This window comes from Barbus barbus, assembly GCF_936440315.1.
Source record: "Barbus barbus genome assembly, chromosome: 2".
Lineage (NCBI taxonomy): Eukaryota > Metazoa > Chordata > Actinopteri > Cypriniformes > Cyprinidae > Barbus > Barbus barbus.
The window spans coordinates 3,009,283-3,081,371 of NC_136730.1; the positions used below are offsets into that span (position 1 = coordinate 3,009,283).

Below are 72,089 nucleotides of genomic sequence, written 5' to 3' on the forward strand. Positions count from 1 at the left end.
TGAACACTTGGGTTACTGTAGTATAATTATTCATGTCTGTAGAGGCATTTTATTTGCATGGGTATGTAGGCTGTGCTTTGTAGCTGTTCTGCCTTGTCCTTAAGAAGGTGGAGCTCAGATCAAGTGGTATCTGGGGATATTTTACAACTACAACTTATAATTATTACATAATTAGTATTCTACAGCCTTTGAAATGATCTTTACCAACTATGTTTTAATACTAAATATACACTACTCATAAAAAAGTTATTTATGGAAAATGTAAAAAGTTCATGCTACAGTGAAATTATATCATGAAAGTAGAGCATTTAAGTAGAAGCATGCAGTGGTAATTTCTTCATCTGAAACAAACGGTGGTGGCTATACCACAACAAACATATCAATGTCTCAATAACTTGTCATGTGTCCTTGAGCATCAATTACAGCTTAACAACGATGTCTCATGCTGTTGACAAGTCAACTTATTGTCTGCTGAGTAGTGTTGCTTTCGTCAATGAAAATTATTACTAAATATCATCGTCAACGAACCTTTATCACGTGATGAAAACGAGCCGAAACGTAAATGCTGGTCATGTGACGATGACGATAATTAAATGTATAATGCAATATTGTTGACGAATAAAAACGAGACTAAATGTGGTTTACAAAATAAAAACTATTCTAAAATGTCTCTTAATTTTCGTTGACTAAAACGAGACGAAATAAAATGTTATAACGTTATTTCGTCTCATTTAGTCACGTTATTATTATTATTATTTTGCAGTATTTCTGTTTCTGGTGTCTCACTTCAGGTCGCACTGCGCAGACGCAGGCGAAGTCACTTCCTCAAGCCCCACTCGCACCATTATTTTGAATACGACAACAAAGTTAAGTCTGACACAGAGAAAGGGACCGATGGCTGGCCAGCCGGGGTTCGTCTTTGGGAGATGTGTGTGTGTACTTCTAACATGTTTGGTTGGTAAAATGAATGTTGTAAATTCAAATCAGAGCGTCTTCCGTGTCTGGAATGGATGTATTCTTGAGTCTATAAGGTAACAAGATAACAATGTTTGTAATAAGATAACCTTGTTTGAAATGGGCTAAAAGAACATTTTGGTTTCGTCTATACTACTAGGTACTTATACTATATTGACTGGGTTAAATAGAACTGTATTACTAAAAAGAGACTAAAATACAATTTTCATTGACGAAAACTAGACGAAAATAGTCATCAGATTTTGTCGACTAAAACTAGACTAGACTAAAAAGAGTATGAACGTGACTAAAACTAATACAAACTAAAATGACAGCTGCACACAAAGACTAGACTAAAACTAAAATTAAAACAGGCCGCCAAAAACAACACTACTGCTGAGGCATGGCATCCCACTCTTCTTTAAGGGCTTCCCTCGGGTAACTGAGGTTCTGGGGTGCAGGGTTTTGACCCTCTTCGCGACAACTCAGCTGATCCCATAGGTTTTCTATGGGATTCAGGTCTGGAGAAAGTGCATTCCACAACATTTGAGGTACCCCAACCTCCAGCAGCCGTTCCCTAATGATGCGAGCTCAATGAGCTACATCTTTAGCAGCTATCATGATAATTTAACAGTGAGATTAGTGCATCAATGCATCTTAACCTGTAAACGAGATGGGTTTCAGTAAAACACATTCCGTCTGAGTTATTTACCCTACTGTTAGTAATGTGCTCTTCGCACAAAAACAAACATCATCAAGCTTTTTTTCAAACTCTTCCCCAAATTGGAAAACCCTTCCAAAATTCCTAACTATTCCCTACTTCATCCCCTACTTTGACCATGATAAACCAAACACTTAGAAATCAGAGGTCCAACTTTCAACTGATTAACCAACAACTTTGTTTTTCATTGCCAACATTATCTTTACCTTCACAGCACTTACTTAAGACTTCTCTTTCAACTGACAAATATCTTTAAAAACTCTGTAGGAAAGTGGATCTTGCAAGCCAGATTTGAGGATCTCTGGCCTATATTAGTTATAGCCTTCTGTTGCAGGAATTTTTCTTATTGTCTGTCCCAGTGTTACGTACTGAACTGGGAAAAAAAGTCATTTAAATTTGCTGTTCCCTTTGCTTGGAATAATTTGCAAATGAAATTACATTTTAAGGCGCTGTTGTCACTAGATATTCTTAAAGGGATTTTAAACAACATGGAGACAGAAACATTGGGCTTTAGATGTTTTGACTAGTTGTGTATTGATATGCTTGTTTGGGTGTATGTGTGTAATCTATGGATGTCATTTGTTAAACCAACGTGATCTGGGTTACTGTTAATCTTGGCCAGGATGCTCTTGTAAAAGAGATTTTTTTCCTGGTAAAATAAAGGTTATAAATAAATAATAAACAACAGGTTCTGAAAAGGTGTTTTAGTTTGAGCCATTCCAGTTCAACTGAGTGACTAATGAATGGCCAGTCAATGTTAGCACTGATATGGCTGCCTATACAAAACCTGCATGAGCTCAAAGGTACGAAAGTTAGTCTGGGCCCGAACGGGCTGGCCCACACTGGGCCATCATTGGATTAATATGGGCAGTCCCATAGTGTGGGCTGCTCACAGAGAGCCCATGGTGAGCACAAAGATATGGGCCTCGCCTGGGCAAGCCCGCACTTGGCCTGTTTAGGTTTGGTGTGGACTGGCCCTAGCCCACTGTGCCCGCAAAAAGCCAGCATGGGCCCCGCAGAGGCATGTTTGCAGGGCTACCTTGACATTTTAATCCATGCACTAATTTCCTATCGATTGGATTACTGTATCTCTGTACATTGGCTTACCTTAAATTGTTTTATATGTATTTACATTTTAATTGTTTTTTATACTTGTTTTATTTTCCTTTGCCTTTTTTCCTTTTCTCTTTTAAATTTAGATTTATTTTTTTATTGCACCCAGGGAAATACCACACACCCTCAGGTGCTACTCAAGGAAACAGGTTCAATTCTACTGAATAAATGAGCAAGAGACATGGGTACAGAAATATACTTTATTTTATTAATTAAATTAATTGATTATTTTATTAAAAAGAATCACATGAACAACAACAAACTTAAAATGATGGTACTACTTGCTGCTGCCCTCCCAAAATACACAAACACCACACAGAAAAGAGAAACAGGGCTGTGGCCAACTGGTATCAACCTCTTAAAGAAGCATACATTTCAATTATCACACACCATCAGTGCACATGTTCACACACACACACTCACACAATAACTGGTGAAATTACTGTTGGTGATCGACACGGCACACCACTGCACACAGTGACAAGACAGCACCACCACCGCACAAGTGGAAAATCTGTGTCACGAATTCAGCCTCTGTGGCTCCCTCCGCTCACCACCAGAGGGCACCGTCACCTGAGTACTAACCATCATTGGACTTCATTTCCCACATGCCCCGTACCTGTGGCTGATTTCACTCACAGGTGTTTCCCATTGACTCTCAATTATTTAAACTGTTCTCCCAGCTTCCTCATTGCGAAGTCTTTCCTTGCCATGGAAACATTTCAGAGCGTTTATGCTGTGTGTGATTCCCTGTGTATGACGTTTGACTTGTATGACTGTTTACTGGACTCTGATTCTCTGCCGCCTGCCTATTCTGATTCAATCTGCCTTGTCATTTGATTATCCTGTGTGTTTGCCACCTGCCCTGATCTCTAGCCTGAACTCTGACTTTGATTCTACCTTATCTACGTTGTGTTTGAAGCCCGTGATTGAACTGATTGCCTGTTTGACTTGCAGTCTGTTTTAATAAAGCTGCACATGGATCCTAACGTCACCGACTCCTCGTTACAATCTGCCTCCCTGCACCGACTCCTCGTTACAATCTGCCTCCCTGCCTCCCTGGAGGGGCGGGGGGTTGGACACACAGATGAACCACACAAAATAAACTACACACAAATTAAGAGAAAATAAACAATCAGATCATAAATCTAAATGAATAAGGTCACCAGGCATTTGGCATATAATGTATAGAGGCCGATGAGGCCTTATATAAACAGATATTAAAATATAAAGCCAAGATGAACCATCCAACAGAGAAAAACTAATGCATAAAAAATTAAACTGATACAAACAAAAAAAAAAAATCAACAAGGAAAAGACATCAGCGTATCACACCGCTAACAAGCACACAATGTCGAACGCCAGTACCAGAAAGGGGCAGGGGCACCTGAGAGTAACACATCTGACTGACACAAATCAGCCCTTTATAAACCCACCTATGCCCACTGATAGGCTAACAACATTCTAACGTGAATACAGGGAGGATCTAACTACCCTGCCACACGTACACCATGTGGTCATTTAGAAAGCACTAGAATTCAATATTGTTCACTCAAGTCTGCAAATTCTGAGCTCAATTAGCACACAATTACCGAAGTGGAAACGCTAAAAGTCAAAATTGAATCACACACCAATCAGAACCATCGATGGAGATAAAAGGGCCAAAGTCAGTTTACAGTTTTTCTCAGTGGCTTTCATGCATTTCTCAGATCAGAAATTAAATTCTCAAAACTACCTGTTCAACCTCCACATCATCTAGTCACTTGTGCACATCATAAAATGTTTGTCATTCTTTTGGACAAGTTGCGATTGGTTTGGTACATTCATGCAACTGATTATGTACATTTCTCTGTGGTTTCCTACATTATCAGTTACTATTGCTCAAAACGTATTATAGTTCTCTGTGCAATAGTCTTACCCCTCAAAACATCTAGTCATTAGTTCATCGAACAAGTCATTACGGTAAATGCAAAATGGTTGATCTAGATGTCATAAACTGTCAAGTATATTTTCTACACATTTCTATTGGACTTTTTATAAATTTGCCATGAATTGTTCAAGTGAATCTTGACTTTCACTAATGAAGAGAATATAGATCAACCAATGACAAACAAGTTCTCTGAAATAGCTCAAAGATACATCTCATCAACATTCAACTGGAAAGAACATATAGACAGAGCACAACACAAGTTACACATTTTTACTCTCTAATTTTTATTTTTAACTTTGTGACCATATTTCTTTTTCTTTTTTATTTCTTTTTCAATGACGTTGTTTTTTTGTTTGTTTTGTTTTCAGACCACAAGTAAAAGTGTAACTGTGAATTATATCCAGTCTTTTTCAATCAACTTCCCACATACAGTAATGTGTAAATTTGTACTTTTAAAAAGTATATATGGCATTCATAAGAAGCACAGCCTTCTGCATTTCAGTACAGTAACTGTCATCCAACCTTTTGCCATAGTTTACATCAGTTAATACTAACAGAGTGCACTGTTATACTGACAACATGACTAAGCATTTTGACTATCTTGTTTGTGAACAATGACACAAGGACTTTTCATTCTGATGGAGCTGGGGTGTATTCCAGAAAGCACAGTTAACTTACCGTCAGATAAACCCTGAACTTTGGGTTGATTAACCCCAAACCTTGCTTATTCGAGGTATGTGGTTCCAAAAAACGCGTCTGGGAGTAAGTTCATTCAACTCAGAGTATGTTCCTGGTTAAGACTCAAGACATTCTCAACAGAGCGACGAATCAACGAGTCACTATGGAAACGGATGCTAAGAAAAAGCGCACCATGCTGTTTCTTTCTTCTTCTTTTGTTCAATGGTCGTTTACATGATTAATGCATATCGCCACCTAATTGATGGTTGTGTAATCATTTTTTTCCCCCGTTTAATCTTCAATCCTTGAGAATATGACTTATATTTTTAGTTTGATGCTAATTATATATTAAGTCATATCAGATATGGGTAACACTTTAGAATAAGGTTCTATTAACATTAGTTAACAACATTAGTAAACATGACCTAAGAATGAACAATACTTCTACAGCATTTATTAATCTTAGTTAATGCTAATTTCAGCATTTACTGATGCATTATTAAATTCACAACTTGTGTTTGTTAACATTAGTTAATGTAGTGTGAACTAACATGAATAAACAATGAACAACTCTATTTTCATTAACTAACATTAACAAAGTTTAATAAATAGTGTAATAAATGCATTGTTCATTGTTTGTTCGTGTTAGTTAATGCATTAACTAATGTTAATAAATGGAACCTTATTCTAAAGTGTTACCCAGATATGTATTTTTATTATAGAAATACATTAAAGAAAATGCCAATCCATGTGAGATGATAATATAAAATGTAATAAGTATACATAATATAATAAATTAAACATTACCTTGTCATAGTATTTTATAATTTATACAGATAACTGTTATATATGACAATAAAATAAACATATTAGAATAATATATGACCTTATCCTCAAACTTACCCGGGTATGTCACATAACCTGCTTTCTGGAATACACCCCAGGAAAGACTTAAATTGTTTACAATTGATGAAGGTAAAATGTAGAAGAGATTAACCAAGGTTGTGATATTTTAGTTTGTGACAAGTTAACATCCGTACTAAAACTAATTTACAGTATAATTAGAGTACATGAACTAATAGGAGATTAAAACATTATCAACCTTGCCTAGTTTTAAATAAACGCTAAAAACAGAGATAAAAATGAACTCAATGGTATGGTTAAATGAACGCTATTATATTCCGGTATACAGAGAGCCACTGGCATTTATTGTATTTCTCATAGTAAACCGTTTTCTTCATTGTCATTGATTTATCTGTTGTCTTGTCTGCATGTGTTCATTGCCCACTAAAAAAAGAGATCTAGTTTTGTCAGACCTGCCTGGAGATAACTCAGAGCATCTTTATTGGCTTCTTCAGTTTCAGCGTTTCTCCTCAATTCCTCCAGCAATCTGACCCAGTCTTCTTTCCCAGCCTCCCTCACTCTGGGGATGAAGAAGTCGAGATGCTGAAGAGTGAAGGCTGAGTCTGGTTTTAAAGCGATCTGAGTCAGATGCTTGATGATCCTGTAAGCATTGAACAGAAGAATTGACTTATGGTCCTCAATCTCGTGCAGATCTTTGACAAGTCTATCCTTTATAACCGAAAACTTCTTGGACTTTTCTTCAGCTTTTTCATATTCTTTTATAAAGTTGTCAAACTGTATGATTATGCTGGAGTTTCTGATGATGTATTTCTTGCTTTCTTTGACGTGTTTGCTGTGGTGACACTTCCCTGAACACACGGTGCAGAAGCCGTCTTTCATGACTTCACATTTGCTGGGATTTGAACCCCACCAGCAGTCAAACTCATGACAGTTTTCCTCACAGACGGTGCAGGTCGTCGCCTTCCTGTTTTTCCATGATGCATTTTCAATGGGCACCTTCATTTTAACTGTCTTTTTAAATGTAATGTTAAAGTTTTTACACTCTTCGATCTTTTCCTTGTTTAGCATTATTGCCTCTTGGATCTGAAGTTTTTCAGCCATTTTCACTTCCATCTCTTGAAGTCGCAGCTGTAAGTTGCTGATTAATGCTTCAAACTGAATGCGCTCCATCAGGACATCTGAAGTCAACTCTAAACTTCTTCTGTTCTTTTCGTCCAGAGACTGAATAAATGTATTTGTCTCTTCCATGCTGTCTTCCCAGGCGCCTCTTTGAGCTCGAAGATAACGTTTCTCAGTTTGACGGGCTTCAGCCTGTCGATTGTTGAATAAGAAATGAACAGGTTCACCGCTTTCATCACGTCTGCAGGGGATTCCAGCTTTATTAATGGCTCCGATGACGTTTGTGGGTGCCATACCATCAGAGTGTGTGATTAAAAACACAATGATGTCCACAATGTCTTTTCCAAACAAAGACAGAACTGAACTGAAAATGTAATGCTGTCGGTTCTTCTGAATGCTGTGATTCTTAGACGCTTGAATCACAAAACACACAGCGTCGACTTCACGGACTCCATCATTGCTCTGAAACAGAGTAGCTAAATTCTCAGTGACTTCCAGATCTTTGTCCAGTCCTCTAGTGTCTCCGTAGCCTGGAGTATCAATGATGGTGAGAGACATGGGACTCTCTTCAGGAAAGACCTCATACATGGTGATTTCAGAGGTTTGTGATTCTGATTGATCTCTGGTTGATTCTTCTGTGATTTCATACCATATTTCATCCTCAAACTTCACTCCCATTAAGTAGTTAACCATGGTATTGATGAGAGTTGTCTTACCAGTGCCTGTCTCTCCCACCAGCAGAATTATTTTATTTGGTTTACTGGTGTCTTTTATCCCATAAGTCCATTTTCTGACTTTTCCATATTCATCAAGCACATTTCTCTCTGTATGTAGACGGTATCGTTTAGGAGGACCTTGATGAATCAGAGTTGATCTGCGTCGTGGAAGACTTGGCTCTCTGTACAATAAAGATGTAGGCAAAAGTCAGAAACTTGACCGATTTCAAACCAATAAATAAAAATCAAATAAAAATGCAGACATTTTGTGTTATGTAAATCTGTAACATGAATAATCATTTAAAGAAACAATATTTTACTCATATTACAGTTGACATTTAAAACATTCACATTTATCTGGAGATCACTGGGAAAGAGTGCAGCATCTCATTGTGCATTTTTACAGGTTGAACTTCTTTGAAATTGACACATTGATTTAAAGCTGCAGTCTGACATTTTTTGGTTAAAAATGAATACATTTTTGAGCAAGGACATAACCAGACAGTGTTCAAAACTATCGCCTTATTTTAGCCCGATTCACAACGGTAAGATTATAATAATGTTTTATTTGAGTGGTACTGGTAGGAATTTGCATTAAATTCAAGCATGTTGCCGTGTCATTACATCACGTCTGTAAAGACTGTGTAGGCTATATTGCATGTGAGGATGCTGCAGGTGGCGGATCATTCATAGCCTTTTCTCACATCAACTGGAATAATTCAAATTGATCAATTTCATGGTGGATTTTAGGATTATGTGTTTATGAAATACATGTAAGTGACTGAAATTACTGTAGATTATTCCAGTTTTAAATGTGCATCTGATTACAGATAGCCTATGTGGGATTATACACGATTTTAAAGAGAACCAGTTCTAAGAAAGAATAATTTGCATGAAATGCATTTTTGCACTTAATGCCATGATGAAGGTACGAAAAGCACAAATAGATGCACTTTTAAAAGTTGAATTTATTTTAACTTTACTGCTATTTGTTTTTTTTTTAAGGCTGAGATTCTAGGAGAAAAGGCAGCAGACACATCCATCTGGTGCCAGCTCTTCCGGTGAAACGTCATTTGATGTTGTGGTATTCTCAGATTAGTTTAGCTGCCATTTCCAGCCCCTAGATTTTTTTTTTTTTTTTTTTTTGATTTATTATAAAATTACCATTATAACAAATTTTTGTACTTTTAATTATAAAGTATAACAAGCGCAGGAAGTCTAATATCATAAAAAAAACATAAATAAATAAATAAGCCCAGACACCAACAGCCAAGAAAGGTTAATAATGTAAATACGTAACTAGTTATCTTAAAATTAAATTAGTTAATTATTGATGATTTTTAGATTTAAAACAACTAGCTAAAGTTTAATCTTTAGCTGTCAAAGATGCTAAATATATTCAGCCAACACAGACTAGTCTGAATCACTTAAAGCACAGGGAGAGAAACCATGCAACTGACCGAGCTTACTCACTCCAAAATTCCTGATATAATCAATGACTGACTACACAATTAATCTCTTATTTACATATGTATGCTTTTTTTATAATAATGGGAAGATCTGCAAGTGCATAGAACTCCGTAAACTGCAGAAAACAAAAAATAAAGAAAGAAAAAAATAAATAAATAATAATAATTTGAAACCAGAGTGTGCACAAAAAACACACAGGAGCACTTGAAAGCGGTCGCCTTCGAGCGGGTACGGAATTCAGTTGGTACTGTAAAAAGACTCACAAAAATCACCCCTTTTGCGTTCAAAACAGTGAATTTTGCCAGTAGGTGACAAGATGGTATCCCTGATTTTGTGCTGTTTCATTATTTAGAGTGAGATTTGGTTGAATAAGTGTTGAGAGCTTAAATCCTTTTCTCGTTTGCTGGATGAAGCCTTCGAGGTTTCATCATTGATGTTGACTTGAGGTAAATCCTGAAGGCAGCAAGTGTAGAAAGACATATTCTTCAAAGCTGATTTTGACCGGAAATGACTGAGCTGGCTTCTCTAAAACAAGGAATCACGTTTTCAGGCGTTACGTAATTTAATGTAATCAGTCACAGTTACTAAGAAAAAATTAGTTAATTAATAGTTACTTATGAAAATGTTAACGATTACAAAGGGGGTTACATTTGAATATTTACACATCCACATACAGATTTAATTGATTTCTTTCCCAAATTGCTCTGACTACTCTAAAATATGAAACATACGGCCCTATGATTTCCGCGACGTGGAAAACACGAACTGGTTCGTAGAATCCAGTCATAAAAACGGAATTCCTATAACGTGGAATGTCTCGGAATATGCCACATTTTGGATTAATAAATCAAAAGTAGGTCAGTGCACTTGAATCAAAACGCGATATGGACTAGTGTCTGGAAATATTAAGTCACAAAAAGACAATATATGAATCCTGCACGTTCTGCGTGTCTCTGTAAATTAATGGCGCAGACGCACGGTTTCACTTACCACAAATACTGAAGCAGGTGTTTTCAGCCTCTGCCGCCTCAATATATGAGTACATGAACACATCAACATAATCTCTAGAACTTCTCTGAGTCACTTCATGAGCATTGTACTGTTTATTTTGAGAAAAAACTATCGTCATATCATGTACAATCCGACACCAATGTTTCAGGAGTTTAGTACACAGAAAAGGACACATGATTATTAGATAACCGTGATTGGGTTTTTCCAAAGCATTGTTAGATCCCGGTGTTTCCTGTAGTCATGCAAAGATTTGGTTTCAAAAACAGTAACATTAAGCTAATTCTTATTATTTTAAATTTGCATTGAACTTCAGATCAACCTCAAAGTAAAAGGTGGTTCTAAAGTCTGATTTTGTGGTGGATGTGTTCAAGTATTATCATCCTAATTCAAGTGATGAATGAAGGATTTTGAAAGTCTAATAGTAATGTGTTGAATACTGTTAACCCTGCATGATGTAAATGTTTGAAAATTATTAACAGTTGAAAACATTCATTATAAATTTAGAAAAGTAATCAGTTACATTACTTTAGTAAAGTAATTGAAAAAGTTACACTACTATTACATTTTAAATATTAACTTGTAATATGTATCCTATTACATTTCCAAAGTAACCTTCCCAACACTGATAGCATGGTAGTCACCCATTGGTTATGAGAGTTAGGCCAACCTACTGTATGAGGAAGCAGAAGCGGAAGCGGGTATTTAAAGGCTTTGTGTGTGTTGCAGGAAAGCGAGAGGTTTTAGTACCCGCCCCTCTCAGTTGGTGTGTTTGGACTCTACAGTTGTAAGAAGAGGTACGTGTATTTGTAAAAGTATTTGTTTGGTTTGTAGTTGAAGTTGTCATTTTTATCTGTGTTTGTATGAGTACAGATTAGGAGGTAGCATGCTTATCATGCGAGCCAATGATATAAACAATTATTGTTTCTTGTATCTAATTTGTATTGGGTTACTATAATTTTTTTTGCAGGGTTGCCTGAAGTAGCTGTCCCTCAGCCCTGCATTGTAGTGGTATAGTCTTCTGGAAATTGTACTGAATTGTTTTTATTATTGTTTTTTTGTTTTGTGTGTGTGTGTTTATAATTGTTTGTTTTCATTTGCATTCCAATTTACCTTGTTCTTTTTTTTTCAGGCTCTGTTCATTCTTTTGATATCAAATTTTCTATACAAATTCTAATGGTATTGAATTTTAAGTGTGTTTAGTAGGATACTTTATTGAGGGAATGGGTGTTTTATTAGATTGACTTGTGATTTTATTTGGTTGAATAAAAATAATTTTATGGGGAACTCATGTCTCTGACCATTCCCTTGTCTGATAACGAACCTGTGTGACCTTTAGAGAAAATTTCCTGCTGATAAGTTCCTGGGGTAATAGGCCCTAGGTGGAGTAATCATAATAAAAAAACAAAACAAAAATTCTAATTGTTAGTCTGACTTTGTTGTCAACCAGTCCCTTGGGCCACACGTTCATATCACTGTAAAAAATGATCGTGATTTAACGGTAAAAAACTGTGAAAATGCTACGGTAAAAACCTGTTACATGGTTAACGGAAACTTCCTATAAAATTTACAGGGAAAAACCGTAAACTGATGTTCCCAGAATTCCCTGCGTTCCATTTCAAATTCTGTTTGAATTTGACGTTTTTTCTTTGAAATAACTATGTTTCTTCTTAGTTTTTTCTTATCAGTTATGTTTATTAGGGTTGTATGTTACATCTAATGTTGTTAAATTAATGTTTATAGCATATTTCATTTTAAGGAGTCTCACCATGATGGTGTTTAGTGCTTGTATGAATGACACTGCATCTGCACCTTCTGTAAATGCTATTGTTTAAAAGTTGCTTGTGATGGGCTTTGACTCATCGTGTGACTTTCTCATCATCACCTGCATTTGGTGGTTATCAGTGTATTTCAAAAGAACAAAACAGATTTCAGTACTTTAATAGGTTGGTATATTAAGATTATATCAGTTAAAGAAATTACGGTATTTAACTGTAAATTTAAGTTAAAACCGTAAAACCTAAAACGTTGCTACTGTATTTTATACGGTAGAATTCTGGCAACCACAGCTGCCAGTATTTTACCGTGAATTTGACAGATTTTTTTTTACAGTGTAGTCGATTGAAAAACGCGTTATGTGGGAAGCCACCACTGCTTATCATCACGACATGGATGGGAGAACAATGTAAAACTAATATTTTTCACCTAGATTATTATTAACATAAATATTAAAACCAATAAACTGATGCTTTTTCTGTTGATTGTTCTGTTTATGTGATTGTGACACAGGTAGAGCTGTGACAAATATATGACATAAAAATCAGTTCATCACAGAGCATCACAACATATGTGACCCTGGACCACAAAACCAGTCATAAGATTCAAAATTGAGATTTATATATCATCCAAAGGCTGAATAAATAATCTTTTCATTGATGTATGGTTTGTTAGGATCGGACAATATTAGTCTGAGATACAACTATTAGAAAATCTGGAATCTAAGGGAGCAACAAAATCTGAATATTGAGAAAATCTCCTTTAAAGTTGTTCAAATTAAGTTCTTAGCAATGCATATTACTAATCAAAAATTAAGTTGTGATATATTTACAATAGGAAATTTACAAAATATCTTCATGGAACATGATCTTTACTTAATGTCCTAATTATTTTTACCTGGAATTCATGGTGATTGTTGGACTAAATTTGTCCACTTCACAGAAGACAGTCACCGACTCTCTCCAGTCTGCTTTGAACAAAACAATTCATTAGTTTCCTGAGAATATGATGGTTTTTAATTGTAAATATTTAAATAAAAATCTTTAAATCACCTATAAGGATAATAAGGCCTATCAAAACAATTTGAGACACTTAATAAAACACACAAATATTCCTTCACATCAGCGTCGGTGTCGTGTTTAGATGAACAATCAGCATACTGGTTTATTTAACAACTGGCTATTAATGCAACATACATCTCATCCCATAATGTCCATGAAACACCCTTTTTATGGCAAAATGCAAACACAATTGTACACTCTTCATTACCACAGCAATATTTTTTTTACATTTTCTAATTGCATTTCAAATTAAATTTTCACAAACTGAATTCATAGAAGTAATTTTTCAATGTCTTAAAAAAAATAAAAAATAATAATGTTTGGTTTTGGAAGACAGAAGCTTTTTGCAGTGCATTTGGAAGATGTTTTGCTGCAATGTTTGTTTTTTTCATTCATAAACAGCCTCATCAAATCCAAACGAATGCCTTCAAATGTCACACATATCAAGGGTAAACACACTGATTATTCACTGCTCATAACATAAAGAGTGAACCGTCTCCCCTACCTCCTCAAAGAAAACACTCCTGGGACAGGATTAGGATTAGGATCCAGAAAAGCAGAGATATTTCCAGTCAGAGAAGCAACAGCGGCTACCATTAACCTACAGAGGTGCACTTTTATATCTGTAGACTTTATGAATCTTCAGAAAAGTATTTTTCAAGTCTTCCCTAGGGATTTCATGCTCACCCACAGTAAGGAAACCTTTTTTAATATTTGACGAAAACAACCTTTGTACTTATTGTAGTTTGGGTGTGGTTTTTAAGATGTATCTTCATGGTTATGATTACAGCTTTGATCCGCACAACTTAGTCAAATTTATATTGCTGTGCAAATACAAGTTTAATTTTTGGTGTACTGCAAAACTAATCTTACTTTAAACAGGTATTTATTAATATTATTATTATTTTTATTAGTATTAGTAGTAGTAGATTTAAATACTTCTGAATGGCAAACAATGTAGTGAAATGGTATTGGCGGTTTCTGACCTTGATGCAGTCACACTGACTCATGGTTACTGCCCATTACTCTTAATAAAATTTGTTTACCAAACATTTCATACCTCCATGATATACTGTATGTGTATGTGTATATATTAATCTCATTTTCACAAATAATACCATTATCACTTTTACTGTGCAAAAACAATTTGGAAAGAAAATACAAAGTAAGCCTACTGTTGCTATAGTAGCATACAGTTTGCATCAGACATTCAGCAGTTTAACAGCATTAACAGCAAGCCAAAGATGGCAAGAAATATGCCATTTGTATGCCACACGTACAGTACATTATGTTCTTGCACTGTCCATGCAACAAATACATGTTCTTAAATGAGCGAGGTTTTCTAGCATAAGAGCTATTAAACTCTGCATAATTTGCACCTTCATAGCACACAAATATTTTTGATTGTCAGCCTGCTTCTGCACCGCATATGAACCGCACATGGCTTGCATACACACTGCAAACGGAGCATGTGTGAACCTGCATCAGCCTTTACACCGCAGACTGACGCCGCCTCGAGTACTACAACACATATTTTTGCTTAAATTATTGACAAGCATCAATCACTCAATCAATCAAAGCATTATTTTTATTCATATTTCTTGTAAATACCTCTTCTGCACATTGCATCTTGGACAAATGTGTTTAGTCACCTGTGCATCTATTTTCTGTACATTCTTTTATTCTTATTTTGATTATGTTTCCCATATTTGTCTCGTGTGTGTGTGTGTGTGTGTGTGTGTGCGCGCACACATTTTTGTGACAAATGAGGACATAAATTTGTATAATGACATGGGTATGACACAAGTATTACAAGGTGAAGGTGACTTATGAGGACGTTACCCCATGTCCCCATATTTCAAAATGCTTATAAATCATACAGAATGATATTTGTTGAGAAAGTAAAAATGCACTCCTGTAAGGGATAGGTTTAGGTGTAGGGCGATAGAAAATACAGTTTGTACAGTATAAAAACCATTACGCCTATGGAATGTCCCCACTTTTTACAAAAACAAACGTGTGTGTGTGTGTGTGTGTTTTATTCATTTAGAGCTTCTTGTCTATTCTTTGGTAAGACTCATTTTGTGACTCTTACAATCATAGCACGTCATAAAAGTCGAATATATATATATATATATATATATATATATATATATATATAAAACAACAACAACAGGTTCATACTGAAAAAGATAAAACTAAAAACTACAGCTACTGCTTCGACTTTGAATGCTTTCACTTTAATTCAGGGTCATTAGATAAACCTCCCCAAAAGCCAAATGTACTGTAGTAAAATGGATTCTTTCTGCATATAATACATGTTTAAATGGAACTGTAAGAATGACAGTCATTGATGGAAGTGATGTGAGTGGATCAAACTGAACCAAAAAACATCCCCTAACAAATTATTCCTCAGAGAAAAATGTACCATCAGAAATGAAGGTTGTGACACCTATGTGCAATATAGACAATTTACAAAGAGGAATCATGAGAATGCAATCTATGAAATTATTAATGGTCTGTAAATTCACCCGCATTGACCAGTGTTGCAAGATGTTTCTAACCAGATGACTGCTATCTTAATATAAAGTCCAACAGCATGGTAGTGAGTGTGATTGTTGTAAATTATTAACCAATCACAATACTGACATTGTTCCATGCAAAGTTAGATCAATTACTATTGCCCTAGACAGTTCTGAGATACAAGCAGATGTTCTTAAAATAAGGTAAGACTCTGTGGAAAAATGTACTTCTTTTATTTTGACCTGAATTATTGCTCTGTTGCTTATCGAAACCATCCAAGCACAAAGGTCTTGAGATTATTTGATGTGGCCTAAGCGCCAATTAATGTTAAGTGACATTTATGCACGTGCTTAAAAAAGACTGTTAAAATGAAGATGAATGAATGAATGAATGAATGATGCATTTATATAGCGCTTTATTGTGTATTGCTGTACACACAAAGCGCTTTACAATCATGTGGGGGGGTCTCTCCTCAACCACCACCAGTGTGCAGCATCCACTTGGATGATGCGACGGCAGCCACAGTACAACGGCGCCAGTGCGCTCACCACACACCAGATACAGGTGGAGAGGAGAGAGAGATAGAGCCAATCAAGTGGATGGGGATTATTAGGAGGCCATGATAACAACATTATCTTATATTTAACTAGTATGTAGCACCGTGGTCCAGTGAGACACGACATTTCGTTTCACTATATGTCCACACATGTAGCAGAATGACAATAAAGCTCAACTTGAACTTGAACACATTGATTATTGGAACACAGATAATCAATTCAGAATAAAATACTTGTATACTAGTGCTGTGGGTTATTAGTATATATTTTTACGAGTTCTTACGAGTAGCCTACCTTATAAAAAAAATCTTAAGAAATGTTCTAATTTCTGAAAGAAAAACAAATTATGGAAATGAGCCCTTGCAAATACAACTTGCTGTAATCTTTTTACAGGATTATGTAAAAGTAATGACAGAATGTGATGGGCCTTACCTGTTGAAATATTGTTTCAAGGTATTACAATGTGTTAAAAAGTGTGAATTAAATGTTTACATTACCCATAATCTCACTCAAAATGACTGTGTTCTGATGGGTATTTAAATTCTTGCTACACATTTTGAGAAATATTTGCCTCATCTGCATTTTACAGAAAGCCAAGACTAGCAGCACGCAGACCAACTGTGATTCATGAAGGCCCTCCAAAATGATACCGTCTGCATACAGAAAGGAAATCTCTTGATGATAATGGGAAAGTAAGAAAATGATACGGAGACACTAGAGGACTGGACAAAGATCTGGAAGTTGCTGAGAAATTAGCCACTCTGTTTCAGAGCAATGATGGAGTCCGTGAAGTCGACGCAGTGTGTTTTGTGATTCAAGTGTGTCTAAGAATCGTCTCTCAGACAGACAGCATTACGTTATCAGTTCAGTTCTCTCTTTGTTTGGAAAATACATTGTGAACAACATTGTGTTTTTAATCACACACTCTGATGGTCTGCCACCCAAAAACATTCTCGGTGCCATTAAAAAAGCTAAAATCCCCTGCAGACGAGACAAAAGTGGCAAACCTGTTTATTTCTTGTTCAACAATCGGCAGGCTGATGATCGTCACACTAAAGAACGTCACATTCATGCTCAAAGAGACGCCAGGTAAGACAGCATGGAAGATATGAAGCAATTCCTTCATATCCGTCTCAAAATGAAATGAACAGAAGAAGTTTGGAGCTGACTTCAAATGTCTTGATCGAGCGCATTAGATTTGAAGCGTACATCTGCAACTTACAGCTGCGAGTTCAAGAGAAAGAGCTGAAAAATGTCAGATTCAGGTCACTGTGCAGAGTACAAGTACAGAGCCAATGAAATGCAGTTAGCATCTAACCAGAAGTGCAAATAACAAGGGTTATAAATAGATATAAAAAATGTGTATATACATTGTTTTATGACATATAGTGCAAGCTATGAGGTAGATGAGGAGAGACTAGCTCCGTGCAAATGACTGTACATACGATTTAGGTTGCAAGGAAATATAAACAGAAGGTGCATTATAAAGAGAGGTATGTAAGTAACATATGTATGGCCAATGACCTTCACGGCATCCGGAGGTAGAAATGTGCAAGGGAATGTGCAAATATCAGAAATGTGCAAAATAGCAGGAAATAAAAGAAGATTGTGAGTGAGGAGTGCAGACAGGTTGTTGAACAGTGCAGTTTTTTTTTTTTTTTTTTTTTAAACCATTAGGTGGTCCATCTTGGGTGTAGTGTTCAGAGCCTGAGATTGGAGTTCAGTAGGCTGACAGCTGAGGGAAATAAACTGTTCCTGAGTATGTTGGTGCGGCAGCGAAGACTCCTATAACGTCTCCCAGATGGGAGAGGAGTGAACAGTTTGTGACTGGGGTGAGAGGAGTCTTTGATGATACTTTTCGCTCTCCTTAGGCAGCGTTTGTGGTAAATGACTTTGATGGAGGGTAGCAAGACACCAGTGGTGTATTGGGCAGTTTTCACCACCCGCTGGAGGGCTTTCTGGTCCGAAACAGTGCAGTTGCCGCACCACACTGTGATGCAGTTTGTGAGTATGCTTTCAACAGTGCAACGGTAAAAGTTCAGCAGGATGTGGGGGGACAGGTGAGCTTCCCTTAATTTCCTAAGGAAGTAAAGGCGCTGTCGTGCCTTTTTGATCAGGGTGGAGGTATTGAGGCTCCAGGAGAGATCCTCAGAGAGATGGACACCAAGAAACTTGAAGCTCGCCACGCGCTCCACTTCGGCCCCATCAATGTAGATGGGAGTGTGTGTGTGGTCCTTCTTAGTCCGCCGGTGGTCTACAATCAGCTCTTTGGTCTTCTGGGTTACACGCTTATGCAATAAAAAATATTAAAGGTTTCGAAGATGCTTTATGAAGTAATAGAGAAACCCAAAGCATGTGTAACGTAACTGCTGGACACAGAGGTAAGTGGTTCAAGTGAAATGGGTTTATTGATAGATCGTGAGTGAATACAGCACAAGGTGGATGGCGTGGAGTCAGGTGAGTAATTCTTCTCCTTACTCAGCGGTGATCTTGAGTCTTGATAATAACGGTCCCCCTTTTCCTCTTTCAGATCCGTAGATGATGGGAGTCTCAGAGAGTTCGGGAATGGCGGTAGGAACCGAGAGCTGGATTATGCGTGCAGGAGATGAAGAGTAACAGGTAAGTACGACTGGTAGATAATATCAGGGAGTATACTCAGCTGGAAGCTTCGTATGGAGTCTGTCCTTGTAGAAACAACAGGCTTTGCAGTGTGGTAACTTCAAGATCAGACATCGAGTGACTGGAGATGCGTGCTTTTCTATTGTGCAGGATGATGATGGTGACGATGATCAGGTGAGCATGATTAGATGAGGTGCAGGTGGAAGTGATGAGTGAAGGTGGAGACGGGCTATTCTATGACATTACCTCCCCCTCCCGGACGGCGCGTCCTGCGACGTAACAATAATACCGGGGAGGGGGGGTGGGCGCCCTGGAGGCTGGAGCAGAACCAGGACAGGGAAGCCTCCAGGGCGGATCAGGAGCCTTAGGAGGCCAGGGCAGGACTGGAGACTCGGGAGACCATGGCGGATCCGGAGACTCAGGAGGCCGTGGTGGATCAGGAGCCTTGGGAGGCCATGGTGGATCAGGAGACTTGGGAGGCCATGGCGGAGCAGGAGACTTTGGAGGCCATGGCAGAGCAGGAGACTCGGGACGCCATGGCGGATCAGGAAGCTTGGACGGCCTTGGCCGTATTCTTTTTAGGGGAGCCCAAAGGGAATCATGAGGTCATGAAGATTGAGCCATAGTGGCCCTGACCAATGTCCCTAGCAAGGCCACTATGTCTACCAGGATTACAGGTATATACCAAAATTTCTTTGGGAATGCTCCCCACAAGGGGTCTCACTGGAGGAGCGGGCTCTGTGGGGCACTCAGAAGGAGCGGGCTCTAGGGGGCGATCTGAAGGAGCGGGCACTTGAGGGTTCTCTGGAGGAGCGGGCACTTGAGGGCGCTCTGGAGGAGCGGGCACCTGAGGGCGCTCTCGCAGCGCGGACCTGTGAGGGTCGGGAACGGCACTCCTGGCCGTGGCTTGAGAACTAGATTCTTGGGGGCCCTCTGAAAGCGCGGATTCAGAGGGGCGCTCTTGTAGTGCGGAGCTGGACGGAACCAGCGGAGACGAAGGAGAGCTGGACGGGACCAGCGGAGACACAGGAGGGCGCTCTTGCAGCGCGGACACTTGAGGGCGCTCTTGCAGCGCTGACACCTGAGGGCGCTCTTGCAGCGCGGTGCTGGGCGGAACCAGCGGAGATGAAGGAGAGCTGGGCGGGACCAGCGGAGACGAAGGAGGGCTGGACGGGACCAGCGGGAACTCAGGTGGGCTGGACGGGACCAGCGGGAACTCAGGTGGGCTGGACGGGACCAGCGGGAACTCAGGTGGGCTGGACGGGACCAGCGGGAACTCAGGTGGACTGGACGGGACCAGCGGGAACTCAGGTGGACTGGACGGGACCAGCGGGAACTCAGGTGGACTGGACGGGACCAGCGGGAACTCAGGTGGGCTGGACGGGACCAGCGGGGACGAAGGAGAGCTGGGCGAGACCAGCGGAGACGAAGGAGAGCTGGGCGGAACCAGCGGAGACGAAGGAGAGCTGGGCGGAACCAGCGGAGACGAAGGAGGGTACTTGCGAGGAGCAGGCACAGGAGGGCACTGGCGAGGAGCAGGCACCGGAGGGCAATGGCGCGGAGCAGGCACTGGGGGGCACTGGCGAGGAGCAGGCACTGGAGTCCAAGACATTCCCTCATACTCGATCAAAGTTCCCACTGGCACCTGATCTTCCTCCCTCGGTGGTTCGGGGAGATCCGAAAGAGGCGGTGGAACCCTCTTCGTCACGGCCGGCGCAACGTTCATCGCTCTTTGCAGCAGAATCCTCCTCGCCGCGGGCGGAACATACATCGCCGTGTACGGCGGGATCATCCTTGCCCCAGACGGAATCCTCTTCGTCGTGGGCGGAAACTTCATCGCCTTGAACGGCGGTAGGCTGGAGCGAGCTGCGGTCAGCATGTTGTTTCCGGATCGGGGCTGAACACTCTCCAGACACCGGAGGATCCCTTCCATCCAGCTGAGACCGGTGGTTTCTGGGAGGTCTACGGAGCGATGGAAATTTGCCCCGATCCAGAACAAGGAGTTCAGCGTTGCGTCATCCAGCACTGTCATGACGGCAATCTGGCTGAACCCCTCCGCATACTCTGGCAGTGGCAGATCCTGGCATGCCAGAGCATTAATCCGATCCGCCCACTCCATTCTTCAGTAATAGGTCCGATCTTCTGTAACGTAACTGCTGGACACAGAGGTAAGTGGTTCAAGTGAAATGGGTTTATTGACAGATCGTGAGTGAATACAGCACAAGGTGGATGGCGTGGAGTCAGGTGAGTTATTCTTCTCCGTACGTGACGGTGATCTTGAGTCTTGATAATAACAGTCCCCCTTTTCCTCTTTCAGATCCGTAGATGATGGGAGTCTCAGAGAGTTCGGGAATGGCGGTAGGAACCGAGAGCTGGATTCTGCGAGCAGGAGATGAAGAGTAACAGGTAAGTACGACTGGTAGATAATATCAGGGAGTATACTCAGCTGGAAGCTTCGTATGGAGTCGGTCCTTGTAGAAACAACAGGCTTTGCAGTGTGGTAACTTCAAGATCGGACATCGAGTGACTGGAGGTGCGTGCTTTTCTATTGTGCAGGATGATGATGGTGACGATGATCAGGTGAGCATGATTAGATGAGGTGCAGGTGGAAGTGATCAGTGAAGGTGGAGACGGGCTATTCTGTGACAGCATGATCCTGTTTTCAGGTGGAAACAATAATTATCAACAAAATTACTGTAAACTAATTAAGGGACATAGACAGACTAGATATGCCAAATGCTTCACTGATTAACCATTAAAACGAGTTGGTCAAATATGCTGTATTAAAAGAAAATTTAAAGTTTCATGTATTATGAAAAGAAAAACTGAAAATTTGTTTAAATTAAAATCCTTTCCACTGTAGGTGAAACACAGAGGGTCTTTTTAAATTCATGAAATGCAAAGTTCCGGTGTTGTGCCCATTTTCAAGCCCTGCCAAATCATCACCCCCTCTTGTTGAAATCGCTACCTGATTGCCTAATCCTAACCCCTCCCCCACACCTCATCATGATATTGGTCAAAAACCATGTTTTATTCACAATAAAACATGGCTAACAGCTTTTTAATTGGCCAACCGCTTCACTGATCACATCTGTATCACTGCACAACACCCTTAGCAGCATAAACAATCCCTATACTTTCAAAACTGTTTCATGTAAACTACTTTGTATTTAGATTAGATTAGATTCAACTTTATTGTCATTGCACATGTAAGGTACAGGGCAACGAAATGCAGTTAGCATCTAACCAGAAGTGCAATAAGCAGAGGTACAGGATATACAGTGTCTACAATAGTTACATATGTACAGAATATACAGATAAGGCAGTAGTACTATGGACATAATTTACAAATTTTTAAATACTATCAGTATGATATACAGATGGGTGATATGAACATACTATACAGATGGATTGTACAGTAAATGTATGTACACTATGAGCAAACACTATGAATATAATTACAAATGGATATGAATAAGCTATACATTAAGATATATAAATACTAGTGCAATGAACATTGAAAGTGCATAGAAATAAAAATTTCCAGTGCATAGTACTCAGTGTGTGGATGTTTTTTTGTTTTTGTTTTTTAACCGATTTTAATGATGGGGAGGGGTGAAGAGTTTGTGGTGGTGTGTGAGGGGGGTATCATTGGGCAGAGTTTAGTAGGGAAACAGCTGTAGGGAAAAAGCTGTTCCTGAGTCTGCTTGTCCTTGATCGGAGGCTCCTGAAGCGCCTCCCAGAAGGCAGTAATTTAAACAGTCTATGGTCAGGGTGAGAGGAGTCCTTAAGAATGCCGCGAGCTCGACGTAAGCAGCGTTTTCTCTGGACGTCCTCAATGGCAGGAAGTGGTGTCCCTGTGATGCGTTGGGCGGTTTTCACCACACTCTGCAGTGCCTTGCGGTCAGCAACTGTGCAGTTCCCATACCAGACTGTGATGCAGTTGGTCAGGATGCTTTCAATTGCACACCGGTAGAAGTTCCGCTGGATGATTGGAGACAGGTGGTTCTTCTTCAGTGTCCTAAGGAAGAAGAGGCGTTGGTGAGCCTTCTTGACTAGGCTGGATGTGTTGGTGGTCCAGGTCAGGTCCTCCGAGATGTGGGTTCCCAGGAACTTGAAGCTGGAGACACGTTCAACAACCATCCCGTTAATGTGGATGGGGTCATGCGTTCCACTTTTCTTCTTCCTGAAGTCCACAATAAGTTCCTTTGTCTTGCTGGTGTTATTGTCAGCGCACCATGCAGCCAGGTGCTGTACCTCCTCCCTGTAGGCAGTCTCATCGTTGTCTCTGATGAGGCCAATCACTGTGGTGTCGTCAGCAAACTTGATGATGGAGTTGGATCCATGCACAGGCCTGCAGTCATGGGTGTAGAGGGAGTAGAGGAATGGGCTCAGATTGATTTGCTTTATTTCAGCAACACAACTGTTTTAATGAAGTATGACTGACCCCCCTGCTGGCGTCATGCTGCAACATTCACCTTTAATTGTGAGGCCATGCCCTTCCCTCATATGAGGCCTGCGGTAGTTGAAGTGCAGAAGGAAAATTATTTAAACGTTTTAATTTTCTGGTATGGTACTGTTTGGTCATTGAGTTATAATGAAGAAAAGCTTATTCGCTGAATACAGTCAACTAAGTAGGCTACTAACTTTATTGCTTCACATAATATTCCTGTTTAATCATGTGACTGACTAAACTGGTATTACTTGAAAAAGCCAGAGCAGGAAAGACGTTTCTATTATTATTCTCTTCCTTGAGATGTTTCACAAATGACTCAGAAGCTTTTCTGTGAGAACTCTGCGACGATATGGTCTCGAATGGTGTAAGTGATATACTGTAACCACATTCTCTCTCTGTAAATGAAATAATACAATTTTAGTATATGTATAACGTTTTTTTTTTAAAAAAGCCAAATGTACAATTGTTTATGTAAAATGTATTTTATAGTATTGTTGTTGTTATATCTTAACTTTCTTTCTGTATGTATGGATGTATGTATGTAGCTTATGAAAGTTAGTTGAGCAGATCCTGACTTAATATCTATCTGGTTTTCTTTTTTTTAATTTGTAAAATTGTGAAAAATGACAAGATTGAATTTCCAGGGTTTTGAAAACGGTTCATTTTCACAACACAGTCAAATATTACATATTACATAACATTATACATTTAAGGAGATTCTACTCAACAGACAAAATCAGAAACAATTTCAAGGTTTTTATATGTGACTCATTTAAGTCCTCAGTCCACTTGTAATACAGGTGAAATTTTGCGAGTAAATTAATCTTAAACATTTAGGCAATGTGTAGACAACTAAAATGACTAAGAAAGGAAACACAGAATTAAGCACAAAGGTTATGTGGAGAAACAGCTGTGTTGTTTGTACATATGATGGTCAGTGGAGTTCAGTGTTTATTCTTCAAATATCTTCTTTGTTTCCACAGAAGGAAGTCAGTCATAGAGGATTGAATCGACATGAGAGTGATTAAATGATGACGTACATTTTTGTGTGAACTGTCCCTTTAACCACAGCAACAATGGAATTAAACAATAACCACCATCGGCACAACAGCATGGATGAACCTTCCAATAAGCAGTAAGAGATTGTTCTTATCTATGACTTGATTCAAGGGATCATAATCATTTCTAAAAGGCACAGCTGGGCTAACCTTTTTACAAAAATGTCATTATTGTATAAAGGCTAACCTAGCCTGAGGTAAACTGCTCTTTAACTATATTCAGATGGATTTCCTGGTTTAAAACATTGTTCCTAGGAATTACTTTATTATTTGCATGTTTAAAAAAATATAAATTAAAATGGTTTACATGTTGTATAACAAAATTCTGTATTATTTTGATTTGATTTAGTCTTAAATTCTTACTACGCAAATATTTCAGAATAACTTGCATCAATTTACATTTTCCAGAAAGCCTCCACCACGCAGAAGACTACCTCTGATTCATGAAGGTCCTCCAAAACGATTCCGTCTACACACAGAGAGAAAAGTTCTTGATGAATATGGGAAAGTCAGAAAATGGACTTATGGGATAAAAGACACCAGTAAACCAAACAAAATAGTTCTTCTGGTGGGAGAGACTGGCGTCGGCAAGACAACTCTCATCAATACCATGGTTAACTACTTACTGGATGTGAAGTTTGAGGATGAAAAGTGGTATGAAATCACAGAAGAAGCAGCTGGAGATCAATCAGAATCACAAACCTCTGAAATCACCATGTATGAGGTCTTTTCTATGAAGAGTCCCATGTCTCTCACCATCATTGATACTCCAGGATACGGAGACACTAGAGGACTGGACAAAGATCTGGAAGTTGCTGAGAATTTAGCCATTTTGTTTCAGAGCAATGATGGAGTTTGTGAAGTCGATGCTGTGTGTTTTGTGACTCAAGCATCTAAGAATCGTCTCTCAGACAGACAGCATTACGTTATCAGTTCAATTCTGTCTTTGTTTGGAAAAGACGTTGTGAACAACATTGTGTTTTTAATCACACACTCTGATGGTATGGCACCCAAAAATGTCATCGGTGCCATTAAAAAAGCTAGAATCCCCTGCAAACGAGATGAAAGCGGTGAACCTGTTAATTTCTTATTCAACAATCGACAGGCTGATGATCGTCACACTAGAGAACGACACATTCGTGCTCAAAGAGTTGCCTGGGAAGACAGTGTAGACAGCACTAAGTATTTCCTTCAATCTCTGAATGAAATGAACAGAAGAAGTTTAGAGTTGACTTCAGATGTCTTGATTGAGCGCATTAGATTTGAAGCGTACATCTGCAACTTACAGCTGCAAGTTCAAGAGAAAGAATCAAAGAAGTCTGAAAAACTTCAGATTCAGGAGGCAATAAGACAAAACAGGGAAAAGATTGATAGGCATTCAAACTTTAGCATTACAGTAAAAAAGACTGTTAAAGAGAAGGTTCTCATAGACAGCAAGTCATGGAAGCACAGGAAGGCAACGACCTGCACCGTCTGTGAGGAAAACTGTCATGAGTTTGACTGCTGGTGGGGTTCAAATCCCAGCAAATGTGAAGTCATAAAAAACGGCTTCTGCACCGTGTGTTCAGGGAGGTGTCACCACAGCAAACACGTCAAAGAAAACAAGAAATATGTCATCAGAACCTCAAGCACAATGATAGAATATGACTCTGTAAAAAAGGAATATGAAAAAGCCCAAGAACAAACCAAAAGGTTTTCAGCTGTAATGGATGATGTTGACAAAGACCTGCAGAACATTGAAAACCAAAAGTCAATTCTTCTGACTGATGCTTACAAAAACATCAAGCATTTGTCTCAGATCGCATTAAAACCAGATTCTGCCTTCACTCTTCAGCATCTCGACTTCTTCATCCCCAGAGTGAGGGAGGTTGGGAAAGAAGACTGGGTCCAAGAGCTGGAGGAGATGAGGAGACAAGCTGAAACTGAAGAAGTGAATAAAGATGCTCTGAGTTATCTTAAAGCTGGTCTGGCAAAACTTTTCATGACTGGACAATGAATTAATTTAGTACAGATGAAACAATGAACATGTAAAAGACTGCTGAAAAAATCAATGAAGGTGAATGTCTGTACTCCAGTTTCTACAGGACATATCCTCAGGGGTTTTCATTACAAGAATTTCATTTCAGCTATTTTCTATTCTGCAGTTTCAAAGTCTCATGTCCTCATTCATTTTTGCAACTTTCAAAGCGTTTATGTATATATTTTCTTGAAATTACACCTTTTAATTTTGAAATTGTTTATGATTAAACAAAAGTCTACAGTTACATTGCTTTAAGGGAAGAAAATACACATTTTATTTGTCTGTTTCTCTAGTTGTGGTAGACGAAACTTGAAATTCACTATAACATCTATAAAGATAGCCTTCATGCTTTCAATGTGGAAGTAAGCTTAGCTAGACAGAGCTTCTTCTCAAACCTTATTAACAGTAACTTAAACAACATTCATACTCTTTTTGCTACTGTTGAGACACTAACAACCTCCCAAGTCAGATTCCCAGTGAAATTCTCTCTGACAGCAAATGCTTCCTTCTTTTCTGAGAAGATCAGTAATATCAGAAAGGCGATTGGCACATCCTCAAGTTATGCAGAGGTTAAACAGATCCGACCGCAATTTCAAAAAGTTACTACTGTATGTCTCTTTTTGAAGAAATCGATAGCAAAATTTTGGAAGAAATAGTACAGCACCTTAAATCGTCAATATGCTATATTGACAGACTTCCCACATCTTTTATTTTTATTATTTTTTTTTTCAAAAGTGTGCTTAACTGTTTAGAAGTCGATCTCTTACAATGGGTAAACACCTCACTTCTTTCTGGGATTTTTCCATACTCCCTGAAAACTGCAGTGGTTAAGCCCCTTCTGAAAAAATAACACCATATTAAGCAACTATAGAAAAATATCAATCTTCCTTTCATAGGCAAGATTATTGAAAAAGGTTGTTTTTAATCAGCTGAACAACTATTTAAACCTAATAGATACCTGGACAGTTATCAATCTGGTTTCCGAGAGACAGCAAATATAATAAATTATATTCACTTAAATTCTGATTCTGGCAAAATATCAGTGCTGAAGGCTGAAGGTCTGGAATAGATGTCCGCTTTCATTGGCCAAGGCCCGCCCACGAGGCCGTTTGACAGACATGTCAAACCACCAATCACAGTTTGTTTCGTTTAGCGTCACGTTTCAGGGTGTGGAAATGTTGCCACAATAACAGACTCTCGGATGTATTTTAAAGATTCTATGCCGCAAATTTTAAATATTTCACACACTTTTGAAAATCCAGCGTTTAGTTGACCCTGATAAGCGTTTGTTGTCACATTTGTAAACAAGACGACATTCTTTTTCCGTGAGGGGGTTTGGCGCCATGGCATCTTTGTTTCCCGGCAGACCGAAAATAAACTTGACGCTCGTGTCTCCTGAAAATCCGGTTTAATTCAACCAGTCAGATGACAACTTCGACATTCCTGAAGTGTTGAAGTGTGGTGTTGAAGTGTGCCATATGCATCAGACGTTTAGCCAATGTTTCGTGGGCGTGACGTCTGAGGCTGAGACTAGTGCTGGTAGTACTATATCTTAGTGCTGCGTTTGACACTGTCGATCATAACATACTTCTAGAGAGACTGGGAAACAGGGTTGGGCTTCCTGGGATGGTCCTCAAATGGTTCAGCGCATACTTAGAAGGGAGAGGTTATTATGCGAGTATAGGAGAGCATAAGTCTAAGTGGACGTCAATGACATGCAGAGTCCCACAAGGTTCAATTCTTGCACCGCTCCTGTTTAGCCTGTATATGCTCCCACTGAATCAAATAATGAGAAATAACCAAATTGCTAGATTATTTATTGCCTATCACAGCTATTCAGATTATATCCAGATTTGCCTAGCCTTGACTACAGCCCCATTGACTTCCTCTGCCAATGCATTGAAGAAATAAACAGCTAGATGTGCCAAAACATTCATTAGTTCACACACCCGGAGCAGTGGGCATCCATTTATGCTGCGGCGCCCGGGGTGCAGTTGGGGGTTCGGTGCCTTGCTCAAGGGCACCTCAGTCGTGGTATTGAGGGTGGAGAGAGCGCTGGACATTCACTCCACCCACCTACAATCCCTGCCGGCCCGAGACTCGAACCTGCAACCTTTGGATTACAAGTCTGACTTTCTAACCATTAGGCCACGACTTACCACAATTTAGCGTGTCTCTAATAAGATCAGTCATAAACATGATCCCTGCATGAGCTAATGTGTAGCGTCTTATAAACTCACTGTCATGCATTATGTGCAACACATTTCTTCTCTCTCTTCATGTTTCGTCCATTTTCTCCACAGCTAAATAAACTCTTAAGCCCCTTAAAAGTCCTCGTCCGTACTACTAACAATTTTGGACCTTAATAAGTCTTTTAAGGGTTAAGATGCTTTCTGAATTACTTTTTTCTTTACTAGGATCTTTTCTTTAATTTAAAGATGAAACACCCACATTTCTAAGAATTTTCTTAGAATTTTGTTACGAGGAGCAACTCTTAGCACTAACATTTTTCATGAATATGGGCCCAGATCTATGGGGTCACAGGGACCTTGGGTGACCAAACAGACCTTGAAATTTTGAAGAAGCTCTACAATGGCATTGAGACCTGTAGGATTCCCTCATTTAGACGAAGGTCATTTTATGAGCTGGAGGATTTGATGATACGGTATGAAGTAAGTAAGTAAGTAAGTAATTTTATTTGTCACATACATAATCATACAGAGTATAACCAGCAGTGAAATGTAGGTATTATAGAAAAGATACAGCTTGACATGAGGAGAGGGGGGAGAAAAAATTATTCACAGACTATATTCTTATGAGAGTACAGTGTGAGAACAGAAAAAAACACCCCAGCAACAAAAAGCACATAGTAACAGGGGAGACACACGACTTGCAACGGGGGATGGGGGGGGTTAATCCAGTTCCGACAAGCAGCCATCTGGTCCTGCAGCCATTTCCGGCGCCGGTCAGACCCGCCTATCAGAATGGCGGTACGAAGCGGCGAAGGCATTGGATGGGGGTTTGGGAGGTAAGTGCGTATCTGTATGTGTGTGTGTATGTATGTGTGGCCTGGGAAGTTGGCACGCTGGCATTCGAATCAAGTTGCCTCAGTCCGCAGATTGTGAAAGCGACATAGCAGACAGCCTTGATCAGGACCCCAACCGAGTCAACAATAGCAGGTGTCTGGAAGGGGGGAGGAACGCAAGAGAGTCTAACTGCAGTGCTCTTCCTGGGGAAATTTTCCAGCTTCGACCTTGTCCGAGGTTGCGCTGGTTAGGAGAGCCAAAGAAGATAAGATTGTTTGGTCTTGGGGCGAGTAGCCGCATTCCAATTTCACAGCTACTCTCTTAGTCCATTTCTGGTCTCCAAATCATCAATTTTCCTTTAACCGTGAGCTTCTCCGTGATGGTATCCATATTGCGGTTAATAGTCTCAGACAGTGCTGACCGCTCTGCCCACTACTCCATGACGGGCAGCCTTGAGGCTTTGGACAGCTGTTCCTTCTCCTGAATTCTAAAAATAACAGAGCAAAGCCTAATCCAATCAGCAGAAAACCCGTTATCGTGGTTCCGAATAGGTAGATGTCTTCAATGTCCTCCACGGAAAGAGCTGCCAGACACACGACCTGCGTCCATCGTGTAGCCAGCTGTGAACGTTCCGTCAGGGCAGTCAGGTTCCCCGATCCCAGGCTTCTCATCGAAGAAGATGGTGTCAATTTTGTTGAGAGACCAGTTGATCAAATCCATATTTTTCAGTTTGGAGTGCAGTGCAGAAAGAGTCTCTCAAGTGAGACGACACGAGACGAAGAGGCAAGCAGGGAAGGATAGGGAAGGGAGGGAGAGAAAAAATGCGACCACCTTCGCTGAGAGCCAAACGAGAAGATGAGTGGATCACGACCATCTGTAATTTTGTTTGGGATCAAGTGACCGCCACAGTATATCGAGGTCCACGAGCAGCTCTCGTCATCTGTGAAACAATCCATCGTGCTGTGAGTTTTCACAGGTCCCTTGCAGACACCATTTAAAAAGACAAACTAAAACTAACTGTGATTATCAACATGGCTAACTCAAAGATAATAGGTAATACAGTCCAAGCGGGGGATGTCATCATTGAGACTAATCTCGCAGAACGACGTACAGACCTAAAGATCAGTGAAAGTGTCTGTTTGTGGTGCAAACTTTCTTACCTCTGAACAGTGGTGGGCCATCAGGGGAAGCAGGGCCTTCTTTGCTGGCCCTATAAAAATGTAATTGTGTGAAAAATGTTTTTATTGATTATTTAGGTATCATTTTCATTTGTGTAATGTCCACTAAATTGCCTATGATTAGTTTAGTAGAGGTTGAACTGGAATATCCTACATAAAAAAAGTTATGAGCATTAGTGACAGAATCATCAGCCAATCAAATTTTGACATTCATTGACAGCCCACTTTCTGGGTCTAGCTATGTGCCCAGTGCTACCCCAGTGTTAGACCGCCCCTTTAGTCAGGGATTTCCAATATAAGAAAGTGAAAGTAAACGAAAAGAAAATAACAGCAGTCACCGGTGCCTACACCAGATCTTGTTGCCGGTCTACTAAAAACGTATTTTTCAAGGTGCTCTTTTGCAGACAAAAGAGAATAACTGAGAAAGGAAGACCAACACCAAAGCTGAATTCACTAACAAAGGCCAGCAAAGGTTTTATGCGCCATTTCAAATATTGCAACTATGAGTGGCTAACAGCTAGCACCAAGCACAAGTTATTTTGTAGGCCGTGTTTACTTTTTAATACGAGTAAAGGGGCATCGAACGACAGATCCATGGTCTATATTTACAAGTGACAAGTGAGTGCTTTATTATTTGATGAGTATTGTATCATGCACATTGTTATGGAGGTGTAGGTGGTGCGTTGATAATACTGTGGTGTGGTGTGTGGATGTCCATTTGTACAGTTTTGCTGCTTTGGGCGTGTCGTCATTTTAGAATGACGTGAATGTGCAAAGTGACCTGTGTATTTGCGGATCACTTTTACTGACCATGTAGGTAAATTTACTCTGCATTTAACCCACCCTAATCTAGCCTACTGTTGAAATCGTTGATCAGCCATCATTGTTGTTGAGAGCCTGTGTGCAGCATAATATGTGCATTATATGCATATTGCTGCGTTAGCTGTAACAGAGATGTGTAAGATATGTGCATGTAGTTTAAAGTTGCTTACTGAAGGCCCTGACTGAAACCCCACGGTACGCCACTGCCTCTGAATGTAGATGTCGAACAGCAAGCCTTCGGACGAACGGCTCGTCAAGGGAGTCCAGGATCCGCTCAGCTCATCATGTGTGCCAGTCATTTCTCTGATTTAGTCAAACTAGTGATGGGCGACTAACATCTCATCTAATCATCTAACAACTATATGTATCTATTCTCTCTGTTTGAAGAAGCAGTTAATCACTACCTGTAAAATCACAACTCTCAAAATTACAAGGAAATTATCCTTTCTCTAAAATCCCTCTTAATGATGAATTCATTACCATTGGAGGAAAGAAACCTAGAAAAGGCTAAAGACACCAGGAGCACTGTGGTACGGTTTCTTGGAAAATACATTCTAAAAATCACAAAAGAGGACATTTTGGACAACATTTAAAGATAATGTTTTCTCAGACCAGCTTGATGTGATTGTATCCTCTCTTCATGAGTGTTGAGGTTTGTGGCTCCTCACTCCAGTGAGGAAAAAGCCATTGAGATGTTGAAGGAACAGCTGAAGGTGAATCCCATCCTCCATGGTCTACTATTACATAAAGTCTGGGAACAACCTCCATGAGAAAGGACGCCTTACTGAGAGCATTGGATGTACACCAAAGCTTTGGAGGACGGTGCATCTGGAGAGATTTTTCCTCTCTATAATCGTGCACTGGCCACTATTATGAAGAAAGACATTGGCTATTTTGATCATGCACTGGATGACCTGGAAAAGTCTGAGAAAGCAAAAGATTCGTACAAATCATATCTGGCACATATTCTTACAAGTTTGAAATTGTCAAGTCAAAAGCTAATTGCCAATAGTAATTTGCTCACAACACAGTTCCAAATGAAGTGTATGACTGTATACCTACTGAAGATGAATATTCAAGATGCTATAATGAAGCTGAAGAGAGCTCAAAGTAGAGGAGGAAATGTGAGGCTGACTGAAAAACATACAATTTTTTTTGCAGAAGAATTTTTCATTCCTCTAAGAGTTCCGAAAGAGCTGCCAGTCGAATTAATACATTTCAAGTCACTGGGTCTTGACACCATTTTCTCTTTGGACACCATGTTTTCTTTCAGTGGCTTTTTGTCAAAGATCTTAAAATAGTTTTTAAATATGACATTTCTCAAATATTTAAACAAACAAGATTAACATAACATACAAGTGCATCAAATATCTAAAGTGTGTGTATAAAGATATTTCATCCTTAAATATCCTTCTGAAAACCAGTTTAAATATTAAATTGCAAATCATGAAAGTCATTCTGAATGTTTCATGTGTTATGTCCATAAGGACGAATGTTTAATATTATTATTATTAGTATTATTATTCTTGAATTTGTTTCGCTATTGTTTACAAAGGTGTGGGTGTGGTTGAATGCTCCTTGTCTGTTTTTGCGCTCTCTCTCTCTCTCTCTCTCTCTCTCTTTCTCTCTCTCTCTTTCCTTCTCAGGGCAAATCACCATCACCTGTAGCTCGTTTGTGAGAGCGTGCCTGAGACCAAGAGGATATAGGGGCAGTTCAAAGTTTGTTAGGAGACACACTTCTCTCCTGTTCCAGACTGAACTTTGCTTGTTTTTCATGTAGAGACAATAGTTGTGTATTAGCAGTGGCTAATTGAGTTTTAGCATGATCTGTTGATGGATAGACGATGGATATATTGATGGATATATGTTCCAGGTTGAGATTGAGCAAAAGGTATTGTGGCTCTTTTGTTCAATGTGATTTTAAATACTAGCCTGTGTTAAGAGGGATGCTGTAGGGGGAGAGTGCCCTTTTCTTTTTATATTGCTTTTTACCTCTTTTTTTTTTTGTACAGCAAGGGAGGTGAGGGAAGTCAGTCAATCTGAGCGTATAACCATTCATATTGTTTTATCAAGACAAATAGTTTAAAATTCTAAGTGGGAAAAGTTAAGTCCTAAATGGGAAGGGTCATACCAAATTATCTTAATCACACCAACAGCAGTTAAATTACAGGGTAAGACCAATTGGATACATGGACATTGCGGTGCTGTGTCAAGTGTCAAGTGTTGGTGCAGACTTGGAGTAAGAGCTCAGGGACAGAACTTCCTCCTATAGGGAGGGAGCGGCCAACCACTTGAGTGAAGAAAATCTACTCACTTGCTGCACCTTCTACCATGCTCACTGACACTTCACAGTTTAAAGACTGATAAGGGGAAGAGAAAACAAAAAAAAACTACCCTTAACAACTCAATATTGCACACTGTATTCCTGCTTTGTAATATTTTCTCCCAGACAGCAAGCAGTGTCGGCCCAGATCTGGCCCACATCTGGCCCGCATGGATTTCACACGGGTGAACGGGTGTATCTTACAGGATAGATTCAACCCTTCTTAACATCTGCTTCTGATAAAGTTCCTCCAGACCTTTCTGCTCAGAACCTCCCTCGAAAAGGGAGTTTTTTGTTTTACAGTAATGGACCCATACCAGCAGATTAAGGAGAAGGAAACAACTGACTCAACAAAGGACCTATAGAAAAGGGTCAACAGAATCTTGTCCACATTAAACTTTGCCAGCTTCCTCAGGCAATACAGGTGCTGCTGGCCTCTCTTGCAAAGCAAACTGGTATTAGACTCGAAACACAACTTATCATCATAGATCCTAAGTACTTATACTCTGTAACAACCTCTATTTCCTGACCATTTATACTAGATTTTTCAATGTTAGTGACATTGCGCCTAAAATCAATACACATGTCCTTGGTCTTAGAGGCATTCAGCTCCCAGAAAGGCATCCTGACACCACGTTACAAAATGAGCAATGACCGGACCATGTCAAGGTTCTTCATTGTTCAATAAGCTGACAATAACCGTATCATCAGCAAACTTCACAAAGTGTCGGTTTTCAGTGACAGAGCGACTGGGGGACGTCGTGGCCTAATGGTTAGAGAGTTGGACTCGTAATCCAAAGGTTGCGGGTTCGAGTCTCGGGCCGGCAGGGATTGTAGGTGGGGGGAGTGAATGTCCAGCGCTCTCTCCACCCTCAATACCACGACTGAGGTGCCCTTGAGCAAGGCACCGAACCCCCAACTGCTCCCCGGGTGCCGCAGCATAAATGGCTGCCCACTGCTCCGGGTGTGTGTTCACGGTGTGTGTGTGTGTTCACTGCTGTGTGTGTGCACGATGGATGGGTTAAATGCAGAGCACGAATTCCGAGTATGGGTCACCATACTTGGCAGTATGTCACTTCACTTCACTTCACTTCACTTCACAATCATTAGTGTACAGAATATAGAGGAGGGGGGAAAGAACACACCCCTGCGGAGAGCCAGTTGATGTGAGGCCCAAGTCAGAAAGATGGCCATTTACTATCACTTGCTGGGATATATTTGTGAGGAAGTCCAATATCCAACCCACAAGGTTAGCCTCCAGTTTGAACTGATGCAAGAGCTTCTCAACCAACAAGTGGGGTTGAATGGTGTTAAAGGCTGACGAGAAATCCACAAACAGTAGTCTGGCATGGTTTCTGTTGCCCTCAAGGTGATTAAGAATGAGGTTGAGTACTGTTACAGTTGCATCCTGGACCCCTCTGTTGAGTCTATGTGCAAACTGTAATGGGTCGAGGAGGCATTTCGTCCTAGATGTCAATTCTCTCTTGATCAGCTTTTCAAAGGACTTCATCACAAGTGACGTAAGGGCTATGGGTCTGTAGTCATTTAAAGTCTTAGGGTGGCTATTCTTAGCAACAGGGACTATAATTGACTGTTTCCATAAGTCAGGGACCTTCTGTTGGCACATAGATTGATTGAAAATATGATTAAAAATAGAGCCTAGCTGTTCCGCACAACAAAAAAGAACACGGCTGCCAATATTGTCTGGGCCGTACTTGTTTTGGCTTTGCAATATTTAAAGGTGTTCACAACACTTTGTGTAGAGAAACATACAGCTGATTGGGGCTGGGACAGTAAAGACTGTTTTTGGCCGACAATTTCATTGCTAAAATCATATTTGTCAAATCTTGAATCCCGGCTGTATAAAATCCGAGACTGAAAGGTGCCGCACCAGGCCTCCGTCAGATGGATAATCTCCCACAACACCACCAGCAGTATACATCCAACAGACCATTTCATTGTAACCGGTCAGGAAAAAGTGATCGCTGCAGTGCTGATCATGTGCATAGGTTGCAGATGTGCGATTAAAAAAAAACTAAGATCAGATATAAAAAGAGAACTCGGATAACTTTAATGAGTTATACAAACAACAAACAAACAACCATCTGAAAAGCACGTTCCTTCTGTGTTGTTCCTGTGATTACTGCAACATAAATTCAACATAAATAAGTGCAACATAAATTCAATCGTGGCTGGCTTGACCGTGTTTTTCTGAACTGCGGCTGGCTTGTCCACAGTGCGCAGGGCTCTAATACAAAAACGCTTACAATGAATGTCGTCTGCAGAAAGCAAAAGCTGAATCCCGGACATTTTTGGCAATTTAAAAATCCCGGACGAACGCATTTTTTTAGAAATGAGGATATGTCCTCTTTTCCCCGGAAGTCCTCAATTAACTTTTTTGGATCATCACATATTTTTCTTTTTTCTTTTTTACTTTTTGAATGTTTTTGTGCAGTGTTGGTCATCTTACTTTAAAAAAGTAATTAGTTACAGTTACAAATTACTTCTCCCAAAAAGTAATTGAGTTAGTAACTCAGTTACCACACTGTAAAAGTAATTAGTTACTCAGCAAAGTAACTGTGGCGTTATTTTTTATGTTCTATAACGCTGTTACGTTCTATAACATCTTTAACGTTTATATTAACTGATTGAAGAATAAAAACACTATATACAGTATTTTAGAGCATTTGGTATTTATTTGAACTTAACAGATTGCAGCCTGCCAAATGATGCATAGAAATAAAACCATATAGAAAATAAATATTGAAAATAAAATTCAAGTGCAAAATTAAGACACAAATGTAAACAACAGAACACTATCCTACTCTTAAATATTCCGTAAAGTAACAAAATTAAATATTGAAAATAAAATAATATTCACACACTTTGCATTGCACAATAAACAGAGCACTATCCAACTTGTAAATATTCAGTACAGTAACCAAAATTAAATATTGAAAATAATATTCAGCTATTCACACACTTTGCAATCAAGTGCAAAACTTGACTCAAAAAAAGACACAACTGTACAACTGTAAACTTGGGTAAAAAGAAACAAAGGAAGATCTGGCCATTAAGTAGTGCAATTATCTGTACCTGTATATTATTGCACAATAATCAGAGCACTATCTAACTCTCAATGTAGATTAACTAACTAATTAATGGGTTGATGTAAGGTGCTTCATTAGATTTGAGTTACTTGATGCAGACGTGGATAACGTTTTTTTCCCTGGGCATAGCGTTTCATCATTTTAATTTTTTTGTCATAAATCAGTGCTATTAGTCACCCTTTATGTCTGTCTGAAAAGTAATGGTTTTGGACACACAATGTTTCTATCTGACAGTGTCAATATATAATCATTATATACATGATCAACTGTTTGTTGTGCACTCTTTATCTAGAATGTTAGTATGGCTGAAATTAAGTAAATTGAAGTGACATGTGGCCAAGTATAATATGTGCTCTGCATTGTGAATACACACCCGGAGCAGTGGGCAGCCATTTATGCTGCGACAGCCGGGGATCAGTTGGGGGTTCGGTGCCTTGCTTTCGGTGCCTTGCTTAAGGGCACCTCAGTCATGGTATTTAGGGTGGAGAGAGCACTGTACATTCACTCCCCCCACCTACAATCCCTGCTGGACCTGAGAATCAAACCCATGACCTTCGGGTTACGAGTCTGACTCTCTAATCATTAGGCCACGACTGCCCTGTGATTTTTTTTTTTTAAAAAGACATGACTCTGGTGGGACTTTATTATTTTTCATTATTAGTCCTGGTTTAGAGTCTAAAATATCTGATACTGATGACCTAGACTATACCACAGGTTCAATCTGGAGTTGTGTGTGTAAATGCAGCTCTCCTAGATGAAGAAGACTGTGATGACACTGAAGACTTGTCTGATGAGTTCTCTGAAGAGGAAACTCAGACCCAGTCCAATAGAACTGTGTGTCCCCCTGCTTAAGCCAGTACATGTCCGGGCCCATCTGAAGTTTGCTAGAGAGCATTTGGATGATCCAGAAGAGGATTGGGAGAATGTCATATGGTCAGATGAAACCAAAATAGAACTTTTTGGTAAAAACTCAACTTGTTGTGTTTGGAGGAGAAAGAATGCTGAGTTGCATCCAAAGAACACCATACCTACTGTGAAGCATGGGGGTGGAAACATCATGCTTTGGGGCTGTTTTTCTGCAAAGGGACCAGGACGACTGATCCGTGTAAAGGAAAGAATGAATGGGGCCATGTATCGTGAGATTTTGAGTGAAAACCTCCTTCCATCAGCAAGGGCATTGAAGATGAAACGTGGCTGGGTCTTTCAGCATGACAATGATCCCAAACACACCGCCCGGGCAACGAAGGAGTGGCTTCGTAAGAAGCATTTCAAGGTCCTGGAGTGGCCTAGCCAGTCTCCAGATCTCAAACCCATAGACAATCTTTGGAGGGAGTTGAAAGTCCGTGTTGCCCAGCGACAGCCCCAAAACATCACTGCTCTAGAGGAGATCTGCATGGAGGAATGGGCCAAAATACCAGCAACAGTGTGTGAAAACCTTGAGAAGACTTACAGAAAACGCTTGACCTCTGTCATTGCCAACAAAGGGTATATAACAAAGTATTGAGATGAACTTTTGTTATTGACCAAATACTTATTTTCCACCATAATTTGCAAATAAATTCTTTAAAAATCAGACAATGTGATTTCCTGGATTCTTTCCCCCTCTCATCTTTTTAAGTGGGAGAACTTGCACAATTTGTGGCTGACTAAATACTTTTTTGCCCAACTGTAAGTATGGTATCCCATACTCGGAATTTGTGCTCTGCATTATACCCATTCAAATGCACACACACACACACACCATAGCATTTTAGTCAAGCATTATTGTTTCCATTTCATGAAGTGGCTATTTTCTATTAATTTGTACAATGAGAATTGCATTAAAAAAAAAAAAAAAATTTAGAGAAAACAAAAAACACACACACACACACACACACACAAAAAGCATGATCACCCAACCTTAACCACGCCTCTAAACATAACCTTCTATAGGATGTGAGCAGTTAAAAAATACTAATGAGTTTGTATGAATTCATGCGAATCAGCCAAAACCAAAATATTACCCAAAACATAAAAACAGTTACAAATTGCCAAAACAAAGATTGTTGCTTTGACATACAGGTGTACTCGCTTTATGAAGTTTGAGAATTAGGACCAATAATACCCATGCAGTATAATCGCTCTATTGACCATTTCAATAAAAAATAAAAAAGATGCTGAATCTTTTTATATATTCATTTATTTATTTTGTATTTTATTTTTTTATTTTTTTGACTGTATTAAATCATAATTATACTCTAATATGCTTGCAGATATTTAGAAGACATGCTGAGTTCACATACTTGTTTCTTCAAAAAACAATGCTACAGTTATTCTGCTTTGAAATGTGCTTTCTATGTCAGAATGTTTTTGTTTTGGTCTGTTATTCCACACACTGACGATGTACCTGAAAGTATTTCAAAATCCTGGGTTGCCAGCTGGTGGAAAACAAAGCATACTATATTTGTAGAAGCCAGCAACAAGATGTCAGATTCTACCGGATATAAAAAACGCCATTTCTCCCCTTCCCCTCCGAAGGCAAGTGTGGCTTTTTAAGACCGGAGAAAGCGTGTTTTGGAGAAGTGCAGGCAGATAGCAGAGGTGCGCAGAAAAGGACATTGGGATAAAACCAACGAAAATATGATTATTGTACAGGTCCTTTGGATCTCAGGAATTTTGGGTTTTCATGAGCTGTATGCCAAAATCATCAATATTAAAACAATAAAAGGCTTGAACTACTTCAGTTGTGTTGTAATGAATCTAAAATATATGAAAGTCTAATGTTTATCAGTACATTACAGAAAATAATGAACTTTATCACAATATGCTAATTTTTTGAAAAGGACCTGTATATGTTTCACGCTATTTTAATATTTTAGCTATAAAGTTGGATTATTTGATCTTTAATTTCCTTCGTCAATCAGGGCCGGTGTTATGCTGAATTCTGACCCCCGTCAGATTACTGCCCCCCTAGTATTGGTAGGTTTAGGGTTAGGTGTGGGGGAGGGGTTAGGATTAGGCAATCAGGTAGCGATTTCAAAGAGAGGGGGTAATAATTTGGCAGGGAGTCAAAAATGAGCACAACAGCTAGCTATCACTGCTGACGTCAAAACATTATTACCTAAGTATAATGTAATAATCTTCAGCTGTTTCTGCCATTTGCTCTCTGTATTTGCAGATATTTATCTGTTCAAACATGTTCTGCTGCATCTACAACAGAAAGGAGAACACATCCCGAACCTCATTTTCCTGTAGTTTGTTCTGCTGTGTACTGTAAACCTGTTCAACCTGTTTTGGGACGGGAGAGCAGAGGAGGAAGAGAAGAGAAAGAAGACGGTAACTGAAAGTGTGCTTATGATTTTCAAACTTCATTTCGGCTAACTTCAGACGATGTACGCCTTGTTTATCTTTTTTTTTAATGTCTTAAAACTAAATTGTATAGATAGGATCCATGCATGTTAAGTGCAATTTAGTTTTTATCGTCTCGGTGTTAAAAGCACGAAGCTGCTCTGTTTCAACACCTGGACTTCTCCAGTTTCATCATAATCGTTTATTAGGGTGCAAAATACAAGCTCCGATCAGGACCTCAGCAAGGTTGGTCTAGTGTTAATGTGTGTGTGTGTTTATGTGCTTGTTTGTGCGCACTGTAATGTACAGTGCAGTAAGTTGTTATAGAGTCTGGGAATGTGTCGTCACAGTGGCAATGCATTCTGGGAATTTAGGTAAAAGGAGCTACCGCGGAGACTGGATAATATAGTGAATATAGCCGTTGATATCATTTAATGTTTCTATTATTCTACTTAAGATCGCATTGGAGTGGTTAAGGCTCACTTTACATCATTTGCCATAGCCCTATACACGGCCGGTGTGAAAAACATGCTTTTTTCAGCCTTAGAAAGCTGAAAAAGCGGTATTTCCTGCAGACATTAATAGATGTCATAAGTTAGCCCTTATCAGTGTCTGCATGAAATACCTCTGCTTTTGATTAACGCTGTTGATACAGTAAGCCTTAATCATTCCAACGTGATCTTAAGTTGAATCACATAAACATAAAATAATAGCCTATATAATGTCTACATTCACTACGGAACTCAGATGAAAGTTAAACTGAAACTCGATAACAGCTCAAATAAGAGATGGTTTAATAATTGATCTCTGTAGATTTTATATATATATATATATATATATATATATATATATATATATATATATATATATATACAGTGATTTGCATTAAACTGTAAGCCCTCACACTACAAATAAAAGAAAATCATATATGGAAATATTATCTGTGGCAGTTCTTTGATCCCAGGCCACTTGTTTGTAAGGACTAAGTTTCATTCATTCATTTATTTGATCGCTTGCATCATTGATCGGCATCTCTAATAATAATGAATCTTCAACTTGGTTCATTATTTATTTTGCACAGCATCCACAATAAACATCGATTCAAAGCAGCTTATAGTAAGTTCTGTTACCTCTATAATGGCTTAATTCTTTACACTGAGCAGATTTACTGGGCAATATTGTGATATATAACAATGCTAAACGTTCCACTGTTTAAGATCTAGCTATGTATTATCCCCTTTCAAAAATAGGCATGGTTTTGTACTCTAATCAAAGTGTTTTAGCAGTTAGCCTGTATCAGTACCACTGTAGTGAATGAGACTGAATAATGAATATCTGCAGCCTCTCAGACAAACCACAGAGCCATTTTATTTATTTAATGAGATTTACATATTAGTCTGTTTTATATATTTAGTCTGTTAAGAGTAAGATGGTTTTCAAAAAACAACCTGGTCTCATAAAAATACTTACCACTGTGCACTTTATGTGCGACACCGTTTTACGTACCTTACCTCACGTTTTGTCGCTGTTTCAAAGAGAAATGTCCACTGAGTGGCACTAAAACACAGGTTAATATATTAACATACGTTAGCATACTGAACCCAGGCACATTTTTATTATGTTGATATAGTAGTAGTAGTAGCCCTTTATTGTCACTAGTCACAAGTACCAGCGAAATTAGCCATCAACCTGTCCATACATACACAAACATGCATACAATACAATATGACAGGGGGGTGGACAGGACAGGAAGACAGGGAATTGAGGAAGAAATACAGCTTAAACATGAGGAAGGAGGGGAGAAAAAAAATAACCCCCAGACAATGCTCCTATAGGAGTACAGTGTGAGAACAGGAAAAACACCCCAGCAACAAAAGCACATAATCAATACACCATAGACACACGACTTGCAACAGGTGGGGGGTAAATACGACCCAAGTTCGAGCCCACCTTTTGCCAAACATTTTTTTCTCCTTTTTCAAATCTCATATCGCATCAGAAAGGCATTTATTTTCAATAAAAATTAAGGAAATAATCAAAAAGTTGAAAATAAAGTATTGGGTAGGGTTAGGGTAGTTGTAGGGAGGGCTTTATTGTCCCAATAAGGTGGCATCCATTTAATAAATTAAAATTATAATTTACACTCAGTACGTTATTATTGCGTACTGTTTTATAATGTACTACAATACTGAGGTGCAGGTAATTGCCACTATTTGCAATAAGTAGTATAAATAGCAGAAAATCTTGCTATTTTAACATAGTGTAAATAGAATCTATAGCTATTTGCACTTAGTGTAAATATCCTCTGTCACTAAAAAAATATGCTATTTTCACTTGGTGTAAATAGTGTCTATGGCTTTATATAGCGATAGCCGCTGCCAAAAAAAAAAACTGACGGCTATCGCTGCATTAAAGGATTAGTTCACTTTTAAAAAAACTTTTGCTGATAATTTACTCACCCCCATGTCATCCAAGATGTCCATGTCTTTATTCCTCGTCTGGTATCGTTTAAAGCCCTTTGAAGCTGCACTGAAACTGTCATTTGGACCTTGAACCGTTTGGGCCCCATTGAAGTTCATTATATGGAGAAATGTTTTCATCAAAAACCTTAATTTCTTTTCAACTGAAGAAAGAAAGAAAGACATGGACATCTTGGATGATGGGGGTGTCAGAACTTCTCTGGCTTTAATAACTCGCACTCAGGGCGGGACCTGAAGGGTTGGGCAGTTTTTACTGTTTTTTACTTCAGACTTTGTCATTTGCACATTCAAACATAAAAGCAAAATCATCATCCATTATTATGGCAGGAGCAGTACTGCAGCTCATATTGATACAATCCTGCTGCGCTTTTCAGCTCAACTACTACAGCTTTTCCAGTGACGCTGTAAAATAACTACTGTGAAGTAATCACTGTTTTTTAGCGTCATCATGTGATGCGCTTGATTGACAAGTTTTCTTTATCTTCATTAAGTACTGTTCATTTTCTCACTAAATTCCCCTCTATAAGAGAATATTTGTATTTGTTAACTTGAAGCCAATTTGGTATAGATAATATCATTAAATATGAAGATGTTATGATATGTCTGAAATGAAGGTCTAAAAAGATTTGTATGTCTACTTTTTAGAGAAAGTTTGGTGAATGTATTTCCCCTTTAATACAAAGATTTCACCAAAATACTATACAAAACCAACATGATACAAGTGAAATGACAAAATATGCTTCAATGTATAAAATAAATCAAATAAATAAATGAAGCCAAAAAAGACTAACTCATTTTCAGATATATATATTTTTTATCTTATACTGTTTGAAGGCAATGCCATACTAATGTATCATGTTTTTATAATAGTAACTGGTATTTTGGGCATAAGTTTTGGCTAGCATGTAGCATATTAAAAGAAAAAAGGTTATTGCAGTAAGTCAGAGTTGAGAGATGCCATCTAATCACTGCCTCCTTCAGCCTTTGTTCAACAGTATGGGAAAACTCTTCTCCAAATATTTACTCAGGGTGAGGTTTAGACATTTACTTTGTTGTTTCCAGTTGTTTGTGATTTAATGCCAGTCCAACATGTCGTCCATCAAAAATGACCTTGAACAACCTAAGAAAAACTAAATAAAGCCAATGATAAAACATACATGAGAAAATGAGTCTTTGCTCTCAAAAATGTCAGCGTCTAACTTGGCATTTCCTTTATTTTGTTCTTTCCGGCACTGTTACTCCTATTTTAGGTAACTGTACTCAACCCTGTCTGGTGTGTTATTTATTTTATGTAAGATCTACAGCATAGCTGAAATATATCAACAGAAGTTATTGTTAAGCTGCTTTACCAGTTTCTGGCACGGTTACATAGACATAATGGAGCGACAGTTCTGACCCAGTTTCTCACCCAGACAAAAGACACTTATCCAATGAGCCTTCTAAAGATGCCTTTGATTCTTGTTTTTTCTTTTTGTTACTCCTTTTTTCAGCTCCAGACATGTACTTTCGAAAGTTATCTAATTTGCGGCTTGTCGCCATGTTTAAGCAATTAGATAAGTGACTTATAAGATGCAAAATCTGCCACGCAACATCAGCATCATAAACAAATAATAGTAATAATAATAATAATAATTCATTACATTTATATAGCGCTTTTCTGCTTTTCTAAGCACTCAAAGCGCTCTACATTGTGAGGGGTGGTGTAGTATGTGAGGGGTGGTGTAGTGTAGTATGTGGTAGTATGCCTTAAGGCTCAGATAATTATTTCGAACTCTTACATAATAAAATCAACTGAAGTTCAGATGTTCTGTAGCGGTCTTGTGAGGAGTTTTCACTCTTCTCCGTCTCATAGGTTATAAACATATACATTTATAATACATAATTAAACTTTAAAATATAATTTAATTTAATTCAGTGATGCAAATCAGAATTTTTATGAGCTGTTACTCCAGTTTTCAGAGTCATATGATCTTTCAGAAATCATTCAAATATATTGATTTATTACCACTTTTGTTGAAAAGAACAGCATATGCTGGTTAGGTATGTTTTGAAGCATGGATGCTGGTTTATTCTGGTCCTTTGCTGGTTTAAGCCGGTCCTTAGCTGGTCATGTGCTGGTCTTACGCTGGACAGACCAGCACATGACCAGCTTAAACCAGTAAAGGACCAGCTTAAACCAGTAAAGGACCAGCTTAAATCAGCTCAAACCAGCATCCCATGCTTCAAAACATACCTTACCAGCATATGTTGGTTTTTTCAACAGGGAACAGTTTTGCTGCTTAATATTTTTTGGAACCTGCGACATTTTGTTCAGGATTCTTTCATGAATAGAAAGCTAAAAAAGAACAGCATTGATAATAAACCAGGCTGATACAAATTCTGATTTGCATCACAGAAATAAATACATTAAATAAACATTAAAAGTATTTTGAACGGCAATGTGTGTGTGTGTGTGTGTGTATATATATATATATATATATATATATATATATATATATATATAGATATGTGTGTGTGTGTGTACATATATATGTATGTGTATATATAAATTGTATCTAAATATCTATATATCTAAATAAAATTAGACTATATTCAGTATATGATCCAAAGTAACTAGTAACTAACTACTTGAGTAGTTTTTTTATCTGATACTTTTTTACTCTTACTCAAGTAACTATTCGGACTATTACTTTTACTTTTACTTGAGTAAATATTTATTCAAGTACTTGAAGAAATTCAGTACAGTTTTTGGGTACTCTACCCACCTCTGATGCTCGGCCCCCCACAGATTACATCTTAGTATGGGGGATGAGAAATCTCTGTAGGAGCTGTTCTCAAGCCCCAAACGGTCACACCTTGTGTGGAGAAATGTTTATCAGATATTGAAAGGAGACCGAATATACAGAAGTACAGAATTCACTTAAGTGTTCAGTATTTCTCATAATATAGGTGACTACTGTAAAATTTAGACCAATTTACCAATCGCACAGAGACCTTTAAAATGATACCAAACATGAAAGGGAAAGAGCAACATTGACAAGATATAACATTTGTTATATCAATAACAATAACATATGGATATTCTTGCTTTTTGGGGAAGAAGAGTGAAGGAGGAGAGGCAGGGAGGGTGGGGGTAAATGATCAAGGAGATAAATTTGGTCGGGGTGATATTGTTTGTTCTCTTTGGAGATCTCTTCTCCAGATTAGTTTTATGGTTTTATTGCATGGCATCTGTTTTTGCGATAGTTTTGGCTTCAGAATTAATTTTATAAGAAAATAAATTCACTCCTTGCATACTTCTGTGGTCCTATTTTTAAAAAGTCTCATAAAAAAAATTCAATAAAAAGAAAAAAGCTAAACACAACATAAATAACACAACAAGCACGGAGCCCAACCAAGTGTGCATGCGCCAAACAAGAAAGTTTATTGTTTTGTCGTATGACATCTGTTTTGTGTGAGTTCCTGATGTTTGGTTTCATGAGGAGTAATTTTCATAATTTTGCCTCTTATAACAGAAATAAGTTTGCATGTTTCAAAATTCAGTTTCAGGAATCAGTAGTTTAAATTTTCACACACAACTTTACTGTGACCAACACTGCGTGATGGAGAATATTTCAGCAGGTAAGAGAAGAACATCAGATTTTCTGAAAGATGTTCTGATCCGAAGTTTAGGTTTCCCCATCATCATCATCATCATCATCTCTTTCTTACAGCACATTGAGCTGTAAATAAAAGTTCACTACATCATAAAACAATCTTCCATTTAATTTGTAGTATATGCAGATTTATTTTAATAATTATATTTTTACGTAAGTCAACATTCTGTTCAGGTTTTTCCAGTATGTGTATGTACACACTCACCTGGTGCAGCTTCCTTCCGTGTCACTTCCTTTTTGGGCGGTTGAGACCATTGCAGTGTTATGTCAGAAAACCCTCGTTCCTCCAGGGCAGACTGAAGCTGAAACAAGCAGAACTCTTAAAACTGCTATCATTGCACTTAGATTCATGTGTGTTTCCCTCTCTCACCTGTGACAGGAGCTGGGCTCTCATTTCAAGTTCAGACAGACTCGAACTGGACTTCATTTTAATCTTCACAAGGGTCTTCTTCAGTACAGGACCTACAAGAGTGACACATGAGAGTGGGCATACATGGACAGAAGAGAAACAAAAATGCTAAAAGAAAATAAAAACATAAAATGCATTGTGACTTCAATGAAATTCGATTGCTTGGGGCGCATGGCATGTGCAAGTGCTGACCCACACATGATGTGCTCGTGTCGGTTTCACATAAAGTTTGCCTGCAAATCCACCACTGGGTCTGCACCCCTTTACCTAAATTGACTACTTCAGACCTATGTGCCCTCTAGAAGCTTGATTTCTGCAAGAGAACAACACATCATTGTACCATCCAAAAGAGGCACAAAATCACTTTCACAGACTTTTTCATTAACTGTTCCCTTCTGGTGGAATGACCTGCCCAACTCAATCCAAGCAGCTGAGTCCTTATCTCTTCCATCTTTATTTGAACCTCTAAATCTAGCACTCTATTCTAATTCTGTTTTATCTATCTGTCTTCTTTGTATTTATTATCTGCTTGTTTTCTTTATAAAAAAACAAACAAACAAACAAAAAACACTTGCTATGTGTACTGTATGAAGGTCATAGCGCTTGCATATTATTGCTCTTTTGTTGGTTTTGATCGCTTCTATAGTCCTCATTTGTAAGTCGCTTTGGATAAAAGCGTATCTGCTACATAACAATGTAAATGTAAATGTTTAAGTTTGTTTGTTTGTTTTTATGCTATTTTATATATAGACTTTTGGAAATATGCTTTTTAAATTTATTTTGGTCTGGATCTGGAGTTTAAAATGTGCAGTAATCTTACACTCGAAGCTGAAGTGGAGTCGGGAAGTTTGAAAACCAACGGACTGATATTTACAGCTGTGATGATTTACTGAGCCTTTGATATAAAATGAAACTCCCACCGAATTCTCTTTGTGATGTTCCCATCAAAATTATTTATTCCCCACAAACAACGTGGAGGAAAAAAAAAAAAGAGGTTCTAGAGGAGGAATTCGGAATCGACCCAAACGACACTGCAGCCGCTTTCCCCTGCCCACAGTAACTCTGACTAATGTTCGTTCACTCAAGAACAAAATGCCTGAACTCTCATCATTAATGAAATATCATTGAGATTACAAGAGAAGGAATCTGCTCTGCATTATTGAAACATGGTTAACAGAGTCTGACGATATAAGCCTCAAGGGATATTTGTTCATTCGACTGGACCGCGATAGCCAGAAATCATCCAAAACCATCAGGAGGACTAGGTATGTTTGTCAGCGACCGCTGGGCAACAACTTTAATGGTACATGGGACCTACTGTTCAACTGATTATGAATTGTCTCTTTTATTTAGACCACATTACTTGCCCAGAGAGTTCGGACAAATTACTGTTATCCTGGTCTATGTACCGGGGCCAAGCTTCACACTTGCCGCAGAGGGCATTGCTGATAGTTATAACAAGGTGCTGCACAACTCAGTGGATGATCCAGTGTTTCTCCTCTGTGATTGTAACAACTGTGAAATATCCACATTTTTGCTGAATTTGGAGCCTTATATAACTTGTCCGATGAGGCTGGGTACAATTCTGGACAAGTGTTTTGGTAATGTGGACAGTGCTTATGTATTGAGGTCACATCCACCATTAGGTCGCTCAGACCATATTTATTTTTATAAATTTTTTTATGAGGATAGTGTGTGTTCAATGTGTTCTATAGATAGTATACATTTTTTGTCTATTGTATGTTTTTATGCCAGTGTCAAATATGAATTTATGTCCAGGGGCTCTGTACAGACAATAAAGTAAAGTAATGTAAAGTAAAGTATCTACAGCAATTTAGTGCAAATGCATCTCTTAAGATTAAATGGATGCAATGATAAGTTGTGTAATGATCCTGAAAAATCTATGAAAAACAACAAAAAAGACCCAGATAACATTAAATACAGGTTCACTTTAAATAAGGATGGACATGGTTTAGTGAATTATTGACTGTTGAAAGCATGCATCTCTTGAACTTAACATTTTCAATCAATAATTTATATTTAAAAAATAAAGTCATTAATAGTTTCCCAAAACACTAAATCTGCTTGTTTGATCTCACCTTCTCCATAGACCTCCACCTCACACAGATTAAGATACTTTGAATCTCCAGGAATGAACAGATTCACGTATCGACCCTCCATATCGTTACATGTGTAGGTGGAGGAAACACCAGCTGGAATGCTAGAAATCACAGCACATCTAAAGAGAGATGGAGAAACCATTATTTATACTTCTAGTCTTTCTTCACATGTGTTTTCAGGGATCTTTATGGATATTAAGCCACAGAAAGAGGGTCTCACATGGGATTGTTGTTGCCGTTGTTCTCCAGAGAGTTTCCGATGTGAATCTCTGCTCCGTTTATTCCCTCTGGACAGCAGTCCAGTCTGTTTGTGATGATGACTCTACTTATTCTGTAAATATAACGCAGATCCACCCTCCACCATGGGTTAGCCTGAGCAGTGGTTGCGGAACATGATAACCACGGTTGTACGAAACCTGGATTGAAGTCAATGGCTTGTTCAGCAAACCAGAGGTCATAGGTTGATGACTGTGTGACGGTTCTTCCTGTTGCCAAATTACCTGTAAGATGTCATAGTGTCAAGAAATGGTTTTAATCAGCTCATTTTATACTCTTTGAATGTGCTTTAGGTTTTCTTCAGACCGTGAATGCATTTCTATCAGATCTGCCCAAACTGGTAAAGTCTTGACAAATTCCCTTTCAAGGAATATATTTTCACTCAGCAACCATGTTTGTGGTGCCTCTAAGCAGCTATTTCAGGCATCCAAGACCAAGTCCTGTCCACCTGAATGTGCAAGTAACGGCAGCTGCAGTGACACGATGACTTTGCCAGTTGCTGATAGGCTATTTTATTCAGGGTCAGCTCCAGTGTGTGTGTGTGTGTGTATATATATATATATATATATATATATATATATATATATATATATATATATATATATATCCTATACGTTTATTAGATGAATAAATTATGGTGAAAAATAACAAGTTCAAATTATTAACACATTTAATGCACTTGCCCCGCCCCAGACCCATGTGGGTCAAATGAGATTTCATACAGTTGATTGATGACAAATATGAGGCAGGGCAACAACTCACTGCGTGAAGGAGCCTAGAGAATGTAGTTAGAATGTCCCTAAAGATATTTTCCTTCAAGATATGGGGAAAAAACGCCCCTGTTTCAGTTTTTGTCTCATATTTACATCAAATAGTTAAAGGGGTCCTATTATGCTCTTTTACAAAGTCTTGATTTTGTTTTGGGGGTGTATTAGAACATACTCTCATGCTTGATGGTTCAAAAATCACAATATTTTCACATAATTTAGATTTATTACAATACCTTTCTCCCCAGCCTGACACATTACTGTCAAAGTATAGCCTAATGTTAGTGTATTAACTATGCATAAAACCTGTCTTTTTACTTAAGTAACAGATATGGGTGTCATGTCATAAAATATTTTAATATGACTGACTTACTGTATTTAACATGAATTTAATAAAAACATTTTAAGTTACTTTTACTTCTGTAAAACTTCATTTTACAGAAAGAGAGCAAAGAACATTTACATTATCAAAGAATATTATCATCGACTTCAGTCTAACCAGAGTTGAAGCACTCTCAAAAACCTCTCATTATAATCACTGAAGCTGTTTACACTGTGAAATTAATGTCTCACTTACATCACATGCACATCTGCACTTTGACATTTCTAATGAGAGAATTCACCAGAGAGCAGAATTTAGTCAGTGAGTTTGTGCTGAACAAAACTGTTTCAGCGATGACTCATCTGAATGCCTCTGATTGGTTGTTGCCTTCATAACCTCAACAGAATTGTGTGTGATTGGTTATAATGCGCAGTGCTGTAAGCATGCGTCTGTCTCTTGCTCAGCGCCAGAACGCAGATTTTAATTTACCTGCTGATGATTATGGAAGCAAATGCGTAGTTAAATTCAATTTGCAATGTAATATGCAAAATGGCGATGCAAAATGTAAAATGGCAATGTATTTCTGTATTTAAATGTACATTCTCCCATTCATATGTGCAACATTTAGTGCAAAATGAAAATGAAAATTAAATTATATAATTTAAATTTGCCATTTTCTACACTAGTTTTAATATGCAAATTAAAAACATATTTTAAAGCTTTATAAGTTGCTAAATGAAAATGAAAATGTATTACCCAAATTGATTAAATATGTTTAACATGTCTAATCCAAAACTGTAGCAAAATCATCATTTAAATGCTGTTTCTCCTAAATGGATTTAGATTTAGGGGTAGGACACTTGGGATTGCATTTTCATTGTGATACCGTGGGATAATTGTAGCAAAATTCAATGAGAGCTTCAAAATGCATTCTGAGCCAAAGGTGCAGCAAAAGGGTAGCAAACCTGTGATTTAAACGTCTTTTATTTTTCTTAAATGCATTGACACTTGCATATATGACGTTTCAATTGCATTTTCATGAAATACCCCGCAATGAATAGAGTATAAATCACTGTGGATTTGAAAATGCATTCCGAGCCGAATATTGAATGAATGAATGAATGATGCATTTATATAGCGCCTTATTGTGTATTGCTGTACACCCAAAGCGCTTTACAATCATGTGGGGGGTCTCTCCTCAACCACCACCAGTGTGGTATATTCACCATTAACCAAATGCTTTTCAAACGGGTTTACACTCAGATTGATGCACATAAGGGGAAGGAGTGTGATGTGAGGCCCAGTATGGTGACCCTTACTCGGAATAACAGTAACAGTAGTGAACACACACCCAGAGCAGTGGGGGTTCGGTGCCTTGCTCAAGGGTCTCAGCTCAGTCATGGTATTGTTGGTTATTCCCCCCCCCACAATCCCTGCTGGACCTGAGACTCAAACCCACGACCTTCAGATTACAAGTCCAACTCTCTATCCATTAGGCCACGACTGCCCTATTTTTTTTTTTTTTTTTTTACAGTGCGGTTCTACACTTTTTTTACTACCTTACCTTATATTTTATTACTCTTTTATTTTTAATCCGTAAAATAGCACATGCAGAGAGTTCCTCAGGGGCAGGGGCTCAAATGTAAAAAAAAAAAGAAAAAAAAATTATGGGTCAAAAGTTTGGATACATTAATATTTTATATTTTTTGCAATAAGTCACAACATTTAAATATACTTTAAAATACATTTTATGCAATGCTGATTTATTAGCAATGTTGGAAAACAGTCATACTTTTTCAGGGTTCTCTGATTAATAAAAAGTTAAATAAGACCAGCATTTATGTAATGATTGACAGCTCGGGGGCGTGCTCGGCTCGGAATGCATTTTCAAATCGCGGGGTATTTCATGAAAATATGTAATATATGTAAGTGTTGATGCATTTAAGAACAATAAAAGATGTTTAAATCACCGTTGTGCTACCCTTTTGCTGCACCTTTGGCTCAGAACGCATTTTGAAGGTCTCATTGAATTTTGCTACAATTATCCCACGGTATCACAATGAAAATGCAATCCCAAGTGTCCTACCCCTAAATCTAAATCCATTTAGGAGAAACAGCATTTAAATGATGATTTTGCTACAGTTTTTGCTTAGACATGTTAAACATATCTAATATATGGGTGGTGATGGCGCAGTGGATAAGACACATGCCTTTGGTGTGAGAGACCCGGGTTCGAATCCACTGTGAGACACCAATGTGTCCCTGAGCAAGACACTTAACCCCTAGTTGCTCCAGAGGCGTGCGACCTCTGACATATATAGCAATTGTAAGTCGCTTTGGATAAAAGCGTCAGCTAAATGAATAAATGTAAATGTAATCAATTTGGGTAATACATTTTCATTTTGCAACTTATAACTTATAACTTATTACTAGTTGGCGATTGGCTGTTTTACTTTGAAGGTGGGACTTATTCAGTCAAATTCTGCATTTTACTTTCTCCCATTCATAATAGTATGAGAGCAACATCTATACCTAAAGTATTTGGAACTGATCTTGACTAGAACTAGGCATAGAACTATATATATAAAAAAAAAAAACTCTTTATTGACATTAGTGTTTTTTGTTTTGTTTTTTTTTTTGCATGGAAAAATTAGCATGGAAAGAGTTTAGACCAAGTTGTTAAGTAGGTATGCATTACCTGGAAAAATCACATAGACTCCCACTTCACAGAGAGTAATAATCTTTACAGTTCCAGGAATATTGACAGTAACATAACGTCCCTCCATCCCATGACACGAGTAGCTGTAGGTAGCTCCTGCTGGAATAGTAGAAACTACAGCACACCTGGAGAAAGATGAAAGAGTGAGTTCCTGTGATTTTTTTGCTCATTATTAGTATGACTCTTGACTTGTATTTTCTTTTCTTATCCCCTGAATACATTTAATATGATTAAATCTTACTTTTACAACACAATGTATATTTTTGTAACATATATTTTACACAATTTTTATTTATTTTTTAGTATTATTAAGCAGCTAAGCAAATGTGCAATTATTTGTCACAGAAAATAAAGTTTTGCTGTGTTTATCCTTGCCTGTGTGACACTTCAGAAAGAAATGGTCTCATTGATTTTGTATTGTTAGGAACGTTCTATGCAGGACAATGTTTTGTGTTTTATTTGATTGTAGGTGGTAGTAATCTGATCACTGGAGGCGAATTGCTGAGCATATTGCCTGTGTGACACGAGCTGCCATTTTAGAAAGATATAACATCAACGGTCTGATCATTAGATAACTAATCCAGTGTTTCCTCCACCGATCATTTCCACGCCAAAAAAATAAAAAAAGTATCTGATCTGTGAAGGTGAGTTCACAGTGTTTATTGAATGTGATGGAATAAAAAAAGCAGTGTACCATGAAATAATAGTGTAAAAGTCTTTGTATTGCAATAAGCATAGAACAAACAAATTACTCTTATGATCTGCTTGTTTTTATGTAAAAATACACAAGCCTAAGTGTAGTCTGATTCAGGAGCAAGTGACTCGTATAAGTTATCTAAATGAATTGTTCAAAAAGACGAGAGTGACCAGTTAGAATCAGTAAGACAAATCCTTCACTGAACTGAATCGACATCTGACTCACTGAACTGCAAATACCAATATTAACATAGTCTAAACACCTGCAAATACTCAGTATATGAAACACACACACACACACACACACACACATGTATGAAGATACTGAACAACTGGCCAGAATCTGTATATAAGAATATATCAGAGAGAGACTCACACTGGGTTGCTGAGAAGATCTGAAGAATGGTTTCCAATCCGAATCACTGCCCCGTTTATCCATGCGTCACAGCATTCGAGTCTGTTAGTGATGGTCACTCTGATCACTCTGTACGTCTTCATCAGATCCAGCTTCCACCACGGGTTACTCTGTGAGTTTGTATGAGTACAGGTGGAGTTCAACCCATCCAGAGCTTTTTGAGCATACCAGTTTCCATATGTTGTCGACTGAGAGGCTGTTCCCCATGCTGCTATGTTCACTGGAATATATTCAAGAGAAAACCTTGTTTGCAATTACAGTTATTTATATTATAGCCCTGCTGGGCTATTTAAGTTCATGGGTTTTCATGATGTGTCTGAAAAAGTTTCACAGCAGCACAAACTCAGAAACAAAAGATGTAATAGTGTTTACTTCATAAAATCTCACCTTCTTCTTCTGCCTTCGTCTGAACTGAGAAAAACCCTTGAAATGAGAAACACAGAATGATGCTCAGTATTTAGTAACTTAAAAGGATTGATCTCATGAGTATAAACATATTTTGTTGGATTTATCCTTTAAAAATATTTGCCAGTTGGGTAAAATTCAGTAAATCATGCATTAATGTACATTATATAATTTAGCTTCTCAAGAAAAAGTATTTTGTTTAAAGGTGTTTAGATAAGATTAACCAATAAAAACACATTCAGTTATAATTTAACTTTTTTTTTAATATAACTTTCTGTCTGAAAGATGAAGCTGAAAACAGATTGTAGCTCAGGAATATATTAGAAAGAGTGTATGTTTTACTCACCCAGTAAAAACAACAGACTCTTGTAGAAAACTCTCATGTTGATTTCAGGCGATTCGTGATTCTTTCTGCTTCTGTTTGAGGAGGTTTGAATGAATCTTGTTCCTGGGAGAAATATATTAGTTCAAGTTACATCAGAGTCACATGATCCTAGTTTTCCTCCCACTTTTCTTTCTGTCTTAAGCTGGGGAAAATTTTGTTTACACATAACAATACTAATAATAATAATAATAACAACAACAACAAGTATTTTCTTAAACATCTTTTAGCAACAAAACAAGCTTTCACTGAAAATTATAATTTGTAACTGCAGTTTAGTGATGAATGATAACAAAATGTCAATATTGTGCAATTATCTCTTTGGCAGACTCTTTTATCTAAAGCAGGTCACAGAATTAATTGCATGTTGACCTATGTAAATATTAACATATTGTTTATTCTGAAGAGCACGGACATGTGAGGAAGCGCACTATGACTGCGTCCACACTGGGATCTTGGGGTTTGAAAGAAACCAGCTCATCATTATTTCTTTTACATTTTCATTTTAAAACATCACCTATAATCTTCCACAAGTCTTAGTTGCTTACAACTGTCTGATTATTATTTTGCTTGTCCCTGAGACACTCGGTTATGCAGTTCGTTTGACTAGGCGTACAGTTCTTTTGCCTATGTAAATAATTTATTTTTGTGTGTGTGGAAAGAAGCTCAGAAAATGGCAGTTGATGGAGATAAATGTTTAATTAAATGTGTTACTTTATAAGTAATTACAAAATGTACAGTGCATCCGTTAAAATATTCACAACGCTTCACTATTAATACTATTAACTATTAACTTCACTATTAATGATAATGGGATTATTATTATTATTAATATTATTATTATTATTCACTTTTTCCACATTTTATGTTATAGCCTTATTCCAAAATGGCTTACATTCATTATTTTCCTCAACACTCTGCAAACAATACCCCATAATGACAACGTAAAAGAAGTTTGTTTGAAATCTTTGCAAATTATTATTTTTTTTTTAAAAAGAACATGTAAATAAGTATTCACAGCCTTTGCCATGACACTCAAAATTGAGCTCAGGTGCATTTACATGTTTGATCTTTTGTGGTTTCGTTAAAGATTTTTGAGGATGAGAAAGTGTCACACAACCTGTCAATGTTGCATCATAAATTTCCTGCAAAATACCATACATGCGTTTCCCAAAAGCACCATAGTTACTAGTATGGTTCCCTGTCAGTCACTACAAGTTATGTCCCAATCCCTTTTCTATCCCTTAGCCCTTCCCCTTTGAAGGAGCAGCTGGTGTCTCGATTCTGTATTAGTTGCTGGGATAGGGGTAAGGAGAAGGGCCAGATGTGTTTTATATCTATAGATTTTTACTGTCTTCTTTCAGGCGAATCCAATCGGAGTTATATTAAAATATTTTCCTTGCTCTTCCAAGCTTTATTATTGCAGTGTACATCTACACTATATTGCCAAAAGTATTGGTTCACCCCCTTCTAATGAACAGGTTTGACTACTTTAGTAATTCCCACGAGCACAAATCTTAATGTTTTAGCATATAATGATATTCTAGGGAACTGTGTGCTTCTAATTTTATAGCAACAGTTTGGACAGAACCCTTTTCTATTTTAGCATGACAAGGCATATGTGCATAAGGCAAGGTTCAAAAAGACATGATTGATTCAGTCAGTGTGGAAGAACTTGGCTTCTGACTTTTGTAGAAGGACTTCTTTGATCTCTGGATCATTATGGTCCTTGGTAGACTGTGAAGGAAATGTATAATTTAATAATTGTTAAAAGCGCTATATAAATAAAGGTAACTTGAGTTGACTTGACAGAGAAGAAGTTTGAAATAGATTACTTTTTAGTAATAATCGACAAAGCCCTGGGGCCGGATTCACGAAAATCTTCTTAAGAAATAAGTTAAGAAATGTCTTAAGATAAATTATACGAAGTTCGTAAGAATGTTCTTAAGTGCAATTCTTGAAAAATTCTTAATAAGTTCTCAAATATATTCTTAAGTACATCTTAATTTTTTTCTTAAGAAGAAAATGACAGGCTAAACTCTTTATTGTCTTTTTGCGCTTTCTGCAGATTACCCTAATAATCATAGTAAGCACGCACACTATTTTTGTCACGATTTTGACTGGCGCTCAGCTTTACATTTTTAATGCGGCATGTTTTTGAACAGCCTGTCTCAAGCCGCAGCGATCTGTTTCATTCAGTTTTGTAGTGCTGTGTTTTTGCTCTCATCCGAGTGAACGCTTCCGGTATGTGTATCCGCGTTACACAGTCATATGCGCTGCATACTGCCAAAGATTATGTCGTATTTATAAGCTAAAATAATAGCGTCCAATTAAAGTTACCTATCTTACTCGTTTTTGTAGAGTTGCTACTGAGTTTTGAAGTTAGCAAAAAGTAGTGTTACATACAGGCTAATCATGACCGATCATTGTTTACATTATCAGTCATCGCTGTCGCTTCAGAAAACTCGCGCACATCGCTATTAATAGTCATACTATGTATTAGGCTATATGTAGCTAACGTTGTTGTAATGCTTAAATATAACAATTATTTTGAAATAACTCAATAAATTCATTAAATAATTCTTACTGTTTTGGATTTAAGACAAGTCTGGGGCTGTCCTAAATTTAAGAAGTTATTTACGATGATTTTTAAGAAGATTCTTTTCAAGAATTTGAATTCTTCTTCATTTTTGTCTTAAGAACAATCTTAAGAAAAAAGATAAGAATATTCTTAAGAAGAATGTTTGGGAATACAAAATATTCTTAACTTTTTTCTTAAGTTAAAAAATAAGAAGAAAATGGCAGTTAAGAAGAAATTTCTTCTTAAGAATGTTTCGTGAATCCGGCCCCTGGTGTCTTTAAATTCACGATTTCAACAAATGCAGGATTTCCAAGATAAGTTTTTTTTTTTATTTAATATGGCAATATTGGATGTAATGGCGTGTGAAGAAATGAAAGATCACTGCATGAAACTCAGCCTTGCTGATGGCTGTAATCTCTTTTCCGAGCTGAAAGTGATGAGAGAGATGATGCCTCAGGGAACCAACACAGCACTTGAGGCTATTCAGGTTATAAAGTTTGTTGAGGGCACGTTCCCTTTTTTTTTTTTTTTTTTCGGTTTTTGATTATTCAGACGCTTTGTTGGATGTTTTGGTCGGAGGGGCAGCGGTCCTAGTCAAACGCGCGCTCAGACGGAAAAGAGGGAAGCGCGCCGGCGCGCTGGTTAAACTCCGCAAACGCGGCTTCCGAACTGCGCTCCCAAGCATTCATCTAGCGAATCTCCGATCCCTTCCTAACAAAATGGATGAACTACTTCTCCTCACCCACACAAATAAGGACTTTACAAACTCTGCTGCATTGTGCTTCACTGAAACCTGGCTGAGTGAAAACATCCCGGATAACATGCTTCATTTGCCGGGATATCAGCTGTTCAGATCAGACCGCATCACGGAGCTAACGGGGAAAACGAGAGGTGGTGGACTATGTTTCTACATAAATGAAGGTTGGTGTTCAGATGTAACAACTCTGAAGAAGATGTGTTCTCCTAATTTGGAGGCCTTCTTCATAAACTGTTAGCCGTTCTATTCACCCCGCGAGTTTTCCTCCTTCATTCTCGTGAATGTGTACGTGCCTCCGGACGCGTGCGTGAGCGCCGCGATGCAACAGCTGGCTGAACAAATATCTGAAACAGAGCAAAGGTACCCGGACTCTTTTTTAATCATTCTTGGAGATTTTAATAAAGCAAATCTCTCCCGCGAACTGCCAAAATACAGACAGCACATTACATGTCCCACTAGAGACAGTAATATATTGGATCATTGTTACACAAAAATTAAAGATGCATATCACTCTGTCCCACGGGCAGCTCTGGGGCTCTCTGATCACTGTTTGGTTCATCTCATACCGACCTATAGGCAAAAACTCAAATCTTCGAAGCCTGTATTAAGAACTGTTAAGAGATGGACTAATGAAGTAGAGCAAGATTTAAAAGCTTGTTTTGACCTCACTGATTGGAGTGTTTTTGAAGCCGCTGCCACCGATCTGGATGAACTCACAGAGACTGTAACATCATATATCAGTTTCTGTGAGGATATATGCATCCCCACCAGGACATTCTTATCATTCAATAATGATAAACCATGGTTTACTGGGAAACTCAAACAGCTTCGTCAGGCCAAAGAGGACGCTTACAGAAGTGGGGATAAAATCTTGTATAACCAGGCCAGGAACAGACTAACAAAGGAGATCAGAGTGGCTAAAAAGAACTACTCTGAGAAGTTGAAAAAAGAACTTTCAGCCAACGATCCGGCGTCGGTATGGACTGGTCTGAGGAACATCACCATGTACAAGACACCACCCCCACAGTCTGTGGAGAATCAACAACTGGCTGACGATCTCAATGTGTTTTACTGCAGATTTGAAAAGGCCAGACTGACACCCAACACCCGCTCTGATCTGCACTTCACACATTCACCTTCCCCCCCTGCAACCCCCCTTACTCCCTCCCCCACCATTCTACCTGCGTTTAAAGTCTGTGTAGAGGATGTGAACCGGGTCTTCAGAAAACAGAAATCTAGGAAAGCTTCTGGACCAGACGGTATTTCACCTGCCTGTCTAAAAGTCTGTGCTGACCAATTGGCCCCCATCTTTACACAAATCTTCAACAGATCTCTGGAGCTGTGTGAAGTTCCCTGCTGCTTCAAACGCTCCACCATCATTCCCGTCCCCAAAAAGCCCAAAATCACTGGACTTAATGACTACAGACCTGTCGCACTCACGTCTGTGGTCATGAAGTCACTTGAGAGACTGGTCCTGGCCTACCTGAAGGACATCACTAGACCCTTGCTGGATCCTCTTCAGTTTGCCTATAGAGCAAACAGGTCTGTGGATGACGCTGTCAATATGGGACTGCATTACATCCTGCAACACCTCGACAAACCTGGGAATTATGCAAGGATCTTATTTGTGGACTTCAGCTCGGCCTTCAATACCATCATACCTGACCTTCTCTCAGACAAACTGAGACAGCTCTCTGTGCCCTCCTCCATCTGTCAGTGGATCACCAGCTTCCTGACAGACAGGCAGCAGCTAGTGAGGCTGGGCAAACTCACATCCAGGACTCTCACCATCAGCACTGGCGCCCCTCAGGGTTGCGTTCTCTCCCCACTGCTATTCTCTCTCTACACGAATGACTGCACATCAAAGGACCCCTCTGTCAAGCTCCTGAAGTTTGCGGACGACACTACAGTCATAGGCCTCATCAAGGACGGTGACGAGTCTGCTTACAGACAGGAGGTTGAGCAGCTGGCTGTCTGGTGCAGTCTTAACAACCTGGAGCTGAACACGCTCAAAACTGTGGAGATGATAGTGGACTTCAGGAGAAACCCCCCTGCTCTCCCCCCACTCACCATCATGAACAGCACTGTGACTTCAGTAGAGTCATTCAGATTCCTGGGCACCACCATCTCCCAGGACCTGAAGTGGGACAATCACATTGACTCTATTGCGAAAAAGGCCCAGCAGAGGCTGTATTTCCTCCGCCAGCTAAGGAAGTTCAACCTGCCTCAGGAGCTGCTGAAACAGTTCTACTCTGCAATCATCGAGTCTGTCCTATGTTCTTCTATAACTGTTTGGTTTGGTTCAGCTACCAAAACAGACATCAGAAGACTACAACGGACAGTTAGGACTGCTGAGAGAATTATCGGTACCACTCTGCCCAGCCTCCAAGAACTTTACACCTCCAGAGTGAGGAAAAGGGCTAAGAAAGTCACTCTGGACCCCTCACACCCAGCTCACTCTCTCTTTGTACTGTTGCCCTCTGGCCGGCGCTACAGATCACTGAGCACCAGAACAGCCAGACACAAGAACAGTTTTTTCCCCAGGCCGTATCCCACCTGAACAACACATAACACACCCCGGTACTGTACATCTGTAAATAACCCATCAAACCTTCATCTGTACATAGGACACATGCACATTCACAGTTCTGTCTATGGCCATGTCTCTTTTCTGTATATTTTAATTTTATTACTATTGTTATCCTTAATTATTGTATATTCTCTTCATTAGTGTTCTTTATCACCTTAATTATATGTTGTCTGCACTATGTTTGTACTTTCTGTACTGGAAGCTCCTAACACCAAGACGAATTCCTTGTGTGTGCAAACACACTTGGCAATAAAGCTCTTTCTGATTCTGATTCTGATTCTGATTCTAACGCCGAAGTTGTATATCGAATTTTATTGACCATCCCAGTGACAGTAGCTTCAGGGGAGTGAAGCTTAAATTATTTAAGAACTATCTACGGACAACTATGCGACAGGAGAGATTGTGTGGACTGGCAATGTTATCAATTGAAAGAGCTGTTACTTCTGACCTGGACTATGGAAATTTGATAACGAGTTTGCTGCAAGGAAGGCCAGAAAGATTCCACTTTAGCGTGATCGGCAAGTTATTCTTTAAAAGCCTATGAAAAATCGAATTCTAGCATTCCGTGAAGAGATTTGTAATTCTGTAATTATTGGTGTTCTCTGTTATTATTATTATTCAGATCTGCAGTGAATTGTGTTTTTGTTTGTGCACTTTGGGCTACTTTTGCCGTGAAATTATGTTTTTTTTCCATTGGTATGGTTAGCGCTGTTTGTCTCAGTGGAAAGAATTGTAACAGAACTGTTTGTTTAGTTTCCTTTTTGCCCTTATTTGGTTCTTCCTGTTTTAGTTTTTGACCTAGTTCTGTTAATTAGTTATATGCATCACCTGTGTTTGATTCAATTATCTTGTTTTCTCGTTTGTTCCAGCCCCTTTATAAGTCCTCAGTTCTGCCTTTGTGTTTGTCTGATCTTAAGTTAACATATGTCAAACGTGTGTTGATGCGGTTCATTAAAGATTCCTATTTTTGTTTACTCTTTCGTCGTGCGCCTTTCATCCACAACCACAGACCGTTACAAGAATGGGGAGCTGCTTATTTTTTCTTGTTCTTCATGAATACAAGTTAGAACATGCATTCTCAGACATTAAAAAAAATGTGCAATTGTTGTTGATTAGTCCTCATTCTGTTCTCAAAATTGATTGCATGATGCTTTTACTTGCCGTCACAAACACTGCTGTCCGTTACCACGACAACTGCTTGCGTTTGTGATGAAAGTGGTTTTCCTGGATGAAAAGTAGCCAGGTGACTAGATAACAAAAAAAAAAAAAAACTAATTGAGTAAAATGTATTTTGCGCAGATGAATTCTGTTTGTGAATTTTATAAATGTTTCATTGTAGTAACACATACATGATTTGATATGAAGTTGACAGAATCGCCAGGTTAGGGCCCCGCATCTTCTAACTCTCACTGGGCCCCGCCCCCATGCTTGACCCCAGACATTCTAGATTAACGGCTGTAATGTTTGTAGAGATGCTGCATGATGAGGAAGATCAGGCAATTCTTAGTCCTGATTCAGAGTCTCAAATATCTGATACTGATTACCTAGACTGTGTGTCACAGGGTCAATCTGGAGTTGTGGGTGTAAATCCAGCTCTCCTAGATGAAGAAGACTCTGTGATGACATTGAAGACTTGTCTGATGAAGAAATCAAAGAAGAAATTTCTTGGAAATATATTTTACCTAATTGACGTTGATCACTCAAATGCAGTTATGGGGTTTTTGAGCAGCGAATGTATGCAAATGTGCATTTCTTCTGTCATTAAAACAGCGGCTCACATTACGTTTCCATCAACAGGTTACAACGTTTGGGCGCTCAGTTTTTCTTGCTGTAAAATACATTTGGCCAAAATCTCATTTGATTAAAGATGAATTGCTGCTGTCTGCAGGGGTGGATTTAGTGATTTGGGGGCCCCAGGCAAATATAGGAATGGGGCCCTACACATTTACCTAGATCAACCTTAAGGATCCTTTTTTTGTTGTGATGCTTGCTACGGCACAATGGTGTCCCATAATTGTGTCCAATGTTTCTATAATTCTTTCATTTACATTTATTCATTTAGCAGACACTTTATTATTTCATGTTGTAGACCAAGAAATAGCAATTGATTTACCATTGAGATACAAGCTTAAACAAAAAACTAAATAAATTATGACATGATAAACCTCACAATTGAACATTTAAACCATTTTTTTTTTAAGAAAAGGGATGAGTCAGATGTATACATTATTATATTATTTAAAACGGGTTTATGTGGGTGGATTTTCGCATTGGTCTGAACAAAAACTGCAGACTGGATTATTGAAAATGCACATTCATTCTCTGCCAGTAGGAGGTGTTTTTGGAATGTCAGAAATATAGCGGTTTCCCCGGTAACAGCTGTAAACAAAGCAGTGCTCAGCTCATAAATGATACTTTATCAGGTAAAATGAAAATGCCATCGAAATGTTTCTGAAGACAATCGGTTCCCTTCATAGGTTCATTTCTATAAAAACTTTAATTAGCGAGAATGAGAAAAGTGTGAAAAAATACAGCCTATATTGACGAGGAAAGTCCACTGATGAGTTATTAGCCTACATTTAATTTTAGTCATTTTAATTTAGGGCTGTCAATCAATTAAAATATTTAATTGCGATTAATCACATGATTGTCTTGAGTTAACTCGTGAATAATCGCAACTTAATCGTGTAATGATCGGCCGATTTATGGCCGATTTACATAGATTTAGAATGGGGTCAGATTAAATTGTGTGAGGGCTTTGAGCGTTTAAAAAGATGAGACAGACATCAACGTTAAAAGTGAATTCAAATATGTATTTACAATATTCACAAGAGACTTAAAACAACACAATAAAACTAGAATAACTTAGGCTGTTAAAAGTACAGAGTCTTCTATTTCCATACCATAAAACAGTCCTTAAGAATTCCAGCGTGCTGTAAATCCCAATGTGAATGTGAGAAGTGTCCACCGGTGTATATACAATCCAAAGAGAGTGATAATCCAATAAAGTGATTCTGGAAGGGTAAATCCTCAAAGGTAACTCCACCATCCAGCCTTTGGTCAATGACCATGATGGTTAGACATGCTGCCTCCTTTATACTTCCTATTTCCTGTCATGTGATCGGTCACATGAAGTCTGAGCTGCAGTGCATTGGAAGAGATACTGAATGATATTTAATGTCAAATGTTTGTAGAGTCATTTAACCTACACCCATGAACCTTTTATGATTAAAGCTTTACCTTGATTGAATTGTGTTTTATACTTCATTTTTAGCTGCTGCCACGTTCTTGTTTCTTTTTCTGTCTTTTTACTTTTTTTGTGTGTTTGTTTGTTTGTTTTTGCCATGGGATATAACTTAATAAAAGTTACACAAATAAAAGTTGGGTGTTGGGTGCTGTTGCCATGGTGAATCGTAATTTCGGAGCAACACTGATCATGACTTTTCATAGTCATGGTGCACGCTCTAAACTCAGTGTCAACGTACTCAGAGTTGAATGAACTAACTAAATCCAGTCATTCTGAAACCGAAAACTGTTGAGTTTCCCATCTCACGGTAAGCCAACTCAGAGTTCAAGTTTAACAGAGGTGGACAGTAGTGAAGTATTTTAACTTTAAAAGTATCTGCAGTTTTTCAGAGTGATTTTCTTTGGAAAACGTTACTTCACTACATTCCAAAGCATAATGTCATGCTTTTTACTGCACTACATTTCATAAATAAAAGTTGTTGTTTGTTCTACCTTTATTACTTAAGAACATTAAAAATGTAGTACTTTCTTGTACTCAAGTAAATCTTTTAATTATTTTTACTTGAGTAAAAGTAAGAAAGTAATAGATTTATAATGTAATTAAGTGTTAAATTATATTGAATAAAAGTTGAATATTATGCTTTGGAATGTTGTGAAGTAAAGTTTTCTAAAGAAAAACACTTTGATAAAGTACAGACACTTAAAGTTATTTTAAAGTAGAGTAATACTTCACTATTGTCCGCCTCTGAAGTTTACATTCAGAGTTGGTTGAAACGGGCCCCAGTTCTTTTTCAGTTAAAAGATGTTTCCTTCAACTCAAAATACATAACATAATGTATAAACAAATATTGTTTAAAAACATAAAAAATCTAATATTTGTGTTGGGTTTCTGTGAATTTCGAGCTTGTGTGGGTTGTATTTATTTGGATCATTCACATTATGATGTTGTTTGTTTTTCCCTTCAGGCAGTGTTAAGACAATTTGCAAAACAAATCATGCTGCCTTAGTAGATTTACCTATATTTGTCATAATACAAAGTATTCTACAACCCGAACTCTGGAAATGTTGGGACATATTTTAAATTTGAATAAAATGAAAACTAAAAGAATTTCAAATCACATGAGCCAATATTTGAATCACAACAGAACACAGATAACATAACAAGGGTTTAAACTGAGAAACCCAAACATTTAATTTCAAATTTCAAATCAAAAGCTATATAAGATAAATGTGTGTTGGAAGTGTGTGTACACATCCATCCTATAATGATAAAAATCCACCTAGTGTGTTTTTTTTTTTTTTAAATCCCTGTTTTAAAATCTCCTTTCTCAAATCAGGCTGTTCTGAGATTCCTGTAAGAATGACATAGTTCTGTACATATCCCTCTCACGATAGTTGATTGACAAGACCGTCTAACCTTAGACCCGCCCTGAGTGAGTCAAGACCTGTCCGCCATTGAGTCGACTCCGGTACAGGGAAGACAAGATGTCTCAGATTAAGCGATTGAGGCATTTTGTTGTTGGATGTGATAATGAACATATCAGTCATCATTTACTCCCGAGATCTGAGCCGCTGAAGATGCAGAGGATTAACGTTACTTTCATTTTGAAAGTGAACGCGCCGATCCCCGATCTGCCTAAATGCATCTATGTCCGTGCGAATCATTCGTGATCCTGCTTCATCTACAGAAGAATTGAGTAAAACGTCTTTTTTTTATGAATTTTTGCAAATCACCTTTCCTAATAACGTGCTAGTTAGCCAGTTTCGCAGCTAAAGTAAACAGTACTGCTCGTCACCTCACCCTACAGAAGAGAGGGACGGGGTCAGCCGAGCTCATTAGCATTTAAAGCAACATGGACTAGAATGGCTTGCTAAAAACAGAGCTGATTATATTTTATAGCATTTTTATTAAGACCCTAAAGAATCATATCAACTTGTGGAAATAGGACATCGATGACCCCTTTTAATTCATATGATGAAAGTTTACATTCAGAGTTGGTTGAAACGGGCCCCAGTTCTTTTTCAGTTAACAGATGTTTCCTTCAACTCAAAATACATAACATAATGTATAAACAAATATTGTTTAAAAACATAAAAAATCTAATATTTGTGTTGGCTTTCTGTGAATTTCGAGCTTGTGTGGGTTGTATTTATTTGGATAATTCACATTATGATGTTGTTTGTTTTTCCCTTCAGGCAGTGTTAAGACAATTTGCAAAACAAATCATGCTGCCTTAGTAGATTTACCTATATTTGTCATAATACAAAGTATTCTACAACCCGAACTCTAGAAATGTTGGGACATATTTTAAATTTGAATAAAATGAAAACTAAAAGAATTTCAAATCACATGAGCCAATATTTGAATCACAACAGAACACAGATAACATAACAAGGGTTTAAATTGAGAAACCCAAACATTTAATTTCAAATTTCAAATCAAAAGCTATATAAGATAAATGTGTGTTGGAAGTGTGTGTACACATCCATCCTATAATGATAAAAATCCACCTAGTGTGTTTTTTTTTTTTTTTTAAATCCCTTTTTTAAAATCTCCTTTCTCAAATCAGGCTGTTCTGAGATTCCTGTAAGAATGACATAGTTCTGTACATATCCCTCTCACGATAGTTGATTGACAAGACCGTCTAACCTTAGACCCGCCCTGAGTGAGTCAAGACCTGTCCGCCATTGAGTCGACTCCGGTACAGGGAAGACAAGATGTCTCAGATTAAGCGATTGAGGCATTTTGTTGTTGGATGTGATAATGAACATAGCAGTCATCATTTACTCCCGACATCTGAGCCGCTGAAGACGCAGAGGATTAACGTTACTTTCATTTTGAAAGTGAACGCGCCGATCCCCGATCTGCCTAAATGCATCTATGTCCGTGCGAATCATTCGTGATCCTGCTTCATCTACAGAAGAATTGAGTAAAACGTCTTTTTTTTATGAATTTTTGCAAATCACCTTTCCTAATAACGTGCTAGTTAGCCAGTTTCGCAGCTAAAGTAAACAGTACTGCTCGTCACCTCACCCTACAGAAGAGAGGGACGGGGTCAGCCGAGCTCATTAGCATTTAAAGCAACATGGACTAGAATGGCTTGCTAAAAACAGAGCTGATTATATTTTATAGCATTTTTATTAAGACCCTAAAGAATCATATCAACTTGTGGAAATAGGACATCGATGACCCCTTTTAATTCATATGATGAAAATGCTGACAGTCGTTCTGTATTTATGCGTAGGGTGCCACTGCCGTGTTTGTGTGATCCTAGAGTATTGTTTCACCCTAAAAGTGTGCCCTAACTAATTGGACATTCAGAAGAATTGACACTTTATTTAGTATCTAGTATCTGTATTTACCTTTTGATTATTCTTGTGAAACCTCTGTTCGGAGTTTAAGCACAGTTATAGTGACCCCGTGTGGTGAATCTGAGTAGTATTGATGTAAGTTGAGAGATATTGAATTATGACCTGTTATTTGTTGAACCATTGATTAAAAATCACCTAAGATCACAACCAAGGAAATCTAAACAATGGACTGAGTTAAAATATCAAAATAAATTAGCAAATCTAAAACCTGATGTTGTGTCAATTTATTTATTTGGTTAACTGGCAACATATATACTTCTTTTTTGTGCACATATCAATTGCATATCAATCATTTTATCCTTATGGTGAAGGTTCACTTTTGCGGCAACAAATATTTTATGCCATTTTAGAAAATAAATTACTTCATGTCAAATGATCTTAAAGTTTTAAGAAGAGGCAGACAAAGAGAGGTAAGTGATGGAGACGGAGAGGAGGAGAGATGATGTTGGTCATGTGATGCACATTTACACAGATCATCCTCAATAAAACTGATAACACTCACACTCTCCATCCCAAAAGAAAGACTGATGCCTTTAATCTGCCATGAAGAAGCTCTGTGAGTGCCTGTGGATCTTACTGGGTAATGTACAACATGCTGTTTTACTAGATGTTCCCCTTTGTTCAGAGATGTCACTGATCATATTTTAGTTTAAACGCATCCTCTAATGTGGATTCACAGCAAGAATTCTTGCCAAACCAAAATATTCTACATCAGTTTTCAGTGCATGTTGCTCATGTATAATTTCTAGGTTTCTATAATAGTTTATTTTACTTTCATTTGCTCTATAAAACAAATCTAGTGTTTGAAATTCATTAAAGTCGGGTAGCGATTCTACATGGAGATTCACGTTAGATTTACATAATTTACTTGTTTCAAGGCTGGACATATTTAATGCACTATTTTATTAGAGATAGTTCACCACAAAACAAAACTTTGTAAACAAAGAATCCTTGACACAATCTTACATTTGTCTGCAAGACTTGTGTGTGGAAGTCATACAATATTTTGTGCGAAGAACAGAGAAATGTTTTCCACACCACATGCTGAAGTGGCATGAACAAATCACTCAGATCTATTCATTGAAAAATGTGATCCAGTCTGACTCATTTATTCTCAAGGTCACAGCTGTTAACAGACTGAAATATGTTGTTTTTTTTACTTTTTACTTTTAACTCCAGAAGACTGAGTGATGTTATCGTTCACAACACAGATTAATTCAAATGAGCATTTTATTTAAATAATCTCTGGAGTTCATTTGAATCTTGTTGTTCACACAGGGTTTTTATCAATTCAAAAAACAGCAAATGGGGCAGATGGTAAGAATCTGTTAAGTTTAATGACAATCAATTTATTTGTTTATGTTTTTTTGCAAAATACTTCACATTATAAAACATTGTCATTCCAGACAACAAACGCTCTTCAATATGCATTTCAAACAATTGTCCAGTCCCTATGTTAGATTATACACCCCTAATAATATAATATAATATGCCACCTACCAGCCAATCAGAAATTAGGATGTTGTTGTCTCCGTTAATTTACGCGTAAATTACGCGATTCTGCCGGAAGCACGTTCGTTACTAAGCAATGGAGTGTAAATTGGAAGAGAAAGATCCGATGAATGCTGTAGGTAACCCCCTCATTTCTCGATTTTAAGACTCCTGGACGAAATCACTTGCCTGTGAAACGATAGTGAGAGCTGATGTTGAGGAATATAGCCAAATCTGTGCTAAAGTATTATTGATGCAGTCAAAAAAAAACTGCTTTGCAACCAGAAGCTTTAACTTAACTTTGTCTGAAAGGAAAGTGAGATGTTATAACAGTTTGATAAAAGATAGACAAATTCATGCAAATAAAGTAAATTGTTTTACAAATTTAAAAAAGTATCAAAAATACAAAGAAATTTGGCCCCAAACATGCTAACTGAACTGCAGTGCTGTACATACTGTACCAGGGGCGTAGCCATCATTTCAAAAGTGAGGCGGACGGAATGTCTAGTGTTATACCTGTTTTTTTTTTTTTTTTTTTTTGCAGTTAACCCTTGTCTAATTGACAGGTTTTATTTTTAATCATACCTTTTTGCTTAATATGCTTTATGATTATAAAACAGAAGGAAAGAAAGAAAGAAATACAACAGCTATTCACTGGGACAGTACCCTTAAAAGGACATATTTGTACCTTATTTACCCCAAAAAGTTTCATAGTTGTACATTACGGTACATATTGGTACTCTATATGTGCACCTTTTTGAGTATAAGTTACAAAGATGTCCTTATAAGGGTACTATTGTTTACATATTTCAGATTGTATTTTGTGAGTGTTGTATGTAGAGTACATGGCACACAATAATGGATACTTGCACTTTCACATACTTCTTTATTCTGTTCTGGTCTATTATACATTAGTCTGATTAGTCTATGTTAAAAGGTATAATAAATATCTTATCATAGACAATGCTGTAAATAATCTTTACCTCTGAAGCCTCACTGAAACGTTCTGCCTCATTCACTCTCACTTCTGCCTCTGTCTATAGCAAATAAAGTAGTGTTTGAAACATCTACATACAGGGAATAGTGACATACAGAAGAAAATAACACATTACATACACTGCTGGACAATAACCAATCATTTGTATCCTAAATTATTTTTTAAAACTTTAGAATGGGGAACACATATTCACTATGAACTATTACTTTTGCCTCAAACTCTTCATTTAGTGCTTATTAATAGCTTGTAAAGTAGTCGTTGTAGTTGTTAAGTTTAGGATTATGGGATGCAGAATATGGTCATGAAGAATACAGAATTAATATGTGCTTAAGTACTAATAAACAACCAATATGCAAGCTAATAATTACCTACTGTAGTTAAAAATGATAGCTGATAAGTTGTTCATCATACTAATGTTATTTTGTATTTTTCTATATTTGACTAATTATGTGTTTTCTATGATTGGTCCATATATAATCCTACAAACGCTTGTGTATTAATAGATTTTATACAATGTAAAAACAGCCAGGTGTTAAAAGCCACTCTATCAGTTCTTCTCAGCTGTGAAGTTTGTTTTTCTTGCTTGTCGTCCTGATTCTGTCCTAACAAACCTAGGCTGACTGTTTCTTGTTCATTCTTGACAACACATAAACACGTCAAATTAGTGCAATAATGACAGAGCACCCCTAAATGAAGATCGATCCTGTATCAGATCAGTGCTTGCATACTTGATTGAAATACATCATGTAGATTTGGCAGTTAAACATGTCACAATGTCTCAGTTCAACATTATCTTTATTCTTATTTAAAGGGATCTGATAATATACATACGTGTTAAAATAAAAGACGTTACAAAAGAGTTACGGAAAAATACACTGAAAATAAATAAGTGCATGTTTGTCCAGGCAGCTTTTTTTTCTCCATATAATGAACATCAAAACTTGCTAATTATTCAACAAGAGCAATAGGCAGAGTCACTCAACATTGTGCAACACTCACTATTCGGATACCACATGCCAACTTACGCTGCTTGACTTTTTCGTAAAAGAGGAGTGAAGAGTTTCTTGCCGCTTTGAACTCATCTCGACCGAATAATGAATGATGGATACAGCGCGGGACCGCGGGCGCGAGCCTGGGTATGTCGTGACGTCACAAACTGAGTGACTGTTTGCCATGGAAACGTAAACGTCATGTATAAACTATCTTGTCTCTTTGAATTTTAAATCATTCTGCATTTATATACATTGCTCCATTAAAATCTCAACATGTCGAGAACACATCTGTCCGATGAAAAAGTGCGGGGGACGAATTTACTTTTTATAAAAAGTGGGGGGGACACGTCCCCCGCGTAATCTACGCCCCTGGCCCCTTACCATAATCGCGAGCTTCATCTTTCAAAATAAATGTAAAAACAGTTAATAATGTCCTCAGTTTTACCATCAGTTCGAGCTCGAAAGGGGGACAGAGTCGCGTGACACAGTGATGATGCTCGTATGTGTTTGCACACAAGCCGCAGTCCACTGTGATGTGACCCTCTCTCTCTCTCACGCACACACACACACACACACAACACGCGCAAAACTCCGCATTTGAACAGTCAATAGCAAATACTTAAACTAATAACAAAACACACAGTCGCTGACTCAGAAGCGGCAGATTGTCATAGCAAAGTCAGAATGACCTCCTCTCCTAGGTTCATGAAAGGTCACCCATAAAATGCGTTGCTGTTCTGTTGTAATCTTAATGATTCCTAAATGCATCTACTTCCGGAAGGCTAAATAAAAGAAGTCGTGGCCTAATGGTTAGAGAGTCGGACTCGTAATCGAAAGGTTGCGGGTTCGAGTCTCGAGCCGGCAGGAATTGTAGGTGGGGGGAGTGAATGTCCAGCGCTCTCTCCACCCTCAATACCACGACTGAGGTGCCCTTGAGCAAGGCACCGAACCCCCAACTGCTCCCCGGACGCTGCAGCATAAATGGAT

At 38.2% G+C, this 72,089-nt stretch overlaps 2 protein-coding genes across 2 annotated transcripts; one reads left to right on the plus strand and one right to left on the minus strand.

The window, feature by feature from the left end:
• Positions 1 to 6,683: 6,683 nt before the first annotated feature.
• LOC306876837 (uncharacterized protein) lies at positions 6,684 to 21,228 on the minus strand (the record flags this gene model as incomplete). The annotated part of the gene is made up of 2 exons (XM_079428261.1): positions 6,684 to 8,277; positions 20,879 to 21,228. The coding sequence occupies 2 exons, from the start codon at positions 21,226 to 21,228 to the stop codon at positions 6,684 to 6,686; spliced, it is 1,944 nt and encodes a 647-aa protein (XP_079284387.1).
• Positions 21,229 to 23,808: 2,580 nt separating this feature from the next.
• LOC306882526 (uncharacterized protein) lies at positions 23,809 to 28,969 on the plus strand. Its single transcript, XM_079437216.1, has 3 exons — positions 23,809 to 23,929; positions 24,549 to 24,700; positions 25,032 to 28,969. Exons 2-3 carry the CDS (start codon positions 24,642 to 24,644, stop codon positions 26,617 to 26,619), a joined length of 1,647 nt encoding a protein of 548 aa, XP_079293342.1. The 5' UTR covers positions 23,809 to 23,929; positions 24,549 to 24,641; the 3' UTR covers positions 26,620 to 28,969.
• The last annotated feature ends 43,120 nt before the right edge of the window (positions 28,970 to 72,089 follow it).

Excerpts from the sequence above, each read along its gene's own strand:
- LOC306882526 (XM_079437216.1), top strand. The coding sequence starts at position 24,642 with ATGGAATTAAACAATAACCACCATCGGCACAACAGCATGGATGAACCT. Across the intron at positions 24,701-25,031 it reads GATGAACCTTCCAATAAGCA|AAAGCCTCCACCACGCAGAA; the intron begins GTAAGAGATTGT and ends TACATTTTCCAG.